This window comes from Sphaeramia orbicularis, chromosome 22, assembly GCF_902148855.1.
Source record: "Sphaeramia orbicularis chromosome 22, fSphaOr1.1, whole genome shotgun sequence".
Lineage (NCBI taxonomy): Eukaryota > Metazoa > Chordata > Actinopteri > Kurtiformes > Apogonidae > Sphaeramia > Sphaeramia orbicularis.
The window spans coordinates 1,610,129-1,682,217 of record NC_043978.1 but is presented as its reverse complement, the minus strand read 5'-3'; the positions used below and the strand labels follow the sequence as shown (position 1 = coordinate 1,682,217).

Below are 72,089 nucleotides of genomic sequence, written 5' to 3'. Positions count from 1 at the left end.
AATAAGTACTAATACTAATAAGCCCAATAATATGTGATGTTCAGCTGTTCAAAGCAAAGGGGCCCTCTAGTGGTCGGAATAAGTGTCACTAACGTATGTTTTGTCCTTGCGGTGTTCCTGTAGTTAGTTCGGACATAAGAAGGAGCTAACAGACACGTTTCTTTCACTCTGTTTGTATGGCCCCAAAAACGTTTGCCTGTGAGTATTTTCTGTTCAGTTGTTGTCAGAATGAATAGTATCAAATATCTCTGATGTGAACCTTTGCTGCTGGATAAAAAGACATTGTAAATCTTAAATTAATCTGTAAATGCTAATCGTTAACATGTCTATGGATTTTCCCATTCAAGTTAGCATTGAGCTAGCGGTCTTCTTCCCATTCATTTAAATGTATAATGCCATGTAAATGTACTAAGGCAGTGAACAGAATTGAGACATATTTTGTTTGTACGTTGCAGTTTTACAGTGAGTCTACAGTAAGGTGTTCTTCTGGCGGATTAATGTGGCCAAATCATGGGAAAACCAGGGGCTGAGGCGATCCTTGATCCGTGAATTTTTGAGTGGAGCATGTTTATTGATGATCTGGATAAAGATCAGCTTAAAGTAGGACCAGGCAGCATCCGCAGTGGAGTAAGTATTAATTCTGTCCCAGTTCTCTGCAGCAATGTCATGGAGAAAGGCTTCTTGGTTAAACTTCTTCGTAGAGCGTTTCGTTACAGTCACAAGTGGACGTTTAACTGAGGAGCCAGAGCGTATGCAGGCAATAGCCCAATGATCACTCAGATCTTGACAAAAGATGCCAGATTTATAATTAGAAGGGGTGTTCGTGAGGATAATATCTATCAGTGATGCAGATAAAGGAGATTTCAAATTGTGCCGGGTGGGCTCTGAATTAATTTGGGAGAGATTTAGTGCGTCAAATTGTTGAATGACCTTATCTGGGGGGTTAGTCATGTCCCAATTTAGGTCACCAAGGAGAATAAACTCAGAGGAGATGTGTGGGGCCAGAAGTTCGCTGAGTACAGTTAGAGAGGATAGTGGGGCAGAGGGTGGTCTATAACAGACAGCAACAGAAAGAGAGAAATTATTTGACAGTTTGATCTTTAACACAAGCAGTTCAAGAAGCTTGGGAACAGACTTTGAGTGTGAAACAGAGCTTTGCAGATGATCTTTTACAAAGAGAATCACTCCCCCTCCCTTGGTGTCTCTATCTTGGCGAAAGACATTATAACCTAGAATTAAAATGTCAGCATCTGCAATGCTTTTCTTAAGCCATGATTCAGAGACTGCTAAAACCATAGGATCTGCGTGTGTACCCAGGATTTTAACAAATCGAGTTTAGGTAAAAGACTACGGATATTGATATGTAAAAAGCCCAGAGATTTACGCTGACAAAATCGTCAAACACCAGACTAGGAGCAGTAGGACTATATTAACTAGAGCAGGCCCAGGATTTGGATGAACATTGCCAGAGATGGCCACATGAGAGTGATTAACATGTGATGAAAAGCAGTGCTAAAACGTTGACAGCTTTTATCTTTCATCGGGACTTGATTGAAATGAAAGAGTTGGAGACATATAGCTGTTGCAATAACAAGTCTGAGACAGTGGAACAAGAAATGTAACACACTGAGAAAGGGGGGCAACAAACATAGTAGTCCAAAGGGATGAGACAATCCTGGATGGAAAATTTAAGACCAGTGTACCACAGCCATAGGATGACAAAAGAGGTAACTGTCTCTTGAACAGGAGGTTGCAAGGGAGTAGTAAGAGTTCCAGGATCCAGGGCAGTTAGAAGGGAGAGTAAGATGATGAGAAGAGACATCTTTAATCACCAAAAAAAAAAAAAAATTACAGGAAGAGGCAGCAATAGGTCAGCCACCTGGCCGGTATATTCTGGTAGCAGACAGTCAACAGTATTAATACAAAGTATAAAGTATAAATAAAATATTTATTCTCCAACTCCTTAGTGAGTCTGGTTTAAGTACTATAGACACACAGACGCTCTTTAATCGGACAGTCCCTGAACGCACCTCAATCCAGGAAGTCACAAAGTTTGTTGTTGATCCATCCGGACTTGTCTGTACCCGGTCCGCGGTCCACAACCGGCCCTCAGATTAACACGGTCCGTCCTTCCACCAGTTCGGTCTGTAGTCCGTGGCGGGAGGTGCACTGTCGTCACAGCGGATCCGCGTGGAGCCCAACCCGGGCCGAAGTATGGGACTAGGACAAGTTCACCGAATACTGGAGGTCAGAGTTCATGTTCGACGGGAAGGTTCCGCTCATGGAGCTGTGGATGGTGGAGGACATCAAAGCGGCGCTGCTCCTGGTTGTCGCGGTGACAGGGCGGTATTGTAAAACTTAAGGTGCTGTTAAGATTCTGTTTCTAATAAATTACAGCCTTTAGTCCATGTCTTGGTAAGATATCTGTTAAAAGTGAACGCCATCAGAGGGTGAAATCTATTATTTCTCTGTAGCGGTGTATTGTGTTGTCTTTTCGAGCGTCTGGCGTCTTCCATCATTCCATGGCGTCTGACTGTCTGAAGATATGTCCTCTATGAAGTTTGCAGCTTTAATGTACATACTTGATATCATGCAGATTGACAGAGTGAAACTAAAATAAAGACAAAATAAATCAATTAGTTATGTCTATTAATAATATGCATATTCACAGAGAATGCATAGATATAATTATTATAAACTTAAATTAACTGCTAATACAACAATCACATTGTAAATAAGTAAAGGTCAGTTCAAAGGCTGGCATATTATACCTAAACACAACCAATGAATTTACATAAACTTAACATGAGCCTGCATAAAAAATTAGCAACCCATCTGTGACTGCTAGCATAAACGAATTAGCTTAGACATGTTAATAACTCATTGTAATAAACACATCCAAAATAATGTTATAAACATGTTTCTAACATGTATGTGAAATGTGTGTTTGCATGTGAAATTATTTCGCAAACAACAGAATGATAAATTCATACAGGCGTTGAACTGCAGGAGTTAAACAAAGTTTGATTCAGCATTACTCGGAAAGTTTGCACACTTTTCTCCTCTCAGCTACACCAGCACCGGCGCTTGGTGTGTGTGGAGCGCCAAAATAAAAGCATGAGTTTCAAAATAAGAGTTTGTATGTATAAATGAACTAAGACTTGCTTGAAAGGCAGAACGGCATTAACGGCAGATTTAAAAAATTGTCGGTGTTATTTAATGAATGCATTAACACGGTAATAACACGTTAACTTGCCCAGCCCTAGTTAAAATGTGAGAAAACATCAGATTAGCACCATTAAAAATGTTTTTATCACATAGTTTTCACACAATATATCAGTAAATACATGTTTCTTTGTGTCCAGCTGAGTGGACATTTTGCAACTTGCAAATAGGTTCATAAGAAAATATTCGATCGCGTTGTTTTTTTTTTCCATGTCTAAAGACGAATAAAAACAGCCAAAATGTTGATTAAGGTTCACATAATTCATGTATGAAAGGGTTAAATACAGAAATTGTTCTCAGAGAGAGATGGGGGGGTACAATTTAAGAGCGAACTTGAATTTAAAAGTGCATTGTCAGAAAAACTGTCAAAAGGATATGTGAGTAATGATGGTGACAATGATGTGAGGTAAAAATACAGTTCTTCATCTTTTCATGGTCATCAGATATGACCCATTTGGACATTCAGAGGCTTCGTAGTTACCGTGGAAACAGTTATCTTCAACAACATTGATTCACCAGTAACACCCATGGAGTTGGATCATGACAGTGGATGGGACACACTTGTTTTTACCTTCAGTTGTATTATTCTATATATAATATATCAGATATATTATTATATCTTGATGAAAAAGTCATTTTTTTCCTTCAGTTTTCTCTGTTTCTGATATAATAACCCTCAACTTTAACCTGAGCTTTTATGAACATCTACATCACAGGTGTCAAACATGCGGCCTGGGGGCCAAAACCGGCCCGCCAAAGGGTCCAGTCCGGCCCTTGGGATGAATTTGTGAAATGCAAAAATTACACTGAAGATATTAACAATCCTTTTAGTTCAGGTTCCACATTCAGACCAATTCAATCTCATGTGGGCAGGACCAGTAAAATACTTTCATAATAACATATAAATAATGACAACTCCACATTTTTCTCTTTGTAAATGTAAATATTTTCATGTATTTACACTAAAACAAAGTATAGTTTCTCAAAAAATGTGAATAACCTGAACAAATATGAACAACCTGAAATGTCTTAAGAGAAGTAAATACAATTTTAACAATATTCTGCCTGTTATTAAATGTTTTGTGTGTTTGTAGATCCACTGTGATCTGTAAGTTATAATGTACATGTGTAAATGATAAACTGAGGCGGAATATTGTTAAAATTACACTTATTTTTTCAGTTTGTTCATGTTATTCACATTGTTTGAAAGGATAGTTTGTAGATGGAAACCTTTTCATAATGTAAATTTACTCTTTTTGCTCTTAAACGTAGAGAAAAGTTTGGAGTTGACATTATTTATGTATTATTCTGTTATTATTTTACTGGTTCAGCCCACTGCAGATCAAATTTAGCTGAATGTGGAATTGAACTAAAATGAGTTTGACAGCCCTGATCTACATGAACAGTAACTTAAATACAGGAACATATCTGAGTTTCACTGAAAAAATGCAAAGTACAGAAGATGATATTATAGTAAATGATGATAAATTACGTCTGTCATGAGAACACTTCTGTCACCACTTAAACAGAGTTTTATCTTTCTACTCTACAGATGATGATAGCAGGAGGAATCCGCTCCAATGTGCGCATCCGCACTCGTCCCTGGACCACCACTCAAAGCACTGATTGGTGGGAGCGGGTGGTGATGACAGAGTTCCAGCCTTCTGATTGGCTGGATAAATTCCGTATGAGCAGGGACACGTTCTTCTACCTCTGTGACAAACTGCGGCCTCGTCTGGCTCGTCAGGACACCAGCTTCCGCCTGGCCCTGCCCGTGGAGAAACGAGTCGCTGTGGCGTTGTGGCGTCTGGCGTCAAACATCGAATACCGCACCATCAGCTCGCTGTTCGGAGTGGGGAAGTCCACAGTGTGCAGGTGTGTCAGAGACATGTGTCACGCCATCGTGGCACTACTCAGCTCGGTGTACCTGCGCTCCCCTTCTGAGCAGGAGCTGGAGGACTCGGCTCATCTGTTCCTGTCCCACTGGGGTTTCCCCCACTGTGTTGCTGCCATAGCAACACTCCACACAGCCATCATCACACCATCCAACAATGCGTCTGACTATGCCAACCCTGCAGGATGGCTGTCAGTGGTCTCTCAGGTAAATATTTAGCACATCCACACTCACCTGCTTCCAATAGTTCCAAGGAAGTTTCCATGGATGATCCCCTCAGTGACCACTGGAATAACAGACATATGAAACAGGTGGTTCACATGTACAAATACCTGGATGTTTGATTGACGACTCCCTCAGAACTCCTGGAAACTAACTGACGTAATTTTATTGAGCACTTTTAGATCCAAACTGAGAGGTCTTGAGGCCGACTCCAACAACGTGCACTTGTTTTTCTTAATCTGCTTGTAAAGGATATTATTATTTTTAAATATTTCTGTTATTTGTGTTTTTGCTGCTGCCTGTCTGGGCCAGGACTCCCTTGTAAAAGAGGTTTTTAATCATCTTAGTGAGATTTTCCTTGTTAAATAAAGGGGAATGAATGAATGAATGAATGAATGTATGTGTGGTTCCCTGACCCCGGTGTGTCTTGTGTGTCCTTAGGTGGCTGTGAGTGGGCGTGGACAGTTCTGGGACGTATGTGCCAGTTTTCCAGGTGGGACCGAGCCTGCTGACATCTTACAGAACTCTTCGCTCTGGGCTTCAGCGGCAGAGGGTGGGCTGTCACCCAACCCCACCCCGACATTTATGGGAAAACCCCTCAGGTGCATTTGAAATCAGCTGCTTCTACATGATAATATTTGAACAATAAACACTATGTTAAAAGTTCATCAATCAATAATAACTGTTTCAGTGTTCTGATACAGATGTTCTTCTATTTGAGTCACTGTTAAAGTGTGACGTCCAGCTGACGGTAGCTGCTGTGTGTGCAGGTACGTCCTGGTGGGGGAGGCGTGCTACCCAGTGCAGAGCTGGCTCATGAAGGCCTTTCCTGAAGAGAAGGGCCGCAGAGCGACTCACACGGCGCTGACGGAGCGACAGAGACTGTTCAACCGGAGCCTGAGCCGAGCGCTGCGAGTGTGTGACGAGGCTCTGCTGAGGCTCAGGGCGCGATGGCAGTGTCTGAGCAAGAGGAACGACTGCGGCCTGGACGTGGTGCCCACCATGATCCTGGCCTGCTGCATCCTGCACAACATGTGCGAGTCCCACGGAGACGCCTTCAAGGCGGAGTGGCAGGCGGAGGTGTCCGAGACAGAGAGCCCTCAGCCCAACCACAAACATCTGCTCTCCACCAGCCTGGACCAGAGCCAAGCTGAGGAGGTCCGACACCTCTTCTGTGACTACTTTGAACAAAACGAGTAAAAAAAATGGTATTCTGTGGGTCATGGAAACATGTCATGGGGACCTAAGTGATGACCACTTACTGTATTTTTTAAGGAGCACATTCTGTGTGTTGTTAAACAGCTGAAGCTGTTATTTGGATTTTATTACAGAAACAAGACATGTTTCTGTTTTAATGTAAAACGGAAATTGGTGGACTCATCATCTGTACCTGTACATGACTGGGGAGACACTAGTGTGTTGACCCGTGGGGAACCACGGGGTCTAGGTCCTGCACTTCATCATTGTGAATTAAGGGTGGGTGATACTGGGAATTTTGGTATTGATCCGATACTAAGTAAATAGAGGACTAGTATCACCAATACCGATACTGATACTTTTTTACTTATCATGAATATCATGATCATTGAATAATTTTGTGATTTTGCCTTTAGTTAGTTGATTATGAACATGATAAAACACAGGGCAATGATTTTAGGCAAATAAACATGTTTTTTAAATTAACTTACTACAATATAAAACAATTTAACTGTATAAAAATAATAAAATAATTCCCCTTTTAAACTTGTGGTGTTTCCACAGTGGTGAATGACTTTATTGCACACATCACATGTGGCAGTTTTCCTGTCAGCTGCAGTGAATAAGTTCCACACAGCGCTTCTCTTTCTCGCCGTCATCACGGGCTTCTCTCAGTCAGTGCTCTGAGTCTCTGCTCTCCAGCAGAATGCTTGGGGGGGGGTGTCAGAGAGAGACAGGTGCACTGTTTGCACAGACAGACCTGAAGAGAAGCTGCATTCACATGAACTCTGTGAGGAAATTCGAGTAATTTGCTGAATGTATAGAAGAGAAGCTATAACAAAAGTATTGATCTCATCATGTTAGTATCGATCCCGTACTGATACTCACCTTGGTATTGATGCTATTGATATTTAGATCGATAAGCCCAGCCCTATTACCAATACTGAGGATGGGATGCGAAAAGGGGGAGTGTCTTTAAAATCCACATCCTGACCCTGAGGGGTAGTATCCTGGTCCCCCAGCGCCGATATTTGTTGTATATTCACACATGCTGTACCACATTTGTCCAGCAGTCACCGCCAAAGCGTTCATGTGATTCTAGGCATAGCAACGTGATTGTAAGGCTGTTGTATTCCAAAATTACTAATATCTCCCAGAATACTGGTTCTATCAACTTGCCGTTTTCACTAGTCTGTTCCAGGACCAAAAACACATAAGTCTGACAAACTGCAGCAGTCAGCTCTGTACAGAGTTTATGTGATGCCCGAGACACCGAGGACAACACTGGCCACGCCCATTGTCCCCTGACGTGCAAGGCTGCTTCCTGTCCCACCCCGGCTGCCAACTTTGTAGCAACGTGAATTAAATCACTCCCTCCTGACTTAAAAAAAAGTGAATTTGAAAGAAAAAAGATATTTAATGTGGAATAGGGACTATTCCTCAACTGTAGGAACCAAATTGGTCTGTTAAAAACATGTCCATTTCAGAACCGTGCAGACACACACAGACAGACAGATGCTCTGAGACCTTCCAGTATTCTGGCACCTGCCCATTGTCTCAGACAGACAGTAAACTGAACTGGTCAGTGTTCTTTGTTCGTTGGCTCAGTCACTGGTATATTTGAATTTACAAAACAGTTCTGGGGAGACTTCCTTCTTATTAATGTTCACTGTTAACCTGGAATCAGGGCAGTTCCAATCTCCTCCCAAAGGAAACTATCAAACTGTTAGTTCCAAAGGGAAGGACCGAAGCAGGACAGAAACCTTGTAGGTTTTCCTCTCCTGATGCCTGGAACCAGCTTCAGTCTGACCTCCATCTACAAATACTGATTTATTTGACTGATTTTAAATAGAGTGAAATTTGTGGACTTGGGGCTGTTGGTCTGTAAATGTTTTGACTGATTGTATATGTCTTTATTTGTTTGCTAATGCTTTTGTTGTAAATTGGAATGATGCGACTGTATGGGTGCTGTCTTGTCCAGGTCTCCCTTGGAAAACAGATCCCCCATGTCAGTGAGACCAGCCTGGTTAAATAAAGGTTAAATGAAATAAAATAAAACAAACCACCGTAAACATTAGGACAAAAAATGAAATATTGTTTGTAGCAACACAAGTAGCTACAAAAGTGCACTACACTGATCAAAGAAAAAAAAAGAGTTTGTCTCATAACAAAGGGAAGCTCACATGTGGAGAAGATGGAATAATCCTAAACAGGATTAATTGATGGATTTTGTTCATTTTCTATAATTGCTTAATCCCCTGGAGGGTCATGGGGGGCTGCAGCCCATTCCAGCTTCCAACAGGTGATGGTGGGGTACCCCCTGGATGTATGATCAGTTCACCTACAGCAGTGTTTTTCAACCTTGGGGTCAGGACCCCACGTGGGGTTGCCTGCAATTCAAATAGGGTCACCTGGAATTTCTAGTAATTGATAAAAAACAAAACAAAACAAAAAAAAACGTACTAATACAAAATATATGGTGAGTTGACAGAGACAATCCCAATCCAGAACAGACATGACAAACTGTGGTTGTGAAACTGCAGCACTGTGGTTCTGTTTATGTGTCAAATGTTCATTGTGGTCAGTTTCAGGTGCTGCAGCTCTTTCATAATTCATAGTTTGAGTTCTTGTTTGTTCAGTGTTAATTTTTTTGATGTAAGCCGACAATGAGCTTCCCCTGTCTGAAAGACGAGCAGCCGCCACTGCACCATGGGTAAAATGCTGCTAGTTACAATAACACAAAGTCTGGTGCATTTATGAAATTATACAGCTACATGGAAGAAAACATTTGAGATGTGTACAGTTTTATTTTTTTTTAATGATGGACACTATTTCCAAAAACATTATGTAATGGAGAAAAAGCTCACCTGTCATGTATAGTGGCATCTTTATAAACTACGAACAAATGCAAATTGTGCAGTAATCTACACCCGGCTTTTCTGCCTCCATCCACAATAATATACATTATATAGACTAAATGTCCTCTAAAATTAACCTGTTTTTGAAACATAGGATAGAAAACTATTAGAGGATGAAAAATAAATTAATTTCAGCTAAAAAAAAAAAGGCTTTGTTTTGAAATGATTAAATTTTGGTGGTGATTGGGGATGGGGGGAGTGGGGGTGGGGTGGGGTGGGGGGCATGGGGCCCACTGATCTGCCTTGGCGGAGGTCTGCACTCTCCGAGTGCTTTACTTGTTATACAAAGCACTTTATATTGCAAAAGATTTTAATTTACATCAACTTGGAATAGAGTCCAATGAAGTCTAATGATTATACAAAGCAATTAACATTGGAACAAATTTTAAGTTAAATTAACTTGGCATTTAGTGTGTTGTACTTAAAATAGCAATTCCATTCAAATCAAGCATTTCAGTTTAATACACTCAGGTTTTCATTACTCACTACTGAAATTTTTTAAGGCAACAGGTTACCTGAGATTTTTTAAAGTAAACTCAACTATCCGGTCTTACAGTGAAGATTATAATGTTGTAATTGATTGATTGATTGATTGACATCTACAGCCGGTTCAGATTATTGACCAGTTAACCCATGAAAGTGTATGTCTTTGGTTGGTGGGATGGAGCTGGAGAACACAGAGAACCTCCACAGATACAGGGAGAACATAGAAACTCCACGCAGTAAAACCCCACAACCCAGGACCTTCTGGCTGTTGTTGAGTTTTATTTGTTTTTTTATTGTTACAAATTGACATTTAGAAGTAGAAAATATCTGGTTTCATACATTCCAGACACTTGTGCAAAGACACATTTGGAAATGTTCTAGAACGTCAGGGTTTTGTCAGAATGGTTAAAAAATGTAGAAACTAAGATAGACGAAATGTAATCCTGAAGAAAATGAACACTGATGAACAAACAAAATGGACGTACTGTTTATCTGAAGGCCATTAAGTGCTTATTCATTTCATGAAAATAATGACTCTGAACTGCAATGACAAAGTAAAAAGTAGTAATTTGAAATACTTGTACTTTGAGCATTTCACATTTTACCTCTACTCCAGTTTATTTCAGGTAGTCCCTTCCTGTCATTTCCTTCTAGGAATAAATCTTTCATCATGGGCTAATTAATTTTGCTGAGTTTTAGGACATTTGAACAACTTCATAATCTGTTGGTACATTTGCAGTAATGTATCATCATCCAAATAAAGTTATGAAATGTTTGTAATGTTGCTTGTTTTCATGAGCCCAGTTTTAAGCTTAAATTCAGTAATTTTGCAAACTTAATGAATCCAATATCGAATCCAATTTATCCAATAAGGATGTGTTCTGGTCTCCTATCTGTTTGACCCACTTTGGATTATTTTATAAATAAGCGTTTCTGGTTCAGCCAGATGCAGAATTCTGTCTAGAAAATCCTTTTGGACCAGGGGTCTCAAACATGCATCCTGGGGGCCAAATCCGGCACGCCAAAGGTTCAAATCCGGCCCGTGGGATGAATTTACAAAGTGCAAAAATTCCACAGTCAAGGCATTTTAGTTCAGGTTCCACATACAGACCAATATGATCTACAGTAAAATAATAACATAATAACCTACAAAAAATAATGACTCCATATTTTCTTCTTGGTTTGATGTGAAAAAAATATTACATTACGCCTATAAATAATGACAACTTCAAATTTTTGTCTTGGTTTTAGTGCAAAAAAAACCCATTAAATTATGAAAATATTTACATTTACAAACTATCCTTTAACAATAAAATGTGAATAACCTGGACAAATATGAACAACCTGAAATGTCTAAAGAAAATTAAGCATGATTTTGACAATTTTCGGCCTGTTACTCAGTGTTTAGTGTCTTTGTAGATCTGATCCATAATGCACATGTAGAAATGACAAGTTGAGGGATAATATTGTTAAAATTGCACTTATTTTTTCCTAACAAATTTCATTTTTTTCAGGTTGTTCAAATCTCTTTTGTCTGGATAATTTCTAAAAGTAAGTATTTTCATAATTAAAGGGATGTTTTTTGCACTAAAACAAAGACAAAAATTTAGAGTTGTCATTATTTATAGGTTATTTTGCTATAATTTTACTGGTCCGGCCCACTGGAGATCAAATTGAGCTGAATGTGAAACCTGAAAGGAAATGAGTTTGAGAGCCCTGTTTTGGACCATGTTCAGTGGTGTATGACTCAGTTACTTACAGCAAAACTCTGAAAATCTTACCAAGTGTATTTTTCTCATTTCTAGTCAAAATATCTCATCACACTTAATATAAGACATTATCACCTAAAGAGAAACTTTTCAGTGAGATATGAGAACTGATTTTTAGACTTTAGATCTGGAAAATCTTATTTCAAGAAATCTTACCAAGATCATTTTCATTTGTTCCATTGGCAGATTTTCTTGCTTGAATTAAGCAAAAAAAAAAAAAAAGCTCTAAAAAGCTCTAAAATGTAAAACAGCACGACTAATATATAAAGCAAGACACAACTTAGTTCCAAATAAAATACAGAGTGAGAGAGAGAGAGAGAGAGAGAGAGAGAGAGGAGAGAGAGAGAGGAGAGAGAGAGAGAGAGAGAGAGAAAGGAGACAGAATTTAACCCTTTAGAGGTTAAAGGGAGTATAGAAATACTCAAAAATTCTACATTTCAACCTTGGTATGTTATTGGAGGACAAAACAATACTTTAGTACTCATACTTTTCTTCTTTTCCTTTGTTCAGACAAGATATATTTTTTAGATGTTACCTGCTTGACAGGACGACAAGTGTCAGATGACGCTTCTGAGGAAGACTGGAGTTATAGTCAAAACTGTCAAGCAGGCTACATCTAAAAAATATACCTTGTCTGAACAAAAGAAAAAAGAAAAGTATGATTAAAATCTATCTATAAATCTAAATCCATCTATCTATCTATCTATCTATCTATCTATCTATCTATCTATCTATCTATCTATCTATCTATCTATCTATCTATCTATCTATCTATCTATCTATCTATCTATCTATCTATCTATCTATCTATCTATCTATGTTGGACTCATTTTCATGTAACTGTACTATGTAACTATGGCCGCTAGATGTCGCTGCTGCTACAGAACAGATCACCACACTAAAAATAGTCACAGGTACAGACCAAATGTTGGATTTAACCCATAAAGACCCAGTGCTACTTTCGTGGCAGTTCCCATATGGCTTTTCCCCCCAAGTTTAACGTTTCTTAAGTGATTTACCACCATTTATTGTAATATTATCCTCTGTGTTTTGCATTGTTTCAGTAAAATTCTGGTATTTTCCCATGTTCAATCCACTGATCATGTAGATGTTCATAAAAGTTCAGATAAAAGATGAGGGATATTAGATCAAAATCAGAGAAAACTCAAGAAAAAGTGACTGTTTCCATTAAATCTGTCATTAACTGAACATAAACCCAGTGTGTCCATCCACTGTCATTGATCCAACTCCATGGGTTTTACTGGTGAATTGATGTTTCAGAAGATGACGGTGTTTCCACGGTAACTATGGAGCCTCTGAACGTCCAAATTGGTCATATCTGGTGACCATTAAAAGATGAATAACTGTATTTATTTGCATGTATTGATGGGATTAGTGGATCAGCAGGTATTAAACCGTTTAGATCAGTAGATACTTGTGGTCCTTCTTCTCTCCTGCCTTCATCATCATCACTCATTTATCCATATCGTTGTGATTGTGTTTATTACACAGTTACATAGATGGTGGAGGTTTCTATTATTTATACTAACAGTTACAGTAGTAGTATATCCAATGTTAATACTAGTATTTGTAGTATTAGTATACCCAGTGTTAATACTAGTATTTGTAGTAGTAGTATATCCACTGTTAATACTAGTATATGTAGTAGTAGTATATCCACTGTTAGTAATTGTATTTGTAGTAGTAGTATATCCAATGTTAATACTAGTATTTGTAGTATTAGTATACCCAATGTTAATACTAGTATTTGTAGTAGTAGTATATCCACTGTTAATACTAGTATATGTAGTAGTAGTATATCCACTGTTAGTAATTGTATTTGTAGTAGTAGTATATCCAATGTTAATACTAGTATTTGTAGTATTAGTATACCCAATGTTAATACTAGTATTTGTAGTATTAGTATACCCACTGTTAGTACTTGTATTTGTAGTAGTAGTATATCCACTGTTAATACTAGTATTTGTAGTAGTAGTATATCCACTCTAATCTAATCTAATCTAATCTAATCTAATCTAATATTCGTTCAGTTTAGTCACATTTTCATGTAATGACCACTTTTTTTGTTTGTTTTTTACACTAAAACAGAGTTGGAGTTGTCATTTATAGGTTATGATATTTTTTTTACTGGTCTGACCTGAATTGAACTGAATTGAATCTAAGATGACTTTGACATCCTTGATTGTTAAATATCTGAAATAATTAATTGATTAATTGACTTGAATCGATAATAAAAAATATTCCACTGGTGTGTTGACTGGTGGGGAACCATATGAAGGTAGATTTGTTTTATTATTATTCAATCAAAAGAAAAGTTGCCTTAACCCAAAAATAATATTTTCAATCAACAAAAAACTTCACTTCAATCGAAAAACAAAAAACACTTTTCAATAAAATATAGGGTTTCAATTCAAAAAAATATTTGAGACCCCAAAAAACTGCATTTGAACACTTTTTTTCTTTGAAAAGTTTTTTTTTTTTTTTTTTTTTAATTGAAGTGACTTATTTATTGATTGAAAACATTTTTTTTGGATTGAAGTCATCTTTTTTGTATTTGGACCATTATATGGGCAGGATATTTGTGTCTTTATTATTCTTTCCCCAAAAAATATCACTTTGATTAAAAAAAAATATTCAATAAAAAAAACCCAAAAACTTCACGTCAGTCAAAAAAAAACAAAACAAAAAAAAACAGTTTTAATCAAAGAAAAAACTATTTGAATGCAAAAAATAAATAAATAAATAAATAAAATTGAGACCCCCCCCCACAAAAAACAAACTTTTCTAATGACAGCATTTCTTTTCCACAGACAACATCAGATGCATTTTCAAATTTACACCAAAAGGAAAAAAAATGTGGTTTTGTTGGATGTAAATAACATAAACAGTGTAAGATCCATCCATTTCCATTATAAGCTGCTGTGGCGATGCAGGAGAGACAGTGGACGCATACTGAGACCCTGGCATGGATTCTGACAATCCTATCAATTACTCCTTAACCTCCTGAGACCCAGGAAATGTCAGCAAAGTACCAGCTTTTTTTGTTTTTTATTAAACAGTGCCTATATTGGAAACATCATGATGCAACAGTTTTTTCAGATGCAGTTTTTTTTTTTGTATAAAGTTGTGAAACTCTTGTCCACAAATGTGGACAGAAAACTCATCACTGGGTCTGAGGAGGTTTATTAATCCTATCAGTTACATTGGACTGTTCGCTAGGGAAGCGCCTTGTTTGGCTCGGTGCTTTGGACCATACATGCGGCACCGGTGGGTGGTACAGAGCCGTGGCAGCACCACCGGTGGTACAGAGCCGTGGCAGCACCACCGGTGGTACGGAGCCGTGGCAGCACCACCGGTGCTTTGTTCTTCAGGTTCTAACATGTACCAGGTGGAACTAATGTTTAATGGGTGGAGCGCCCTGGACTTATTTTATGGACGGACACCTAACCAATCTACTGCCATGGTGATCTGTCACTAGACTAGACAAAGAGTTTAGGTTTGGACAGTGGACAAGGACTGGACAGGAAAGACACATGGACACACAGGTTTGTGTTTTGGACCAGTTTGGACAGTTTAGACTTGAATGTTCTCAGATGTCCAATGGAAATGGGCTCATGGACCCGCTGATATTGGTCACATGTTCATCTGTGGAACCAACATGTGTTTGGTGGTCTAATAAAAGGAACTGTATTGTCATAGTTGTAGGTAATTGCATATTTCCTATTTTTATTTGCATAAATTTTATCTCGGGGAGCAGTCTGGAAGAGTTTTTTTGTATTATTCAAGCAAAAATCTAAGTTATTTTTAATTTGAACAAAAAATTATTCAAGGAAAAGCAAAAAGTATTGATACGACATTGATGTTTCTTTCAATAAAACTTATGATTACACCACTGATACAATGTTGTTGGGGCTGAGGGGGGCCTGGAGATTTATTGTCCTTCAAAGGGGGGGGTGGAGGGGGGCACAGAAAAAGATTGAAAACCACTGGATTAACCCAAAATCAGCACTTTTTGCACAGAACCATAACCGGTACCGTTATACCTTCAGTTCTGGAACTGAAGACGTCTCAACGTTTTCAAAAGAGCTAAACCAGTCCAGTTGAATCAAGAAGAACTACCAAGAAGAATTGGATATGGTATAGTTTTCAAAATTTGATAGTCCATTATAACTCTGTCTTACTTGTTTACTTATCTCTTCAGATATGTTTACTGAATTTCAAAAATACAGAATACACACAGGTATTCACACACATAAAAAAAGAAAAAAAAATGAAAATCAAACAAAACTCCCTTAACCCTCCCAAACCCTTGCTGTCATCAGATCTGTATGCATGTACAATATGGCACTGGAGATATAAATAAAAGTACATGTCAAAGTATTACACAGACACATACATCTTAACTTAAGGGCCGTGTACATGTGTCATAGGATTGTCAAAAAAGGTTAAGAAAGATTTCCACACTTTATGAAACTTCTGTTCAGATCCACGTAATATATATTGGATTTTTTGGAGTTTAAAATTGAAGATCACTTTATTTATTTTATAGTATTTTTACTGCATGCTTCTGACCTACTCCATGTTGTATGTTTACACCAAACCACTGAAGCTAATTCCAAATAATGTGAACCCTGTTTATTAACATGGCAATAAATATGATTCTGATTCTGATCATGATACTAAAGATGTATTTTCTGTCTTTTCTACCTGTGGCATGTGTTCCAACATCATATCACATCATCTGGTGATGTCATTGACTCCATAAAACATTTCTGAATTAAGTTATCACAGACGCTGCCTTCGACAGCAGCAAGGTTATAAGAGTTTTGGATTTTTCATTATAGTTTAGTTTTATTTAGTTTTGACTTTTTATTTCTCTAATTCAGTTAGTTTTAATTAGTTTTTAGAGCAGGTTTGATAGTTTTTATTAGTTTTTGTTTTTTTCTAAATGCTTAGTTTTAGTTTAGTTTTATTTTTTTCATATCTTTGCCGTCGTATTCAAATAAATCCCAGACAGGACTCTACTGTTTTCTCTCAACTTTAGTCTCCATGTTTCCAGGTAGAGTGGGCACCAGAAGACGACTGGAAACCACAAGTGATGATAAGTACAAACTGTGAGGTGCCGTATGGTGCCGCTAGCTAAAATTGCTCAAACAAGATGAATCAATTTCATATGAATCCGACATTTACAAAGACAAAAACTAAGGGAATTTTATCCATAATTTTTATACGTTTTAGTTAGTTTTGTAAGCACACAGTACAGTTTCAGATAGTTATTGTCTTTTTCTTTTAATTAAAGTTTCTATTTATTTCAGTTAACGAAAATGTTTTTTCAATTCCAGTTTTCGTCATTTCGTTAGTTTTCGTGAACGATAATAACCTTGGACAGTAGCACAAAATGCACCTCTGGATATTTTCCAGCCACGTCTACATGAGTCACCAACCTGTGCATCCTTGGTTTAAGCTAGCAGACGAGGACCACATCTGGATATTCCATCTGATCTTGGTTTGTGAGAACTTTTAAATGGAACAGTACTTGGGCCTTGACTGATGACGTTTCATGAGATCGCAAGAACAGAAGAACAGACGAGAACGCATTTTGAGAAACGCTTAAAGTTGTTTACATTAATTCAGAAAAACAGAGCCGAATTAATTTTTTTGTGTGAATGCAATACACTTCCGTAGTTGTTAGTTCCATGATCAGTTGTTAGTAAGTTTGATCCAAATGTGTTTGTTGATATAATTTAACTCGTTTGTTGTTAATATATAAAAATATATTATATAAATAAATAAATATATAAATAAATATGTATACTTTTACACGGTTGTTAGTGTAGTTATGTCAATATAGATTTTTTCTATTATATGTACCATTTTTTGCCTTATACTTTTGTGGTTGTTTCAGTTTGGTCTAGGATAAAGGAGAAGTTGTTTGTCTTTTTCACGTTTTTACAATAATTTTCACCCATTCAAATAATTTAATCAAATCGAAGAAAGTAATTAACAAATTAATTGATAGCTGCAGCTCTAATCTTAAGTGTAATTTTTGCACAAATTAACCCTACAGGCCAGATTGGACCCTTCGATGGGCCGGTTTTGGCCCCCAGGCCATATGTTTGACACCCCTGTCTTAGATGGACAGCTCAGTAATAGCGTACTTTTAAATTCAGATATTTTTCACTTTTTTTTTCCAGCTTTATTAATCAAAATCTGGTCATACATTACAAATGAATTCCATAGAAAAATACTTTTTTTTTTCAGACTGAGCAGCAACATCAAAACTTATCTGAAGAGTATTTGTAAAGAACATTATAATAATAATAATAATAATAATAATAATAATAATAATAATAATAATAATAATAATAATAATAATAATAATGGATTGGATTTATTTAGCGCCTTTCTAGACACCCAAAGCGCTTTACATTATTGACCCATTATTCATTCACTCTCACATTCTCCCTCTGGTGGTGGATTATAAAAATAAAATAAAATAAATTAAGATAAAATAAATAAAATAAATATCAAAATAAAGTCAGAGGTCTAATCAGGAATCAGTACATTCACATTTTCACAAACAATCAAGGCTCGTTTGGTTTTTACATGTTTCAGTGTTTTTTTGAAGTTTGTTATTTCATTTATGTAAATTAAGAACAGTGTGTGTGTGGGGGGGTTCATAAGTCTACATCTGTGTATAAATTGTTTAGCCATAATAATTAAAGTGTTATACATAATTTCTCATTTTTTGTTTTTCATTATAACTCTGAATTTAATGTCTTTATTCTCCAGTTTGGGCAGTTTGAGTGTCCTTCTCAGATGTCCAGTCTTGAAATGCTGTCCAAAATGTCCTGGTGTATGAGCAGGCAAAAAACAAATGTTCTAAAGATTCAATTTCAAATTCAGTTATTTTTCTCAATATTACATCTGTCTCATAAAGTCATTGCAAGGATAAATATCATTTAGTGTTTTAAATGAGTTTCTTTCACTTCTGGGGGTAGTCAGGTGTTTGGTTCTAATCCTGATTATAATTTCTTTAGGATAATATTTTAATACATTTTTCCGTTTTAATGGTAAGGGGAAAAGACTACATGTGAGGGCACCACGCATGAATTTGTTTGTACATTTTTCTCTCATAAAATTAGTATCATCTATAAAGAGTGACGAGGTCCTGGGTGTAGATGTTCCTCACTTCTTCTCTTGGCTGCATGGCTTCTTTTCCACTGAACCTGAGGGCAGGCTCTGATCCCGCCCCCAACCCTCGCCTTGATCATTCTATTGGTCGAACACAAATCTGTTTCCTGCAGTCACCCGCCTGTCACTCAAACACCACACCGTCTCCTCCTTCTCCTCCTCCTCCTGGCATCAGTCTAGTGTTTATGCTGTGCCCACCTTGTTCCAACGGCGAGCTCTACGAAAGCCAGATATTTGCTGTAAATGCATTTCTGGCCAGAGTCGGCGGTCCGGGACACGCATTCGATCTGCTGTTCGAGGCTGCGCCGTTAGCCTTGTGTGTGACAGGCGGAAGGACTCAGGATGTGATGAGGATGCGGAGCTGTCCTGCTATCGCTAGCTAGGCGGACAAATTATTTGAGCCACCCTGCTGTTTCAATCACTGCGGGTTGACACAACATAAGCTGAGGCGTTGTTCAGGGAGTTAGCGAGAGAGCTTTCGGAAGCATTCCGTCTAATTTAGCCGCCTAAGCTAATGTAGTTATTAACCGGACTGCACAGTGCAATAACGGCTGTCGTACTGATATTGTCTTAACGCCAAGGACTACTCTTCTTCTGGCGTTGACTAGCTAGCTAACGTTTTGGAGACACTGTACACATATTGACTGTTACCGGTGTGGATGTCGCGACACTGCCGTTTTGAGCCACTGGACGGATTGTGAAGGTAGAATTGGATCGAAGAAGTGTCAGACGAAACCTTTGGACCGAACAGTGGCAGACAGACCAGGGGGCTCTTATAAAGCAGTTATTAAGGGGCTAATCTCTGGCAGCTGCAGTAATTCCAACATTAGTTGTATTAAAAACGTGCAGGCAGGAAATCTCCTGGAGGCCCCACCGTCTCCTGACTCCCTCCCCTTGCCCGAATCTCCCGTGATTTGCCGAGAACACCCGGGTGAAGTCGCAGTTGTTCTTGGCTGGGGGGGCAACTTGACAGCGAGGCCCCTAGCTAGTCTCCCCTCCCCCCCAGTCCCGTCGTCCGTCCTGCCCGACAGACCACCAACACCTCGCCTTGAGTGCACGGAGCGAGGACCGTGATTCGGTATAAAGTGAAACCGTGGGCAAAGTGTTTTCGGGTCCCGTCTAAACCGGGCTGCCAAAAGCAGAGGGATGACTCTGGAGTCCATGATGGCTTGCTGCCTGAGCGAAGAGGCAAAGGAATCGAAGCGAATCAATGCAGAAATTGACAAACAACTCCGCCGAGACAAACGAGACTCCCGGAGAGAGCTGAAATTACTTCTTCTGGGTATGTGCTTTGCATTTTCTCTTCCTACTTTCTTTATCGTCATGCCTTGTGTCCGTGTGTGGGAAAACTAACCCCCCTCGGCCTTCTTGGCAATGCTAGCAAATATGCTACTAGTTCAGGTTGCTAGCTATACGCCTGCTTTCATTATGGAGAACGTTATGGCAACATTTCCTAAGAAGTGCGTGTACTGCCTTTGCACTTGCTGTGTTAAAATGAGTTAGCCTCCGTGTTGAGGTGCAACAACTGGACAGTCAGTCGGTATTCAAGTGTAGGCACTGGAGCTGGTGTGTAGACCACAGCTTTTTGGCATCGAAGTTCCTAGGATGTCATCTACAGGCTATCACATGCTAGTCAGTGGGCACTTGAATATTATTGACAAGTCGTCAGCTAATGCATATGGAGCTTTGAAATTGCCATTATGATTTTCTTGTTGATGACGGTTAAAATGGGACGATGGTCACATCATCCCAGCAGCAGCAGCAGCTGCAGCTGTAGGTTCTGCTGTATACAGTTCCTTTCAGCAGGTTGCATAACATATGTAGAAGTGGATGAGGCTTCAGTTGTCACTTAAATATAATTTGGTGCGCATTCATTCATTTATTTGCTCTCTCGCTGATTAGTCCGCACTCGGCGTCACAAATATCCCTTTCTAGAGGACACTGATACTGTAGGAATTGCCCCCTCATGTTTGAGTCTAGCTGAGCAGGTTAGCTATTTATATAGCTGGTGTGTGGGCAGGTGGGAGCTGCTGTTGATTCATAGTTCTGTGGACACAAAGAGGAACAATAGATCACACATGTATCCATTAGAGAAAAAGTGATATTGGATGTACAGGGCTGGGCAATGTAGCAGTAAATGTCACCACAATGAACAATCATATCAGTCAGACCACAAGAAATGTCAATCCAGCGTTACTTGAAACTTTTTGGTCCTGAGTGAAAGGAGCAGAGGCCAATTATTTGCAATAGACAGAATGTGACAACAAAAAATGTGTGAAAGACAAAGATTAGCTTCATTATCTGATAATGATGATTATTATTATGTTACAAAATTCCCCATGCACTGCTTGTCCAATGACCAGTGCACTCTCAGTTTTAATCAACAGGATGGGTTATTATTTGTGGATTTTTTATTTATTGTTTATGGTCAGAACATGACAAATACTTACCAGGCACTGGAACATTTCAGAAATCTAGAGCAGCAGAATAAAAATAATTACTATGATTAACTCTTCTTTCGACATCAAATATACATGTGTAAAGGAACGAAACATTTAACCTATAAAGACCCAAACATTCATCACCAGTCAAAAGTTATATAACTATCGATCCACTAATCCCATCAATATATGTAAATAATTCAGGTAAAATGCAGTTATTCATGTTTTCATGGTCATCAGGTATGATCCATTTGGATGATCAGAGGCTGCGTAGTTACTGTGGAAATCATCTTCTACAACACTGATTCACCAGTAAAACTAATGGAGTTGGATCAGTGACAGTGGATGGACACACTGGGTTTATGTTCAGTTAATGACATTTTTTGCTGAAAAAGTCACTTTTTCCTCATTTTTGTCCTGATTTGATCTAATAACCTTTTAATTTCCTCTGAGCTTTAATGAACATCTGCATGATCAATGATTTATACATAGGAAAATACCTGATTTCACTGAAAAATACAAAAATGCAGAGGATAGTATTGTAATAAATGGTGATGTATCACTTGGGAAAGATAAATAATTTGAGAATCATGAAAAAAATAGTTTAGTCCGTAAGGGTTAAACACAAATTCCCCAAAACAAAACAAGCCAGGTTTTTCACATTTAGAAAATGATATTGTGATAACTCCCATGTTTGCCTTATCACCAAGCCTTGTGCATGCATGTCCTTTTTTTTTTTGACCAAACTTAAATTTGGCATGCTTGATGCAGCTAACCAGCTATAATTCCAGTTAAGTGTGAAATCACCTCAGAAAGAAAGGCAGGTGTCCATTTTTAGGACAATTAGAATGATCTAGGTTGCATCCTCAGTTTAAAAAAAAAAAGTGCTCTCATTTCTTGCACTACCAAAAGCAGCCCAGGTTATTTGACATGTGTGTCTCCTTTTCATTTCCCCGGTGAATACCTCAGCTCACACAAGTAGGCCACACCAGAGCTATACTGCATTGTGGACGGGACATATTTTATTTGTTCTGTGTCATACGTTTTAATCATTGTTACTTTGCATCTGCCCAGGCGAGCAGGTGTGCAGTTCTTTGAAATGCTGGTGTTCTGCAGTTATTTCTCTTGCTGGGAGATGTTTAAAGTGTTTAGTTGACTTAGTGGTCATAAAACATTTAGGCATTTAGTTGAGATTGTAACACATAGTGTGAATTTTACAGGCGAGTGACCATGGTTTTTAAGTTCATGTTTGTCATTTTCAGTTGAATGATGTCAATAAGTATCCTTCCGTTTACTGTATGTACACAAGTTACAGACAGATGAAAGGTAGAGCTGGGCCATGGGGTCGAAACATTATTATGGTAAACATTTTTAAGCACTTCTTTTTGATAATAATCAAAATGAACATTTAATGATCATTTCTGTCCAAAGGAAACGTTCCAATGATTTTTTTTTTTTTTCTGCATTTTGATTTACAGAGTTCAGAAGCAGAGTTTAAAGTTAAACCTGAAGATGCTTAACACATAAAACAAAGAATCCTGTCTCTAATGCATAGTGATGTGCAGAGCTTTTTGATTAAACAGAGATATCAAATTAATACTGTACCAATCAAGTCCATTGTCTGGGGGAGGTTTCACATCTGAAAAGTTGGTTCAGATCAAATGTAACATCTGGACCAAATAATATAGGTGTGAAGGATACTGGAAATGAACTGTTTATGGAGCAAATTTCATCCAATATGTCTGATCTCAGCTTCTTAAAATACAAACCGAATATCTCTGGATTGTGGATCAAACAAGACCTTTGAGGATGTCATCTTGGGCTTTTGGAAACACTTATGGTCATTTTCAGACATTTTAAACACCAAACGATTTACATGAAGATTCATTGAAAATGGGAATTAGCATTACATATACGGCTATATGACCAGCACCTTTGTAATATCCAGCACAGGGTGTGAGATCACTCAGTCCCTGTCCATTTCGTCATCAACTCTTGAAAAAGCTGTGTGTTTAGTGTTCTTTTTTTGCCTGTTCTCATCTGATTTCTGGATTTACCATTCTGATGTTGTGTTTAACCCTTAATGTTGACCCATTCACTGATAGTTTTTAAAAAGGCGCTTTGTCAAATAGTCCCATTTAGATTAAAACTATATCTTTATTCAGCTGTATGGCAGTCACTACTAAAACTCTTAACCCTGTGGTCAGAGCAGAGTGACTGTGCCGGTCTGCAGCAGCAGTGCCCATAGTCTGGCTGCCTGTCACTGAGGGCCATATCAGGCCATAGCGGCAGCTTCCTGCTCCACAGACCAGTGGTTTGCCTCTACTTGGTCAAAACACAGTGGGGCAGGAGCTGTGGCCTTTGCTACATTGGGTAAATGAACTGCTCGAGCGAGCAAACAGTCAGTAAAGTGAGCTCCAAGGGCAAACTCTTTAGGCTTTGTCAATGTGCTGACGAAGGTAAACTGTGAACTCTCAGTCCAGCTGCCACTGGACCAGCAGGTATTCACTACTCATAAAAATGCAGCTTTCACATGTATCATGAAGAAACGCAATGTCCTGGATCAGTACAATATCCAAAGAATGATGTCAACACAGTGAGTTTGGTGATCAGAATGGAGCAGGGCTGTTAAACTCATTTTAGTCCAGGGGCCACATTCAACCCAATATGATCTGAAGTGGGCTGGACCAGTACAATGTTACCATCATGTTTTAGAGTGAAAAAAGTAAAATTACAGTATGGAAATATTTACAAAACAAACTGAAATGTCTTAAGAAAAATAAGTGCAGTTTTAACAATATTCTGCCTTAGTTTGTCATTTACATTATATGGTAAATGGACTGAACTTATATAGTGCATTTTCTACACCTTCATGGTGCCCAAAGTGCTTTACAATTCCTCACACTCACATTCACACACTTCGACAGTCGGAGCCAGGATTCCAACTGCTGACCCTTTGGTCATCGGACAACCAGCTCTACCACCTGAGCCACAGCCGCCCTACATTTCACATCTTACAGAGCACAGTGGCTCTATAAATACACAAAACATTTAATAACAGGCAGAATATTGGTACAATTAGGTTGTTCATATTTGTTCAGGTTATTCACATTTTTTGTGAAATTATAGTTTGTTTTAGTGTAAATTTGGAGTTATGAGTATTTGTAGTTTTTAGCTTACCGGCCAACAGGCCGTGAGCTATTGTCGTCAATGCGGCATCCGGGGTCGTCGTCTGTCGTCACCATCGTCTGTCGTCGCCATCGTCTGTCGTCGTCATCGTCTGTCGTCGTCGTCTGTCGTCGTCGTCTGTCGTCGTCGTCTGTCGTCGTCTATCATCCTTTACAAAACTTTCAATCGTCTTCTTCTCTGAAACTACAATTCCGATTGACTTCAAACTTGGTATACAGCTTCTTTATGATAATGTCAACAAAAGTTAGTGAAATTATTTCGATCCCATTCTGATTCTGGATTTGGTGCGACTGTGAATAAATTCCCCATTATAAGAGATAGGAAGTGGATCGATGCAATAACTCAGTAAATATAAATGATATCAAGTTGAAATTTCTACAGTCCAGCCCTGATGGGGAGATGACCAAAACATAATGTCCACATGCTGATCAGGATCTTCTTCTGGATCCGGGAACTTACGGAAAATTTAACGTGGGCTCTTATGGGGAAAACATTTCAATCGTCTTCTTCTCCGAAACTCCAGTTCTGATTGACTTCAAACTTGGTATACAGCTTCTGTATGATGATGTCAACACAAGGTATTGAAATTATTTCGATCTGGATCTGATTCTGGATTTGGTGTGACTTTGAAAAATTTTTCCATTATAACAGATAGGAAGGGGATTGATCCAATAAATCAGTATCAATGATATCAAGTTGGAATTTGAATTTTTTACAGATCTGATTGGAATATGACCAAAACATGGGCTAGTTCTGTAATATTATAAATACACAGAACTGGGTGATAATAAAAGGCATCTGGATACATTTCCCAAAGCTTTTAATTTGGCCAGTAAGCTACAGGGCCATTGGTCCTATTTTTTTTATTTTTTATTAACTTAATTTTTATCGTTCATTTTATGTACATTACAAAACAAGACAAACATAGGGGACATTTGGCATACATTGACTACAATAAACCAAAAGACTTCTGTTTCACATCTAAAGTGTTCCAACCTCTCTTCCCCATTAAATGTTTGTAAAGAGATGATATAATTTTGTATTTTTTAGAATGATATATTCCAATTATCATTTTTACAAGCCCATTGTTATTAGAATCAGTATTGTGCTTTTTTTTGTTATAAAAGTCCCTTAGTTGTAGGTACTGGAAGTGATCTCGATTTGTCAAGTCAAATTCCTGTTTTAATTCTTGAAAATTTTTAAAGCGGCCGTCCTTAATTAGTACACACCAAGCCGTTATACCTTTATTAATCCACTGCTTATATCTCAGGTCCTGGGTACCTGGGATAAAGTTTTTATTATAAGCAGGCCACTAAAGTAAAGGGAGTTCCCTTTCTAATTTGTATTTTCGTATTACACTTAGCCACATTCCTAAGGTGAAACTAGTCACTGTAACTACTTGGTTGAGTTCATTTTTGACTGTATCAGTCTCTGCAATAATACTTGAGATTTCTCTTCCCTGTATCACATGTTCAGTATTTTTCCATTTTGAAAAATAATTTACATCTCACCAGTTTATTATGTGAGTTATTTGAGTGGCATAGTCAGTATTTATAGGTTTTTATGATAGTATTTTACTGGTCTGACCCACATGAGATTGAACTGGTCTGTATGTGGCCCCTGAATTAGAATATTGTTAATATCCAAGTATAATTTTTGCATTTAACAAATTCATCCCATGGGCTGGACTGGAGTCTTTGGTGGGCCAAATTTGGCCCCTGGACCACATGTTTGACACCCCTGGAAATACAGTCTACTCTCGTTAAACCGCCCGCCGTTTTACCACCATTTCCGCCTATCGCCATCCGCCAGCCCAGTTCCATGCACAAACAACACTTATACCATTGATTTCCCGACCGTTATACCGCCAGCGTGATTGCCATCGAGTACACATAAATTTTAACAATGCACTGAAACAAACGCGCCAGACGCTGATCGCGACAAGCTACGAGTAGGTCTACGGAACGGCCACCGTTCATTTATCGCAGAACACTCAGTAGGTCAGGATGTCGGGAAGAGGACGTGGGATTAAGCCAAAGCCTCAAGATGATGGGGTGTCATTTCCCGACACGGTATAATAATGCTTAAAATGTTTCCCCACTTTAAATGATCCCTTACAACATAACAGAATCAAGATTTATTTAGAAACGCAATTAGAACGGGTTAACGGAGGCAGCATAGACATCATATAGTAAAGACATGCACATTATGGACGCAACCCGTTGTAACGCCATTTTTGCTATACCGCCAATTTGGCCGTGAATGGAAGTTGGCGGTATAACGAGAGTAGACTGTAGAGTGTTTGAGAATTGGTCATGAGTTGGACAAGTGTGGATGATGGCTTGGTAGCACGTAGTTGTAGGCATGAGGAATGGCAGCAGGGCTGGTGAAGTTTAGTCAGTATCAGTGATTTTCATAGAACAGCCAAGTCTGTATAGTGTGAAGACTGACTTTTGGTCCTGAGTGAAACTTGAAAAAAGAGGCTGGTTATTTGTGGTTTTAAAAAATCTGTAATAGAACAAGATGAAAAGGATTCAAGGGACATAACAAATTGACAAAAGCAATGTAAAAGACATAAGACCAAGATATACTCGTCATATCTGTTTTTAGCACTTTGTGTAGTTCATGTTGCCTAAGCCATTGTATGCAAGTCAGTCTATCTATTGCTAATTGTCATAATGAATGCAAAATCAATATTTCTTTCAGATTTAAAGCCTGATTTGTGGTCCTGAGTGAAAGTTGAAGAAATAACAGCTATTTGTGTTTTCAACTTATTTGTGAAGGATACAGTGAGATGAAAACAGTAAAATGCAACAACATATAAATAGTTTTTTGACATATACCAGGTACGATGGCTTAACTCCTCGCTGTTTGCCAAAATGTTAGGTGTGGGAATAGTTAAACTTGTGCATAGCTGCGGTATATCTTGCCAGCAGGTTGAGACATCATTCAGAGGATGATTATGTATGATTGAACCAGGAAAAAGGTCAGGGGTTAGACATGGATGTTTATTACTGACCTTCCTTCTCCTGCCAAGCCGTCTTATTTTGATCATATATGGTGAACTTCTAGCTCAACTCCTCAGTGGTATTGTGTGTGTGTGTGTGTGTGTGTGTGTGTGTGTACGTGTACTTTTAGTGCTAGTGAATATCACTACTGACTTCCTTTTTATCATGATCAGATTTTGTAGTAAATGTTCACAGTTCAAATTCAGATTATTTGCTTTATTTTCTAATTAATAGCGTAGGCCTATATAATTAATATATAAATAATACCCTTTAGTAGTGAAGTGCAGCAGCATTTTGAACTGATCACTATCATTGATTCTGAACCACACACACACATACACGCAAATAATAATTTGTACAGCTGTGCCTTCAATTGTTGCAAATAAAGAACATCCAGCTGACAACATCTGTGTGGTTCTGACCAATCACCTGCTGTGGGTTCTACCTTGGCGATCCAGTACATTCATTATATATAAAAGCACATCTCTTCTTTATACTCTTTAGTAGTGAAGTGCAGCAGCATATTAAACTGATCACTATGATAGATTCTGATTTTGTTATGACAGTAATGGGATACATCAAATGATTCACTACAAAAGAAAATCCATCTTTCACTGATGGTTTGAAGTATGCAGGACTGTCTGTTTTTTTTTGTTTTTTTTTAAAGTGTGATAGTTTTCCTGCAGTCTCCAGATCTCTAAATCCTTTGATGATGCTCTGACCATTTCACTTCAAATTTATGAACTGACCCACAGCAAAATAATCTGGAGGTTACCAGTCACTTTGAATCATTAACTTGTGTTGGTTTTTGTGCATAGACAGATAAAGTATCAGTTAACATCACACTATACATTGCTCTGCATGTACTTGACAGACTTTCACCCAGTTTGCGACAGATCACTCCTGATTCCATCCAAATATGTAAAAGACTTGTTGCATTTGTGTCATCCAGTGAAGTATTCACTTCCCTGTTTAGCGGTCCTTCTCAGTGAACGCCGACCGCTGTGTCTAGGATGTCCCTGAGTGTTCAGAGCTGACCCTCCCCTCAGAGACCCAAACCCAGGTCTCTCATCTGGACTTAACATCACGAAAATGCATCACAATGTCAGACACAGAGTTGGTGAGAAGAATTTTCCGAACAAGTTTTATGTTGCCGCAACACGTAGAAAAGACCTATTTTTCTGTCTTCAGTGCTGTTGGGAAAACCAAAAACATCAGGGTTTATCAATACCATAATGTTAATATTGAGAAGGGTTAGTTGGCATAAATATATCAGTAGTTTTTCACCAACTCACTCTTTGAAAAGTTTAGCCATTTCTGGAAATTATTCTCTTCAAATCTCAACACTGCCCCCACAGTTCCAGGTGGTACTGCAACGTATTCTCCATTTGGGTTCCCATTCCACAAGCTCCCAGAGGATGGACAGAAATACAGACATAATGAAGACAGAGGACGGACAGAAATACAGACGTAATGAAGACAGAGGACGGACAGAAATACAGACGTAATGAAGATGGGACGGACAGAAATACAGACGTAATGAAGACAGAGGACGGACAGAAATACAGACGTAATGAAGACAGAGGACGGACAGAAATACAGACGTAATGAAGATGGGACGGACAGAAATACAGACGTAATGAAGACAGAGGACGGACAGAAATACAGACGTAATGAAGACAGAGGACGGACAGAAATACAGACGTAATGAAGACAGAGGACGGACAGAAATACAGATGTAATGAAGACGGGACGGACAGAAATACAGACGTAATGAAGACAGAGGACGGACAGAAATACAGACGTAATGAAGACGGAGAACGCACAGAAATACAGACGTAATGAAGACAGAGGACGGAGAGAAAAACAGATGCAATGAACACAGAGAACGGACAGAAATACAGATGTAATGAAGACAGAAGATAGACAGAAATACAGACGTAATGAAGAAAGAGAACGGACAGAAATACAGACGTAATGAAGACAGAGGACGGACAGAAATACAGATGTAATGAAGACGGGACGGACAGAAATACAGACGTAATGAAGACAGAGGACGGAGAGAAAAACAGATGCAATGAACACAGAGAACGGACAGAAATACAGATGTAATGAAGACAGAAGATAGACAGAAATACAGACGTAATGAAGAAAGAGAACGGACAGAAATACAGACGTAATGAAGAAAGAGGACGGACAGAAATACAGATGCAATGAACACAGAGAACGGACAGAAATACAGATGTAATGAAGACAGAGGACGGAGAGAAAAACAGAGGTAATGAAGACAGACTTTTTGGTGTCATCACTTCTTAATGTTTTGTGTTTTTGTGATGTGTTGCAGTCTAGTTGACTGGTTAAAATGCAGACATACAGTTTGATTCCCTGACACTGTTTTCAGAAGACTCAGTTGTATCATTGTTTCAAGTGTGACAGTAAATTGCATACAATCTACACTTGAATGAAGTTGATGCCAAAGCCCTTAATGCAGCTGCTGCAAAGGGTCGACTTACTTTTGGGAGCTCCTGTAAAGGCTAAGTTATGCTCTACATTAAAGACGCAGACAGGTATGGACAGAGTGTTCTGTCCGTCTTCTGCATACATTAAGTCTGTACTACTGTCCGTTCTCCGGGAGCTTGTGGATGCGAACTCAGACAGAGAATACGGAACAATACCACCGGGAACTGTGGAGCCAGTGTTGAGATTTGAGGACAATAATGTCCAGAAATAGCGGAACTTTTCAAAGAGGGACTGTGTGAGTTCGTGAAAAACTATCAACATATTTATGCCAGCTACCCTTTTTAATATCAAGATTAGTGTTCACATTAGCAAAACCTCCTCTGCCATCACCATGTTTGTTATTATTTACTTGTTCTTCTTCTACTTCTTCCTCTCAAAAAACCTTACTCTTTGTGGTATTTGACTATACCATGCACTGAGGGTTAGGGTTAAGTGAACTGGAGATCTTGGTGTAAATTGACACACATTCAAATGGCATAAAGGTCAAAAATGTGTTCATATAGCATGCCAAATGCCATAAGAACTGGCGTAACGTACAACGCAGTTTCATGAGATTAGTCTCTTGGATGAGAAACATTTATTCCAATGCATTGGACACATGGAAGTATGAAGACAGTGACGCTTGACAATGTTAGAAATGGACGAACCTATTAACATATGTAAGGTGAGCATAAATGAGCCTTAAGCCAAACCTATACCCAGGGATACACTGCAAAAATCTAAATCTTACCAAGTGTATTTTTGTCATTTCTAGTCAAAATATCTCATCACACTTAAAATAAGACATAATCACCTGAAAAGTAACTTTTCAGTGAGATATAATAACTGATTTACAGACAATAGATCTGGAAAATTGTATTTCAAGAAATATTACTAAATTAATTTTCACTTGTTCCATTGACAGATTTTTTGCTTAACTCAAGACTTTTTTTGCTTAATTCAAGCAAAAAAATCTGCCAATGGAACAAGGGAAAATTATCTTGGTAAGATTTAGATTTTTGCAGTGTGGAAGTTCAGCCCAAAACACCTCATAGATCATTGATACTACCACGTCCGTATCTTCTGGTGTTCAGTCCACCACAGGGACTGTTTCAGTATCTACTGCAAAGATGCAAATAAATTGCTGCTGTTCATGCCCCTTTCTTGTCAGGGCCATAGACACCACACTAGATACCTGTTAGTACTTGCGTAGTTGTAACAATAGTAGTTGTGACATCATAAATGCACATAACTCACAAGAGCTTGTTTCAGACCACACTTGTCTGGAGTATTTCAACGTACTTTTACATCTCCCAGACCAACTTTTCACAACACATCCTCTTTAAACAAGTTTGAATTGGTCACGCCAGGGTCAAAGGCTCTGCCGTCACTTCATTACTCTCATAGAGGTAATGAATTAAGCAGCTCTCGTTTCACAGAGCTTTTATTTGGCGTGGTGTCTTTTCCGTAGCTGCTCATACTGCTCACCAACACACACAGGCATTTTTAAATGGGGTCATGGCTGCTTCTCTGGAGATGTTGGGGTGAAACAGGCTGAATGGTGACTGTCCCACATACCACTGCCTCCCCGGTCCCCAGACAGGACGGGGACGCAGCCTCTCTCTCATTTCCTTGCCACTATATGCTGCTCCATCTGTGTGGACGAGGAGCCACATTCCATCATATTTCCCCCCACCAGCAGCTGTGTACAGTCATGCTCATCCTTATTGCACCATTTCAGCTTTTCACCATTCATCTGTCACTTTGATTCTGGTTTGTACTCAAGGGTAACAACTGTGGGCTTAACAGTGAATCCACTGCACATGTATATTGACCTATAATAACAGTAATAATAGTATGTATATTGAAGTATAATTACACTAACAACCACTAGATGCTTTAAAAACACTCTGGGTCCCAATGATTTGTCCCAAAGGTAGTAAGTATGAAGATCATATTTTTCTCAAGAATAATTCTGGTCTCAACTATCTTATTTGGACCCTCTAAAGTGTTCTCATGGTCCATATTTACAGTATTGATTTTATCAGGATTCCCACGGGGTCTTAAAAAGTCTTAACAGTCTTGAATTTACAAATCTGTATTAATACCTTAAAAAAAGTCTTTAACAGGTATAGGGCTGCACGATTAATCGATTTTAAATCGAAATCGGATTTTTTAATTTGGACGATTTTTAAAAAAGGGAAATCGTAAAATCGATTTCATCTCTCTCGTGCCTGCGGGCCGTGCGCTTGCGGGCTCCCATAGGCTCCTCCTCCTATCAGTGACAGCGGTCTGTCACAGAACTCCGTGCAATGGCCGGACTTTAAATGTGTTCATGAGCCCGCAGTACTTATAGCACTGTAAGCCGTGGCTTCACGCACGGATCCCGCAACTGAAATAGAACTGCATGTGGATCACTCATCTTACGTTGTCCCGGATCCGTACCGTACTGTCTTCTTCCGATCCGGGTCCAGGTCTCGGGGTCATCAGCCTCAGCAGAGGAGCCCACACAGCCCTGTGCCCACACACATCCACCCGCTCCAGGATAGAATCCCTCCAGTGTGTCCTGGGTCAGTCTATTCCACGCACGGATCCCTCAGTTTAAACAGAACCGCATGTGGATCACTTATATTAACCTGGTCCACGCACACACGCATGCACGCGCGCACGCACGCACGACTGATGCCTGTCACTGACTTACATTGGTATCACTTCTGTGGGCCCAGATACCCAGGAAAAATAATAATAATAATAAAATTAAAAAAAAAAACAACAACAACACACACACACATATATATATATATATAAAAAAATTTAAATAATTAATTTAGTCCTCTTACTTGCTAAATTTTTCATTCACAAATGTAAGTTCTGTAACACAAAAACAAATATTATTTATTTTTTGAAAGATGTTGAACTTTATTTAAAGCTGTTAGATAAATCTGGAAACAAAAAGGCTATAAAAAACATAAGTATTTGCTCTGATTTGGACATTGTATTATAGTGTATTCCCCCTGGCAAACTTATGTTATTTTCTTGTTGCATATATTGTTTGTATACTCTATTTCATTCAATAAAGATTTAATTAAGAAAAAATAAACTTCTGGGGGTTCATCACGTGATACCATCACAGATTTGAGGTCAGAGCAGTGCCTTGCATTGTGGGCTGCTCACGAAAACGACATGCTGACTTCTGTTGTCTTTTGTAGTTTTACCCAAAAATCGAAATCAAAATCGAAAATCGAGTTTTTAGAGGAAAAAATCGGGATTTTTTTTTTTTCCAAAATCGTGCAGCCCTAAACAGGTATTACATTTTATATGGTAGGTCTTAAGTTATGTTGCCATAAACTGTCTTAAATGTGTCTGTTAAATGTCCAAACTCCAAAGAAAGTAACTTTAGTCTATTCAGTTCCACCTGTTCCAACCCGACAATTTATTTTGGGAACCAATTATCGCTACCTTTGCAGCCCCCAGTGAGAAATGACTCAACGGTGGGAATCAAGGCATTTGAGTAAATAAATGTATTTTCCTAAATTCTAGGAGTCACAAATTTTTTTGCCAGTATGGCTGTGAAATAGGCTTTAAATTCAGTTCTAAGTAGTTTTAAAAAGGTCTTAAAAAGCCTTAAATTTAACTCGTAGAAACCTGTAGGAACCCTGTTTATGGTGAATAGAAGGTTTTGAGCTGTGCTGGGCCTTGATGGACACTGACTCATGGCTTCTGAGATGGACTCCTGTTTATTGAATGAAATGTGTTTCTTGACAGACATCTCATGTGTAGCTACAGCTCAAAGGAGTGTTGTATAATGGATTGTTTCTAACATTAATTTTTCTGTTGTAGGGAATTTAAGTTGTATTGATATCTATGGTCTGTTAGCACTAAAGGTAGAACATGGATTTTGCAGGCCGTTTAAGGATTGTTGCATCCTAAACTGCTGAAAGGTTTTCCAACATTTTTGATGTATCTTACAATATATGCAGCACAGTTCAATAAAGGCAGAAAGCTACTTGATGAAAAATTATTTTCCCATACTTACAGGTAGTACATGGAATGATATCAGGTGAAAGGGCGAAGAGAATTAATTGAGAATTGGATTTGTGAATGCAACATCCTGGAGGGGACAGCATTTATCAAAACTATTTGTGAAAACATAAATTGGGGACATTAAAGACACTTTGCTAATCATGTGTAATGTCTTTTGTTAAAATTGCATCAAATTAAATTGCTAAGATTTCCTAAATTATCTGCCATGGCTTAAAAACATGTCAGTATGCAGGATTTAGCATATTAGGATTTAGCTTTAGTCACTAGCAGCCTGATGCAGTGTGTGTAATAGACTGCTGGCTCCAAATCTTTTTTTTTTTTTTTTAACCCTCACCCACACACTGTATAGAACAGCACTCCGCGCATACTCAATGGTGAACAGACAAAGCCACCCTAAGCTGGTCAAATGAAGGTGTGTGTATTATGTGCAGGGAATTCTGTAGCATGTATATTCAATTTACAGCTCGGACACCCACGCACAGCGGCACCGAGCAGATGCACATCAGCACAATGCTGCAGTGTTTATCCCAGACCCTGACAGCAAGCAGCACATGTTGGAAAGCTGCAGCACTGAGAGAAGGAAGTCGTCCTGCTTCCTGCTCGTGCCTCTGCTTCAGACTTGTGCATGGCACAGGTCACTGCAGGAGAGCGGGAAGAAATGGGCCTTCACAGCAGAGCTAACATCTTTGCCGTGGTGTTGACCACAGGATCAGTGTATGTCCACAGTTGGTTAGGCAGCTTTTGTGTATGTTGTGTAGCTCCAGGCTTTTCTGGCCTCATCTTTTTTCCTTCGTAATGAACTGAAAGGGGCTAGTTTCCAGGATGGATTTAGTGGAAGACTGAGACCCACACTACGCTGGTTTGACATGTGACTGCCTGAGTAGACACATAGTGACACTTAATGTCTGGGCTAATAACAGGCTAACACCTGACTATCAGTTTTGAGGTTTTTAGAGTACTTACTTACTTAGTTACTTACTTACTTACTTATTTATTCATTTATTTATTTATTTAAATTCAATTTCAGCTACTCTTTGGTCTAATTCAGAAATAGTAATAGTACTATAGTATCATTGAGGAACATTGTCTTGAAAAATACATTTCAAAGGGGATTCAAACCCTACATGTGGACAAAAGACCCACCTGTAATCATTATGCAAGTTCCCATGTGAATGTATCATACATTTTAACTGTATTGCATTTCTGATGGTTTTTCGACCCCAAAGTTTGTCCATCAGATGTAGTACGTAAAACAATAACACATTACCTGAACTGGTGGTTGATAAGTTAAGGGGTATTTTGACCTTAAACAATTGTACATTATTGTGCAAACTCACTCAATTGTTGCAGCCAGTCATTGCCTCTTAGAGTCATTTTCTCCAACAATTTAGTTTTAAGACAGTTCATAATTTGTGACCTGTGTTAATTTCTGCAGTAAAGATGTTGCTATAGAGATGCTCACACTTGTTTTCAGTCTACATGACTTTTCCATAGTGTCAGCAAAGTTTCTTACACACACACGCCTGCAGGTTGAAGTGGATTAAGTGAACACTTTTTGTGCTGACAGACCTTAAAGCAGAATCGCCAAAAGCCAAAATTAGTTGCATTCCAATGTTTAAAAGAATGACCTGACGATTTGTACTTTAGTTATCTGTAATTCTAGATGTAGTCATATACTCCATCTCCTGTGGAACTAGTTTCATTACATTGCGTATAGAACTTGGAAACTGGGGCAAAATTTGATCACGCTAAACATATCAGTAGAGGTTGATAATTATTATGATAAAGGGCAAGCTCTTCTTTCCAGTCAAAGGCAAATTTTTGGTCTAGAATAGGAGAGATCATGGGTTTAAATTATATGTTAAAAGATGTACCAAGTTAAAGACACATGAAGACAAAGATATGAATATAGTCCCTCATTTTTGTAATTTCCCGCTAAATTAAATTTAAATTTTTAAGTTAAGGTTACGAAAATGAGTGTTATCAGTTTTTATTCAGTGAAAATAGTTTAAAAACTGGTGAGAACATGACAAAGCCAATACAGCACAATATTTTTCAAATCTTATTCTAATTTATTAATACAATTATTATTCAGTTACTAAGAATATTAAATTTATATTCCACTCCATGGTGCTCTTTTCTGTTTTCCTCACTGCTGATTGGATGGTCATGGATTACCTGAAAGGACAGTTGATAAACCCTGATAATACCTTTTATAACCTGTGACCATTTTGTGTATTTCCGCGATGCTGACCATGTCCATCTTTTGTTCACTGAAAATGTGTCGCAGATATGGGGAATCTGGTGTAAAGACATGGTGCTGCTGGTGCACAAGGCCTCCCAGGCCAGTGGACAGTCAGACAAGAATTCTAAGGCCTGAGCACACAGTGTAAATAAAGCAGGCCCTCCAAGCACACCAGCACAACCAGTATAGCTACCTGCACTGCAAGACAGCAGTGCTAAGTCCATCAGGTGTTGTCACAAGCTGACATCAGTTGCATTATGTAATGGCTAACCTGGCAACGGAAGAGCCAGGTGAAGTGTTTGGAGCCTTTACTGGATAGAGACCTGTTACTGTTGACCACACTTTATATGCAAGACTTTCATTTGACACGCTTCTGTAGTCTGGCTGGCCTCAGCTGTAGAACTTGCACCCTTTTGTATGAGTCTGCATCACAATCCCTTCAGGTTATGTTTTCTGAACATTTTTAGCTTTGTTGAAACAATCTAGGCAGAGGTGAGATGTAACAAAATACAAATTCTTCCTTACTGTACTTAAGTAGAGTTTTCAGGTATATATACTTGCATGTTTATTTTACCATAAACTTTGCTTCCTTTAGCACAAACATCTATACTCTACGTTTGATCTAATTTATTTACAGGGAATGTTTTTTTTTTTTTTTTTTTTTGTCTCCCTGCACACCATTTTAACATCAAGGCCAATTTCAGCTTCCATACATGGGATAATACGTAGCTCACAGAAAAGACTACCCCTTGTCAAATAAAGCAGTGCATAAGACATATTACAGACGTAGCTATGTAAAAGACATAATGGGGCAAAACATACAGAAGATGAAGATTTGGTGATGATGAAAGGGTGTCATCTTTTTGGCCTGAGAGCCTGAGACTAGAACTAGTTCCAATGTACAGTTGCAGAAAAATTATGAGACCATCAAAAGTCATCAAAAACAATGGTTATGCAAGCAAGTACTAACTCCTTTGTGTATCATGTGACTAAAACAGACAGAAAAGAAAACATGGAATGCCTAAAAGCACTGTTTTGTCAGTACAGTGCCATAGATATTGATGTAAGAACTGAAGTGATTTTACTTATTATCAAGAAAACATGAAAAAGGGATAGATATCAGCTCTGAAATTAAACTAATATGAGCTATTTTTGTTGTTATCATTATATTTGTCCAAACAAATGTACCTTTAGTTGTACCACACATTAAAATGAACAAGAAATTGAAGAAAACAAGGGTGGTCTAATAATTTTTTCCGCAAGTGTAGATTAGGTGAGGTTTGGTGAACTTGGCACACAAACAGCCACTAGAAATGTAGAAATAATTTTGACTTCTATTTTTTACGTACATTTTAGAACTTGTGTTTTCATACTTTTGCTTGAGTAAAGAAGTTGACTCAGTACGTCGTCTTACACCAGATATTTTTAAATGACAATCTATGCTTCTGCTCAATGAAGCGTGTGTACCAGGAATTCCGTCGTCCATCCAAGATTTTTTTTTCCAACAAATTTCTATAAGTCAGCACAGTTTGATGGCTGAATTTTAATGTTTGGATTTTTTTAAAATGAATTTTTGAAAATTTGAACTTCGTAAAATTTTCAAGCTGATCCCCCGCCCCCCCCCCAAGTCTGTTCACCCGATTTGTCAGACAAAGTGCCAACAGATTGAAAGTTAAGACTTGGTTTGTCTTGGTTTGACTGAACTACCCAAAAAGACAGTCATTTAATTGAATTACAATTATCTTCAATTTAAAAGTCAAAATGAATCCTTGACTAGGCAGGGTATCAATGAGTAGGAGGAGCTAAGTGTTTTGTGGTGGGGTGGAGCTATTAGAAAGCTCTGCTTAATATTTCACTATGTCATAATATTGTCAACATTTTTGTGTCAGGTAATGTTATTGACTGGTATTGTCAGAGAGATTTTCAATTCCAGTTCAGGCCAACGGTGTGCGTAAAACAGAGCCTGTAGGAGAGTCAGGGAGCAACAGGAGTACAGGTTCAGGGCAGAGGGGTCCAGGGGGTCCAGGGGGGTTCAGGGGCCATAACAACATGTTAAACATTTCACTAATTTTCTTCCATATTGGTGATCAGACTGAGGGATTAGATCTGTCCTGGATCAACATGATATAATGACTCGCGTAAATATACACACCACTTTTAATTGGTGTGTTATTTTTATATATTAAAACTGTTTTTCAACCTTGGGGTCAGGACCCCACATGGGGTTGCCTGGAATTCAAATGGGGTCGCCTGAAATTTCTAGTAATTGCTAAAAAAAAAAAAAAAAAAAAAAAATTACTAATAAAAAATATATGGTGAGTTGAGAGAGACAATCCCAATACATAAAAGACATGACAAACTGTGAAGCTGAAACTACAGCATTGTGGTTCTGTTTATCTGTCAAATGTTCATTGTGGTTGGTTTCAGATGCTGCAGCTCTTTCATAATTCATAGTTTGAGTTCTTGTTTGTTCAGTATTAATTGTCAGCCTTGTAAATCCAAGCTGGACTGACTGTACATATCCTGACCAAGGAAAATAAAGTTCTCACTTTGTGCAGTAATCCACACCTGGCTTTACTTCCTCCGTCAATAATTTTATATGTGTGTATATATATATATATATATATATATATATATATATATATATATATATTATATAGACTAAATGTCATCTAAAATTTATTTCTATTTGCAACATAGTATAGCAAACTATTACATGATCAAAAAAAAACATAATTTTAGCAAAAATAAAAGTCTACGTTTTTAATGTCTGGGGTCGCCAGAAATTTGTGATGTTTAAAATGGGGTCACGAGCCAAAAAAGGTTGGGAACCACTGCATTATAAGCTTTCCGCGTGTATGTTCACGCCATTAGTAGCCCCCTGTCCAACCTGAATCAATGCGTCAAATACCATGCTGTTAGGGTTATGTGAAATGGAGATCTTGCTGTAAATTGACATGTGATCAAATGGCGTTGAATAACACGCGAAAGGTTGAATATGCGTGGGTATAGCATGCCAAATGCCATAAGAAGTGGCATGCCATACAATGCCATTTCGTGAGATCAGTCTCCCTGGATGGTGTTTTTGTACCAAATTTATGACATAGTCACCTGTTTACATCACTTGTTTCAAATCACATCATGATGATTTTAACTCATTATCCCTAAACTGACTTCCAACTCTTTCTTGACTGTCTTACAGCCCGAATGTGAGGAATGACCAGACAAAAGAAATATGATATAAGATTATCATTTTATATATGATATAATAATGTCTAAAGGAACACTTGTCTACACTTTCAATACTGCTTAAACTTTTGGGGCTTAAAGGTTCTTACACACTAGGAGCATGATGAATAAACAGTATTCATGTGTGATACACTTGCCCACAAATATTTTGCATCTCGTACAAAACAGTGTAGCAGAAATCAACAGATTCGCTATCGTTGCTGTCACATGATGTCTGATCCAAGCAAACGAGTTGGTTGATAGTCAGAGAAACTGACTTTGTTCTGAAAAAAAAACAATCAAAAAAACCTAACACTGCTTTTTCAATATTCTCATTCTGTATGAAAGTACTCATCATATAAACAAGTTTTAAACAAATGTAAATTAACTATATGGAGGGAAGAAAATGCCCCTGGTTTGTGAATATGTTGGTAATCAACATGTTGGTGGATACAAACTCCAGCCTCCTGCATCACAGTCCTACACAGAACACACACAGCCACTGCATTTTTCCTGTAAATTACTATATTTTTGTCATAAATTGAGTTTTTTCTCCAAAATTTATCCCCCGTCCTTCCACTCTTTTTTTTTTCCCTTCTAATAAATATAATATTATATATATAAATATCTTTAATGTCCTTTGTTTTCACTTTTTTAACTAACTCGGTGCACCTTGAAACAGTTTCAACTCAGTTTGGAGTTTTAATATTTGGTGTCCCCTTTTCCTTTTCTGTTCAAAGAAACACTAAAGCTCCACAAAAGCCCAGTGCTCATATGTGGGCTGTGTGGTGTACCTCGCACTGTTGCACTGGGGCTGAATCTAAGCGTGTTGCCTTTTTTTCTTTCTTACTGTACCTAGAACAGAAAGCGCTATCAAACCCAAGTAGTGTGTGAGCTATTAAAAGGTGACCTCCTTTTTCTAGGTCATTACCAAAAAAGAGAGGATGGATTCTAGTTATGAATATCCAAAATTCTTGACAGAGAGGGATGAGAATGGAGAGGCATATTTGTAGCCTTCGGGAGGTTAGGCAGGGTTGTGTCGGGGGTAGGGGGAGTGGGGGTACTCGATGAAGGATTTGAAATGGTTGTGGCTTTAACTGGTACAATCCAGACAGGAAAAGGGGATACAGTAGCTTGTAGTGTATTTGTCTGTGGAAAGAGGGACAGTTAAAAGAAGACGGCAGAAGCAGATCTTGTGACGGGGTCACGAGAAATAAATCAGACATTAAGCTGGAGAGTGATCCTCTCTCTTTTTCTGAACCACATTCACTCCAAGGACCATTGCAGCTGATAAACTCTTTTTAAGATTCTTGTTAGGATCTGAGCACTGACCAATGTGAAGCATATTGTATCTGTAAAGATTATTATTGTTGTAGAAATAATTAGATTTTTGAGGTGCCACAGTTACACTGATATAGGGTTGGATGATTTTGGCCAAAAAAAAAAAATCCCGATTTTTTTTTTTTTTTTTCCTCTAAAAACTCGATTTTCAATTTCAATTTTTGGGTAAAACTACAAAAGACAACAGAAGTCAGCGTGTCGTTTTCGTGAGCAGCCCACAATGCAAGGCACTGCTCTGACCTCAAATCTGTGATGGTATCATGTGATGAACCCACAGAAGTTTATTTTTTCTTAATTAAATCTGTTTTGAATGAAGCAGAGTATACAAACAATGTATACAACAAGAAAATAACATAAGTTTGCCAGGGAGAATACACTATAATACAATGTCCAAATCAGACCAAATGCCTATGTTTTTTATAGCCTTTTTGTTTCCAGATTTATCTAACAGCTTTAAATAAAGTTCAACATCTTTCAAAAAATAAATAATATTTGGTTTTGTGTTACAGAACTTACCTTTGTGAATGAAAAATTTAGCAAGTAAGAGGACTAAATTAATTATTTTAAAAAAAAAGTTTTTTTTTTTCTTTTTTGTTCTATTTGGGGTATCTGGGCCTACAGAAGCGATACCAATGTAAGTCAGTGACAGGCATCTGTTGTGCGTGCGTGGACCACATGATATGAGTGATCCCCATATGGTTCTATTTAAACTGGGGGAACCGTGCGTGGAACAGACCGACCCAGGACACGCTGGAGTGATTCTATGTGTGGAGCTGGTGGATGTGTGTGGGCAGGGGGCTGTGTGAGCTCCTCTGCTGAGGCTGCTGACCCCGAGACCCGGACCCGGTTTGGAAGAAGACAGTACGGTACGGATCCGGAACAACGCAAGATGAATGATCCGCATGCAGTTCTATTTCAGTTGCGGGATCCGTGCGTGAAGCCACGGCTTACATTGCTATAAGTACTGCGGGCTCATTAACACATTTAAAGTCCGGTCATTACATGAACTTCTGTGACAGACCGCTGTCACTGATAGGAGGAAGAGCCTACGGTAGCCCGCAAGCACGCGGCCTGGAGGCACGAGAGAGATGAAATCAATTTTACGATTTCCCTTTTTTAAAAATTGTCCGAATTAAAAAATCCGATTTCGATTTAAAATCGATTAATCGTGCAGCCCCACACTGATATGTTGCCTTTTCAAAAGAGAGGACAATTGTGTTTCAGTTAGTGTAAGGGTAACATTACAGAAGTATACTCAGAACATTAGAACACACCTGAAGTGATGTGATGAGCTGATAATGCAGTGGATGTGGGATCACGTGTTATTCAACAAACTGCTGTAATCACTAGTATCTTGATAAAGCACAGGCTTTTCTTGCAGAGACGAGGACAGAATCACATTTATTTGTATCCATGTTAAATTAACAGCATAATCTAGTTCTCGCTGGGAGTTGAGCATTTTCATGTTTTCTTCTGGAAAGAGTCACATGGAAGGGGCTCGATTGGTCAGGGAAGAGATGCATGTCAATCAGCAAATGTAGGGGTCTCTTAAAGGTGCAGGAGACTTTCGTCACCAATTTTTCATCAAATCTGTAAAACCCCAGTCATATCCTCAGTATCACGAATCAGTAAGTCTTTCTGTGATTACTCACTTGAATCTCTTGCATCACGGTGAACAATTTTGAAGTGTACTCCACCATAAACAAACCATTTCTTTACAAACAGAGCCAGTAGTTAACTTGGACATCTTCAGAATTTTGTCGCGATGTGCATTGTGGGAAGCAGAGGTTCGTACAGCCGCTTGGCAGTGGCAGCACAACCGTATGATATCAAATGGCTGCAACAAACACGAAGCAGAAACTGTTGAAACATGTAAACGGCTGAAGGGAAGTGGAGCTCCAGCCGTTTCCACGTCATATTTGTTGCTGCTGCCAGGAGGCTGCGCAAACCTCCGCTTCCCACAATTCCTGTCGCGACAAAATTCTGAAGATCTGTCTGATCTGTCTGTTTGTAAACAAATAGTTTGTTTATGGTAGAGTACACTTCGAAATTGTTCACCGTGATGCAAGAGATTCAGGTGAGTAATGACAGAAAGATGGATTCGTGATACTTAGACTATGACTGGGGTTTTACAGATTTGATGAAAAATTCGTGATGAAAGTTTCCCGCACCTTTAAGTATGTTGAAAAACCTTTTCAGGAGGTTTTGTAAGTTTAAGGTGTAGTCAAGAATAAACAAAATAAAATCAGCACAACAAAAGAAAAACACATAATCCAGTGACTCTTAAGACCCTTTTTTTGTTCTGAAGGCAGGTGTATGGGGACATAATCTACCAAAAGGCACTGTGTACCTAAACAGTTGAATAGGAACAGGAGACCTGGACTGAAGATGTCTACAGGTCTACTTTAAAACCCCTCTGCTGCACCCCACCCCACCCCGACATGCTGAAGGCTTCCATCCTTTCTTGCAGCTTCAATGCTATCTATAAAAGCACTTTTTATTTGGCATCCTGCATTGTCGGCATGTTATCATTCACTGCAACACATTGATTCATCTCCTCTGTGTTTTTAGAGATGAGAAGAAGACCTTTTTAGTCTTTCTGGTCTCTCTGTTTCCAAAATTGGACATTTTGTTGGAGTAGAAGATGATTAAGGGTGGTTCATTTCCCCTTATGGGTAGGGGCTTGAAACCCAAAGTGTATTTTAGCTTAAGGAATTTCTTCCTGAATCAGTGAAGAAGCTGCTGTCGCTCATAACATTTTTTTCTTCTATGATCCCTCGTGTTAGGAAGCCCCGCCACCTGATATTGACCTCAAACCAGTTAAGCCTATGTGAAGGGCTCTGTGGAGTAGAGGCTCGTCTTCTTCTGTGTGGTACACCAAAGAAGAAGAGCACAAAGGCAGCCTGAGGGGCCTGCAGTTATATTTACTGTCTGCTACGAAAGAGGAGAGAGAAAGGGTGGATGGGAGTTTTTTTTTTTTAAAGAAGAAAAAAATGCACACAAATGGAAAGAGAGAGGGAGACAGAGAAGGGGTTGCTATGGTAACAGAAATATGGCTGCTCTTCAAAAACCTTGAATGTAGGTGGTGGTGAGATAAGTGTATGTGTGTGTGTCTCTCCCTTTCAGTTTGGAGATATTATGGATGTTCTCGGTTCCCTTTTGATTGCACTGATGACTGAAATGCTATCAGCATTTTTAGGGCCTCAGGGTGGTGTCTCTGGGCATCAAGAACAGATAGCACTAGTATGAGAATGTGGGCTAGTCTCTCCAAACCCCCACCTGCCAGTCCCCCTCTGTCAACTGGGGCTTTATTTGGCCATCATTTAAATCTGGTGTTTTACTGAACACAGAATTTTTTTTCCATAAACATCAAAGTTGTTCATGGCATGAAAGGGAGAAAATTATAGTTTTTAAGTATATGTGTCATTTCAAGTGTTGTCCATGGCTTCATTTTTATATATATATATATATATATATATATAGCAACTAGACACATGTTGAAATATTGCCGTTACCATAATGCCAGATATGGTCTCAGCAGGGCCGAGGAGGATCACTGATGGTATGCAGCCTTTTGATAGTGACCCCTGCTGTTACCTTTTGGCAGTTTAGTGCAGGATTCCAAATGGAGCTTGAGCTCTTGCAGGGCTTTTTCTATGTTTCTGTGGGGAGGGTTAAGTGCTACAGTTCCATGTTTCCTCTAGGATTCTTTTTTAGCAGTGGGTGAAAGGGTATTGTTGTAGACCGCCTGTTTGGGGTAGTTTCAGTACTATTGCTTACTGCCAAAAAGATTCAAGGTGTTATGTGAGGAAATGAAAAAAGATGAAACATTAAGCAACTAGTGAAAATAAGCAGATTTAATTAAGTGAAGCTTTTACTGCATATTATCTGTTGTATGTTGCATGTCCTCTTACTGTGAAGGACAAACGTTTTATGCAGGAGGTACTGACAGCATTTGTGTCAACTTGGTCGACGTGGAAACAAGATGGACTTTCTGTGTGGAGTTTGCATGTTCTCCCTGGGTACTCCGGCTTCCTCCCACCCTCCAAAGACGTGCACCATAATTGGTTTAATGGTCACTCTAAATCAACCATAGGTGTGAATGTAAGAGTGATTGGTTGATGGCAGCTGAGATAGGCTCCAGCACCCCCCAACCCTTTCTAGGATTAAGGGGTTTAGAAAATGAATGAATTTCATCTGCTTCTGTGAAGTAGATTGTTGTTTCATGTTCTGTTACTCTCATGTCATTCTTTTTAAATGATTGTAGTATTCATGTTGTATTGCATCTGTATCATAACATTGGAAGGGCTCAAAGCGTCTGTGTGTGTGTGTAGGCATGATTCTGAGAAATTGAGACATTTTTACCTGGCCTATTTGGTACCTACAGTTGAGGAATAGTACCGTCTTCACATTAAATATCTCGGCAAGTTGATAGGACCAATGTTTTTGGAGATTTTAGTTGTTTTGGAATACATTAAACACATACCACACTGCATGACGGGAAATGAAGTTAAAAGCAAGAAAGCTGCATTTACTAGCTACAGTCCCGACATATCAGTATCGGAGCCAGTTCTGGAAAGGGCAAGGGGGGGCGGGGGCAGTGCCCCCTTAAACAAAGTTTGTGAAGTTTCAGGAGGTAGTGAAAAGGTAAATGAGCTTCACAACAGTGGGAGACGTAGAGGAATTAGTAACGCCTGTTAAGTTTCACTTTCACTTCTTTATGTATTCATGGTGACATGCACGCAGCACAGACCCCCCCACCCTGGAGTGGCTTACGAATCCCCCCCCATCTTACGAACTATTCACCCCGCTCGTGCGCTTCATGGCTCATTATTTCACTCTGCAGGCATGCCTGCATATTAATATATGTATTGCCGTTCACATTTTTAAGAATTACCTGCCAAACAATTTTATGTCACTACTTATGAATACAGACTAACACATTTTCCCCAAACTCTGCTCTCCCCAGCACAAAAACTCCCACGTCTACAGCCCTTGGTTCCCCACGGGTCACATACTAGTATAGTTCATATTGGCCTAATAAGGACCTGTGTCAACATGCAATATTTTTTTGCGCCAGAAGCACCCACAACCTGATTTTCAGAGGCTTCTAACACATGCTTAATGTTTCTATGGTTACAAACAAGGTCTTCCGCATTATTTCATTTTTTTTTTTTATCACTGGCTGCTGTAAGTTATAAGTTTTAGCCTACTTTTTAAAGCTTTTGCTACTGTTGTTGGGTCATAGAAAGTAGTTTTAAAATTTTTTCAGGCATGAATATGGTTGTTTAAACTTCAAATATCAGGTGGATTTATCAGCTTGGTTTTATTGGTTAGTGAGAGAGAAGTGACATTGACTAGTTTGATGCTATTCCAAAAGTTCCACTTTTTTCAACTTAAACCACCAGGAGCACAGTGGAACAAAATGCTGTGCTCAGGGTGTTTTTGTGCCAAGGTTGTTGAGTGCTTCAAATGCAAAACTTCTCAGGATTTAAAAGTAGAATGTATGCTTGCCTGTGGACTAGGGGTGTAAAGGTACAGAAAAATTTCGGTTCAGTATGTTTTCAGTAAAGGTGTCTTTGGTTTGATACACTTTCGTTACGTTTTCAGTACAGTGAAGGAGACCGATTTCATTAAAAAAAAACTTAACCAATATCCGATCTTCATGAAACAATGCCGGCACACCACTCTCGTTTTGTCGACTTGTCACTGTCCATTTACATAAGTGACAGGGAATCTGAAATGCTCCCAAATATGAGACCTTAGGGAAGACGGAGGGTCTTCCAACTCTGTCTTTGTACCTGTGACGCTCCTCTGAGCTGCCATGCTGGTTCACCTTCAGCATGTGGATGGTGCATGTACCGCTTTGACATCCATCTGGGATATCAAATATTGCACATGGGTTCTGCTTGCAGTCACCCTGCTTATACTGTGTGCATTCCACCTCAAGGTTTGTGTGGAAACTTAAGGCGAGTGTTTGCGGCATTCTTCACATTGGTATTTGTTCGGTACACCTCTGTATTGTATTAAAGGCGCCAAACAGAAATGGTTCAGTATAAACGAGTGCACTGTTACACCCCTATTGTGGACACAGCATAACACTTCAAACCATTAACATTAGTGATGCACTAATATATTGGCTGAACACTGGTATCAGCCTTGTTGATTGACAAATGCAAATATTGGTAGTGGTTGATATTCATCTGTTGTGTTGTGTTCATGGTTGTTACATTGATACATAAATTTGTATAATTTAATTTGCTGTCATTCAAAGATGTGGTGATGAAAACTAGAAGCAGTTCATTTTTTTAATAATTGTTGTTTCTTATGTGCCATGGGGTAAAAAATAACAGCACAAACATAATACAAATAGACGGAAAACTGCAAATACCAATATTGTTATTGATGTGAGCTTAGGACCAAATGATTCAGTCACTGTATCCCTGTCGAACACCAAAGTTCCACATGCAGCACAGTGGTTTGTGATGCAGACGTCATCTATTGCAGCTGTAAGAGGCTCAGCCTGTGCTATGCTTCTTCCTGTTTGTCTGCGGTGTCACTTTGTTCTGTGTCTCACTGTGTCCTTCTGTGTGTTGTGTCCTGTTCAGGTACAGGAGAAAGTGGCAAAAGCACCTTCATCAAGCAGATGAGAATCATTCATGGAGCAGGCTACTCCGACGAAGATAAGAGGGGCTTCATCAGGCTCGTGTACCAAAACATCTTCACCTCCATGCAGGCCATGATCCGCGCAACTGAGACTCTTAAGATCCCCTACAAATATGAACAGAACCGGGTAAGAACAGACCAAAGAAAGAAAAAAGCCTATGGCTTGTTTTTAATAAGTTAAATGTATGTTGATATCAGCTGTCTCTTCACTGACTGCATCTTGTGTTGTATGGTCAGGTTAATACATTTGTAAAACAGTGACTCTGTCCTCTACCAGAGGCCTGGGAGCCTGAGGGTTCTCTGCAGGATCTTAGCTGTTCCTAGGACTGCGCTCTTTTGGACAGATATCTGTGATGTTGTTCCTGGTATCTGCTGGAGCCATCCTCTCAACTTGGGGGTCACTACCCACTGTTGTGGTCCCAGTAGGGATCGGGTGCATCGTGATATATATATATATATATATATATATATATATACGTGTGTGTGTGTGTGTGTGTGTATGTATGTATGTATGTATGTATATATACAGGGTGGGGAAGCAAAATTTACAATATTTTGAGGCAGGGATTGAGTGTATGACCAATTAGTTTATTGAAAGTCATGAGAATTTATTTGCCACATGAAAATTTACATAATAGAAAATGTTTTTATTCTATGTGTCCTCCTTCTTTCTCAATAACTGCCTTCACACGCTTCCTGAAACTTGCGCAAGTGTTCCTCAAATATTCGGGTGACAACTTCTCCCATTCTTCTTTAATAGTATCTTCCAGACTTTCTCGTAACAGTTTTGCTCATAGTCATTCTCTTCTTTCCATTATAAACAGTCTTTATGGACACTCCAACTATTTTTGAAATCTCCTTTGGTGTGACGAGTGCATTCAGCAAATCACACACTCTTTGACGTTTGCTTTCCTGATTACTCATATGGGCAAAAGTTTCTGAAAAGGTATGGATAATAGTGTTAGGTATGATTATGACATCAGTATATGTTTGGTTTCAAAACAATTGACGTAGTGCCTGCTGAGAAAAAACAACTAAATGTTCATTTTAAATTTTGCTTCCCCACCCTGTGTGTGTGTATATGTGTGTGTGTGTATATATATATATATATATATATATATATATATACATGAAATGATAATTTCCATGCAGTCTCAAAACTATTCCAACACAGTTTTCTTGACTCTTTAAAAATCCTTTTAGGGAATTTCAAGGCTCCTGTCTTTTACAATTGATTTTTTTTTTTAATTCTTTCAATTCTAAAATTACTTCCCAAATCATTTTCTTCAAGCAGTTAAGAGCTTTCTGTAGACCTCAGCAAATCACAATCCCGGTGACCACAACTAAGTAACCTGGTACTTCATGCATCAACAACACTTATTGTCAGTCTGTTCCGTCTGTCTGTTGTGTTGTTTAGTCCCCAGCTCCTCTGTGATCACATATAGGGCCTGATTTTAAATAAAGTGGATTTACTAAAGGTTTGCATGTGTAAAAACATGCAGAAACTTGACTGTGCACACAAAAACATGTTGAAGCTTCTAACAGGATGCACCGAGGGTTGTGTCTCTCAAATGGTCAAAATAGCTCATTCAAACCATTTAGCGTGTTTGCCCTGATGAATATGCAATATGGGCGTTTCTGCCAGAACACACAAAATTATTGGGAGGAGTAGATGGAAATATTTATTTAGCACACAAAATGTGATTTACCAAACCTGAAACTGATTGCAGTGGCTGATTTTGCGTCTATATTTATCACATCTGAAAGGCACGTTTGAACTGACACAGTTTTGCACAAAACTGGCTGCAGTTGTTGTGGTGAGGAGGCGGGGCACAGGCCCAACCAAAGGCAACACAGGGAACTAATCTGTTCTGCTCTCGTCAATGGTTTTGGAATGATGGAAGAAAAAATAATATAGACGTATGTCCTACCCACAGTGCAATTGTAGAACTTCTAGATGAACTAGGGGATGACTTGGGTCCAGTGACAGGAGGAGTCATCAATACCTTCTATGACTAAACTCACAACAGTACATTTCTGTGCGTCTGGATCATTCCAGTCACTGTTCCCATTAGTGCTGTTGTATCCCAGAGCAGTTTTCCAGCATACTGTCTCCATGACAACAACCAGTAGCGAACACAAAATCCTCATTTAGATTGGGCGGTCTCCAACACTTTGCACCTGTTGTCATTTTTGCAGACACAGTTGATCACCTGTGACATGCAAATCAATAGCACGTGCATTTTTTTGCAGGAGCAAGCAAATTTGCACCTGTTATTTGCGAACTTGGTAAATCAGGCCCATAGTGTTTAAATGTGCTGTACTCATGGGATTACTACTGTGTGCCATAGTGGCTGAGTCAGAAAAAAGAAATGGCTGTGAGTTAAACGTTTGTAACTTCGCAGCGACACCACTCTGGCCCTGTTCTGGAGTGAATGAACAAAAATGGAGACATGTAGAAATGATGACACAGGCATCCACATTCCTAAGGTGAGCTCAGGGAGGATAACTTCCACTGTTGAACACCTTCAAGTTAGAATCTCTCCAGGACAGAATGATACCAGAGCACTGTGGGTGTTACTGACGTTGGGGGTGGGCTGGTAGAGAATCATAGGCTGTTTGATACTGATCTGCAAATGTTCAAAATAAGTTCCATTGACTCAATGGCATTTAATGTGGTTTAACCTGTCACTAAAATTTATGAAAATGGATATGAAAAAGAAATAAAGGTAGGAATAGTGAAAGTTGTCATTGAACAGTCAAATCTGACATGAATTGGATGGAGCCATAGTTATGAAGTTTGTTAATGACATTGTTCAATGTGCCTTTGTCATCTTTACTTTCAGTTTGTCTTGTAATGTTTGTCTATTATGTTGAACTAGCGGCATTGTACCCGTGGTGCCATTGTGTGTGAAAAGTGCCTATACATTATTGGAAATGATAGATTTTAAGTGAGAGTCCACCAGCAAATATCAGTTGGCTCTTGATCTGTCTATATCTGTTGATAAATAAACATACATTGCTTACTCAAGTGTCAGCACCGCATGGCAAACAGAATAGGGGCAAAATATCAGCAGAGATTGGTTTGTTTACAATGGTAAAGGTGTTGGCAACCAGGTTATGAAAATCTCATGTATGATAGCATGATAAGTAGAATTTGTCTGCCACCACTATCCATTTTTAAACTACCATTTAATTATGCATTGTGCAGGTAATAATTTGAGCCAACATGTGAGGCATGAAGGGAAGAGCATGTATGTGTTTGGCCTGTCAAGCATGATTAAATTCATGCAGCGGTAGTGAACTGCCGCCTTCACATTGTAGCATCGTCTGCTAGCAGTAGAAATTTCATGAACGGCAGCATAACCACTTCCGAAAATGGAGTATGGTGGCAGGGATGAAGAATTCAAAGTAGAGAGAGGCTAAAATCGCCCAGCGTACCTCACAACATTTGAATACGGACATTAAATTGTGCCTAGTAGATGGTCAGGTGATGTTTCTATTCATTTGGCGAGTTTGGCGGTGATCGGGCCTGTGAAGGCTGAGGAAAATCCTTACAAATGCCCTCCTGTGCTGTAACATCGATGGGACACAGAACGTATATTATATAGTAGGATTTGTGAAGCTCTCATACCATGAGCGCTGGGCTGAAGAGCTGCTCCTGTTGGGGCTGAGTTTGGATCTCGGAGGTTTAGTCACTGTTGAGAACTTCAACTCCAGGGGAAAGCTCTACATTGTTTCTGTGAAGGGGTTGTCCTCTTGCCACAGTACTTTTGGTTTGTTATGTTTCTTATCTCCCCTCCTCTCCCTCTCCTTTGTCCTCAGTCTAACGCTATGCTTGTGAAAGAGGTGGACATTGAGAAGATCTCCGGCTTTGACCAGCCCTACATCGTAGCTATCAAAAGTTTGTGGGCTGACCCAGGAATCCAGGAGGCTTATGACCGCCGCCGAGAGTACCAGCTGTCTGACTCAACTAAATAGTATGTGTGTTTGTCTTTCTTCTGTCTGAGTGTGTATGTCTGGGCACCAGGTACAATGATTGTGAATGAATTAAGCATGCAATTAAGCAAATGTGTGTCACAAAATCTGTAAGATGAGACTTGTATAGCTGGGTTATAGAATTGGCTCATATAATGATATAATTGGGTGCATTTGTGGTGGTTTTGGAGATGTTGGATATAGTTGTATCAGTGCTGTTTATTGTAGTCATTTTTTTTCCAAAATATTAACTTTTCCTGTACTTGATCTTTTCTGTGAAAGCAAATCTGATGACTTGATTGAAGTTCATTTGCTAACTAAAAATAGCAATGATTAACTACAAGTAATTAAGCCCCAATGTGAAGATTAATTACTTGTTTCCCACACGTTATTAAAGATGTGAATCATTGTGGTTTACTTTTTCCATAAGAGGGTTAAGTTGAAGTGTGTGTGTTGTTTTACAAAAACAATGTTGTTTCTGCAAAGTAAACAATGTTACTGCTTTTTTTTGTTGTTGTTTGTTTGTCTCTTCTTTTCTTGGTAGTTCTTCTCGATTCAACTGGACTGGTTTAGCTCTTTTGAAAACATTTTGACTCTTATCCAAGAGACTTCTTCAGTTCTGATATCTAGTAGGGGAAACTGGACATACAAACCTGTGGGGGGCTGTGTAGGCGTTAATCCAAATACTAATGATCTTCATTGTTAGGGTTGTAGAGAGTAAGGGTGTTAGAAAATATTGGTTCTGCAATATATCGTAATACTTTATTTCACAATACTGTATCAATATTGAAAAGTACTGTATTGATATTTTTAGGTATTTATTCAAATGCAAATATGGCAGAGGTTCATTTTTTTTGTCACTGTTCTTTATTGTTTATACCTTATTTATTATTATTTAACACTGTTTTATTAAATAATGGTTATTTGAAGCATCCCAAAAGCACTTTTTACTGTCTGAGAGGCAGATGGTAGTTCCTTTGGAAACTAGGAGAATTAGAAAAATGTTGGGCTATAGCATTAGATCCTGTTGTGATCAAATAGAAATTTGTTCAGTATTTGTACATGTTTCTGGTGTAATTCAGTTCTTCCAGGAAATAATCATTTTTTAAAAAAGAAACAAACAAAAAATTTCCTTTTAAACAGTATCATGATATATCATGATTTATCGTATCGTGATCCTAGTATTGTGATTTGTATCGTATCGCCAGACTCTTGCCAATACACACACCTAGTAAGAGAGTGTGTGTCCCTGGGGGTAGGGTCGTGGGTACTGTGTGCCAGTTTCAAGGTCGTTGACGAGTCACTGTGGGTCACTGTCCAAATCCTTTGGGGGGGGGGGGTTGTTTGGTTTCAGGTGTGGAAGGTTGTTAGTTGAAAACTGCTTGGGAATGTTATTTAAACTGGTGTTCTAGGCTTTTGATCAGTAGCGTCTCAGACCACCACCTCTGTTCAGGGAAGGATTTTCCACTTTCACAAAAATGGCTTCTTTGACTCCTCTCTCAAACCATTTGTCTTCTCTGGCCAATATCCTGACATTGCTGTCCTCAAAGGAGTGTCCTTTTTCTTCTAAGTGAAGATGGACTGCAGGTTTAGAAGTCCAGTTTCCACCACCAGCTGTCAGAACTGAAGAAGTCTCTTGGATCAGAGGCTAAAGGTTTTCAAAAGAGCTAAACCAGTCCAGTTGAACCGAGAAGAACTACCAAGAAGAATGATGACCTGGGCAAATGAGAACCTATACAGACACATGTTACCGTTTAACCATTTAATATCCTTTTCACCCTATAGTTTTACATCCACTGCAACTATTGATGTAGGTGGATATAGTGAGAGATAAGTTGGAAAGTGTGTTTTACTGATTTTTTTTTTTGTATTTTTTGTGATGCTTGCTGAGGAAATGGGCTCGTATAAGAGACTAAGTTAGTTTATTGTAATTGGGGTGTGATTGGTAAAGTTCTTGGGCTTGTCATATTCAATAATATTACACTACTGTGTTTTGTAATATTACAGGGAAGCTCAGCAGCTTTTCATCCACTGACCCTATCTGCAGATGAATTCTCATTTTCAACAGTTTGTCATGTAGGGTTAGGTACAGAGCCACCTGTTGATTTTTGAAGTCCTGCAGTAGTTTGGAGCAAGAAACAGCTGAAGCCTGTCTAAGTGGCCAATATCAGACAAAAAACATGTAGGCCTACTGTTGGAAGCTTTTTGGAAGTGTGTATAGTTGGTCAAGTCTGAATAAATGTTGAATTGAACATTAAACCACAGTAGTAAATATGATTTAAGGCGATACACTACAGGTGAATAGGGTAAAAAAAAAAAAAAAACTAAAATAGATATCACCATGAAACTTCCTCACTTGATTACTTACACAAGTATTAAAAAAATGTATTACACATTTGTAAATTTTGTATGTTTAATTTTGCAAATTAGGCATTATCTCATTAAATATGCACTATGTTGCATATATTTTCGGTAGATAGATCTGAACATATGATAAAGCCAGGTGCAAAATTGTTTTTTCATTTTGTATACACACAAGATGAAAAAACGACAGAGAGATTTCAGGATATGTGCTTTCATTACCTAGGAAATCAAAATATACTCCCGCCTGCTCTTACGATCCCCCCCGGAACTCTGCGTACCTCTGAATTCAGGTCTGTATATCAGAATATTAGATTAGATGTTGGAGTTTTCACTTGTTATTTTGGTATGTGGTTTAAGTAATCTCAGGCTAGTAAGAGCAACTGATTCCAGTTAGACTGATGTCAGACTAGCAGCCCACTACAGTTTGCTTTGAATGCTGTAATCTGTGCATTTCACTATTACGTTTGTCATCAGAACAGCCCCAGTTCATACCTATGTGGCTAATGTTCCATTCCCTCCGATTTATGTTGGTGACAAAACAGTTTACCAGTAAACTTTCCATCCTAACCTAACTAATATAGCCAATCTGTGGCTCTAGCTTCGTTTCCTGTACAAGTGCTCCAAACCTCAGAGAACTCATGATTCATGCACAACGAGGGGTATGCGCAGAGGGGGGAGGGACAAATGGCAGTTGAGTTTGATAGACATACCACCATTCAATCATTTCAACAGGACGGTTAAATGATTGGATGGTGTTTTTTCAGTCCTGTCTGTTCCACAGGTGACTAAAAAAATTTATTTTTGTATTAGAGCATTTAATTAATTGGTTGCAATTGGAATGTGAAGGGGATTTTAAGCAATATAGTAAAAAATGCTCCAGTTAAACATCTCCGATCGTACTTTTAATGTATATTTTCAATGTTTTCTTTATAGCATCTTGAAAGAACACATATTGAAGGATTAAAGTAGCCCAAAACTCAAATTGACCACAGCATGAAAAAGTCGAACTTTTTGCCTGCTGTGTCTCGCCTTAAAAAAATCTGGATCGCTGACCGTCAGTGATGTTGGTACTCATCAACACACTGTTTGAATAAAAAAAGACAATAGTGTCAAAGACATTTGGCTCGCTTTACAATGTCCCCAGGCTGTTGATTTGTGACACTACAAATAATCCCTTCAAGTTGTGAATTTCTCTGTGGTTTGCATTTTGTGTGTGTGTGTGTGTGTGTGTGTGTAAGAAATAAGTAAATCATCAGTATTTATTGAACTGAGCATTACCCACACTGTTAATGTGTATCTCCAGTTACCTTAGTGATATAGATCGTGTGACTGCGGAGGGATATGTTCCCACCCAGCAGGATGTGCTGAGGGTCCGTGTCCCCACCACGGGTATAATAGAGTACCCATTTGACCTGGAGAACGTCATCTTCAGGTACCCCCCCATGGCATCGCCATGGCAACAGGACAAAAACCACTGATGACTGTCAGGGCGTTAACACAGAGCTTCAGCAAGGCTTAGAGTATATCTGCACTGATGCGTAGTATTTTGTAACAGATAAAGGATTTAATAAATAAACAAATGAATAAATAACAAATGCAAAATAAAAGGAATTGGATCATACTGTGACAGGAGCACAATTCCAAACATACTAATCTCTTCCTCCAGGATTTTGATGGTTTATTGCACCCTAAAATGCCAGATTTAACTACAGCTTTTCTAAGAAAAATTGTGACATGTTGGAGTGTAGATTTTTTTTAAATGAAATGTCTGAATATTAAATAATGAAAGATTTTTCAAACCTTTTTCAATCCAACGCAAGCTGATCCATTGAGTCAGTACCCATGAAAAAATAAAATGTGAGAAAACAATACAATACACATAATTGTTCTTTATCTATACATATAAAAATTTATATATTATAAATTGGAAGATAACAAAATATTAATGGACAAGTGTAGCCCTCTACAGAACCGGGTAATTGTGACTTAATAATCCTGCGGTGATACCTGCCTCTATAAAATGTATAGAACAAAAACCCAGTTGTTGGTTAGAGTCAGTGACATGCGGTTCAATCATGAAAAGGGAAAATTAAATAAAATAAATGTTGATATTTGTCGCTGATCTATACTATAAACTTATTTTCCGTGTGATTCCAATAATTTTGATTATTTTTCAGTTGAAAATTGCGGAATTTCTGCATTTCCCATTCATATACAGGGAAGAGATGCGGTGCGGCAGCAGCAAGTCGAGCCTCACCTTGAACTGGGTTAATCCAAAACAAACTGTGCTTCATCCCATGTAATCAGAGTGTGTTTCTGTCTCTGTATATCACCAATTAGATGGTTTCAAACACTTTGATTCTACGCCCTGACTGTCAATAGTCTGGATCATATATAAAGTGTATGTGTGTAATTTGTGCAGTCTAACAGGTCAGTCATAAAACTGCATAAAAAAGGCCCTGGGTGGTTCAGCCAGTACTCATGGCAGAGGGCGCTACTGAGCACACAGGTTCTTACTACTGTGCAAGCTACAAGTCAGGTGCAGCGATTTGTTTATTTTTCCTTCTTGCCTTAATCTCAAAATGGAAGATTACATATCCAACATAATTTAAAAATTAAATTTTGACCTTCAATGAAATACATTTGTGTAAAGAAGATGGAAGCTGAAGAGCAACCAATAATCAGAGCTGTCATAATCCAATAATGTATTTAACCAATGGTACTCAGTGACACCAAAAACTATGAGGCACTGAAGCTTTGTTGTTATCGTAACCTCCTTGAGGGACTGACAAATGCCATTCCAACGTTAGTGAAAGGACAGGTTAGTTGGTGTGGACAGACCCTGTTGTCCCACACTGGTAAATAGAGGTTATGTTGTAAAATGATTGAATGAGCCTGAGGGTCAGGGTGCTCGACCTGATTAGAGATCAGTGGTTTGTGTTCTGAATAATGCTCAGGGCCTGGCCCTAGGTGAAAAAACCAAGGCCAAACACTGACGCGTGTTGGGAAGAGTTGTCAAACACTAAATGAAGGAGGAATAGACAATGGTGTCAAAGATTCTGCAGGAAGTTCTTAGAACATCACTGAGACAATTGGACATCCATGAAATCCTACAAAAATTAACATGTCAAACTTGGACTTCAGTTAAAATGGACACATTATTCCTGCCATCCTTGATACAATTCTCTAAACCTTCTTTATCAACAGTTCTTCTAGGTGTGTTGCTGTTTGTGCTCCTCAGATCACGGCTGCTATGGTCCCTGTTACCACTTCACTGTCTGCAACATAGTCCAGTTCATGGCCTTAAAGCCAGGTCTGCAAATTTTTGTCAGACCTCCAAAAACTGAGGTAAACTTGAGTCCCCAAATGAAAAGCTAATCTTGGAATGGGGTTTGTGGACAGATGGTGATGTTGGAGCAGTGGCAATGACTAACACCCTTTTGTTTGTTAAATGTGGCCTTTTTCTTTGAACCTTCTTCTACAGGACTGATCCACTTCATGGAATGGCAAAAAATGGGGGTTGTAGTTAATGCCTGTCACGCTTTATATAACTGTTTTCCTGTCTCTTGTGTCTTTGTCTCTGTTTTTTCCCTGACTGGCTTATCTGTAGTTACCTTTCGGATCTGGATCGAATTGCAGATCCCAACTATCTTCCTACTCAGCAGGATGTGCTGAGGGTGCGCATCCCCACGACAGGAATCATAGAATACCCCTTCGACTTGCAGAGCATCATTTTCAGGTAGAAAGGTGCCTCTTTTGGCTCAGTCCCTCCACATTATGTAGTCATCACCCCCAACACATAAACCATTTGATGTATTTTTGTCTTGACCTCCAAATACTTTATTTGTCTTCCCCATTTATAGTAATCTAGTAATGCCCAGTGTTGTAGTCAGGACTGTCTAAACCAAGACACGGCCAAGATCAGAGAATAGACTGAAAGAGAAGACACACATTTCGAGACATTGAGACCCAGGCCAAGGACTGACATTATTGTTCTTGGTATTTTATATACAATATCCAAAAAATGAGTGAGGAGAATCACTGAGAAATGCCACTGAAAACACAAGCAATAGGGTTTGAGTGTTTAAAACTTTATATCCGGCTGATTTGTTCCTGTATTTGTCTTCAAGTTGGCACACTTATACCCCGGCTGGACTGAAGACCTGTGTCAAGACAAGTTTAAAACTTCCAAATGTTTGCAGACTTCTGGTCTGCAACATTCTGAAATCCTGTTTCTTTCTGTCAAAATATGCCAACTATTTTAGGAAGCTTTTGTTAACCTAACATAGGTCACAAACAATTGAAACTGGCTCCTTGAAATATATGACAGTATATAAAATGTAAGGCTGTCCACTGAACCTTCAATTTCCTTTATCAATCTAGCATTGTGTATAAAAAATTTAAAAAAGCAAATATTTAAAGTCTTTCACCAAACCCAAGATGATGTCCTCAGATGTCTGGTTTGGACCACAACCCAAAACCTTTTCAATGTACTTTTTTAACCAAACCATTTTTTGATGATCAAAAAAGCTATTGATTAATAATATTGACAACTAATTGTTGCAGTTGAACTGATTTTTTTTTTTATAGCTTATATTCACGAAACATTTATGTGGATGCAGAGTCACAGCTCGTCTGAATATTTTAGCTTAATAATACAAATTAAAGGATGCACAAACCAGTTGTCTTTAAATAAAACTGAGTCCTCTTTGTCTGAGATGAGACTGCGACATTTCTTAAGACCAAAACTCAACTTCAGTACCGTAAGAGTAAGCAGTGATATTTGACTTGTCCATGTCCCGCTCTGGTCCTCCTCACCTTTCCTTTCTTCATTTGAAGAAACTCTGACATTGCCCGCTTCTGTGCTGCCCATAGCTCTATACATTCTTTTACCTTCTGCCACAAACAGCGCCTGCCCCACACATAACAGAACCCCCTAATGAACACAGTCCTACATTCTGGTGCCCGGTCTGTAAATGGGTCACCTCCTCTCCTCCTCTCCTCTCCGGCTGGCATAAGAAATGAGGTCGTCCTCTCAGTTGGTGGAGGAATGTTATTTTGGGCAGCAGGTCCTGCAGGCCCTATATTGGCCTGGGTCTCTGTGGACTCAAAGTAGACTGGGCCACCACTAGGGGGCACCAACACATACATTGTGATTTATTCTAGATTTGGGTTTCTGCTTTCTCAGAAATCATATTGCACCTGGACATCCAGAGGTGCACATAAATACATGAGGGTAGGTTTTAGATGGCACCACTGTCAGTCAGATGGTCATTTGACAGCAAAGGGTTGTGATGTGAAGGATTTAAACATCACGAATGAAAGCTTAATGAAACTGGGACCTAAACTCCCTGATGAATGAATGGTGACCTTGTCAAGGAGAAACTCAGGAAAATTGAAACCTAATGAGAATTTCCACATTTATCAGTGAGTAATTCAACCAGGACTAATCATGGTGAATGGCTTCAGTGAATACAGCCTGCTTTAAAGCACACATGTGAAAATCTAACTGCTATTGCCACATATGGCAAGTTTTTCTTTAGAGCTGGGCATCTCAAGCAAAAATACTGTTCAGTAGTGGAAACCAATGCAGCTACTCCTCTGTCCTCAAGAACAGCAGTCTTGCAGTCTTTGTCTGTGTTAAATGATTGTTCTGTACTTTCATACAGTACACAACTATGTCAGTAACAACATCTTTAAAATAAGCTCAAAACTTTATGTGAGCATGAAGAACAGGAAAAGACTAAATGGAAACCAGGTCACAAAAAAATCCTGTAATCTCATGGTATTTTAAAACCTAATTTTCAGGCCGGGAAAGAGTTGTGAAATTAAGTAAAATGAATAACATTTTGGAAAACCCCTTAGGCTTTCATTGTTTTCACCTTGGTCATCCCTCATGAGTTTAAATCACTGAATTTATCAGTCACGAAATTTTCTTCTCCATTTTAGAAAAAGACACTATAAAAATCCAGCAAAGAAATAGGGTAGACCAACAATAATGTAGCAGTCGGGGGCCACAGCTGTAACCTAAGGACACCAATTATAAAGTTTAGATTAATCTTTTTTTGTGTATTTTTAGCTGTAAATTTTATACAGAATATAGATACAATTCACAGCCTCTTAACTCACACCGTTTGGGAACCGGTGGATTGATCCCTGAAGCCTTAGAGGTACAAGTGTGGGTCACTTAAAAATAACTGGACAAGCTGGATTCATTATGGTATGTTTGATAAGCCCTGATATAAAGAGGCAGTAAAAAACAATGGAAAACCTATGATCAAACCCAGGGGTGCCACACTCAGTGTAGTTCAGGGGCCACAACAGCACAATATGACTCAAGTTGGTCAGACCAGTAAAAGAACAAAAAAAGTGAAAACATTTAATTTACATCATGAAAATGTTTGCATCTACAAAGTATCCCTTAAAAATATGAATCACGTGAACAACTAAAATAAGTACAATTTTAACAATATTCTACCTCAGTTTATCATTTTCACATGTACACAGGGTGCTTGTGCAGGTCTTGAAAGTCTTTCTACTACACACAAGAAGTACGGGGAGGGTAGCATTAGAAAAAGTCTGGAATTTTTATTTGGATTAAGAGCAAACACCCTGTGTACATTATAACTCACAGATCAGAGTGGATCTACAAATACACAAAACATTTAGTAACGGGCAGAATATCATTAAAACTGCACTTACTTTTCTTAAGACGTTTCATGTTGTTCAAGTTCGTTCAGATTACTAACATTTTTGTGAAAGGATAGGTTGTAAATGTAAATATTTTCATGTAATTTTTTTACACTAAAACAAAGAAAAAAAATTTAGAGTAGTCATTATTTCCAGGTAATTATAGTATTTTACTGGTTCGACCCGGTTGAAATCACCCTCGATTATTAATATTTTCACGGTAATTTTTGCATTCAACAAATTCATTCCATGGACTGGACTGGACTCTAGCGGGCCGGTTTTGGCCTGTGGGGGTGTATGTTTGACACCCCTGATCTAACATGGCTGTACAATAGTCTATTTTTTTCTGTATGTAATTAGGGGCTCGGGGCCCTAGTTCAGTAGTTATTCTCTCTACGCACTGAACCGGATGAGGTGTATGTAGTGCTGCGGCTGTCCATTAGGTGGCAGATGTGTGTCATTGAAAGCCAGCCTCCATTAGAGGAGACTCCTTCAGCTGTACTTCCTGTATCTCAGAAACAGCTCTCCCTTCTCCAGACTGTGCCCTCCCTCCAATCTTTTGTGTTCCTCTTTTTCCTCCTCCTGTTTTTCTCATTTGTCTTTGAGTTCTAGAACTTCACATTCATCAGTGTATGGTGCTTCACTCACACCAGGGAAGGTAGAGAAAGCTGTTGAAATATGTCAAAGCTGTAGAAATGAATGTGTTGTGACTTTTATCTGACCGTCACATGACTGATCTAGAATCAGACAGTAACTGACCCCTTAATACTGATTGCCTCTCTTTTTTGTTTTATTAATCTGGAGTATGATCTTATCAGGCACCAACAGAGAACATTTTATTGGAGACTTCAGTGGCTTTAAATGTGTTGTGATAAATTTCAGCATAGTTTAGCTGCTTCTGTTCAGAAGTTTTTACAGCCAAAACAACATGCATTTCTAAATTTTATTGGCAATCATTTTCAAGCTGATCCTGGATCTGTCTTTAACCAAAGGTTTTCATGTTTTGGTGTCGTGCATGACTCACTCACAAGGACAGAACTTTTTTCACACTTCTCACTTCTGGTTTTCTTTGAGTCAATAATAGACATGCACATTTCCTTTTACACTCTGTACTGTGGCCAAATTCTGAATCAGATCCTCTTTAGGTTTTGAATCCATCAGGTTGTGTCTTTAGTCCAAATGTTCATATTTGAGACCAAATTAATAAAACTCAATGGTAATTATTTTAACATTTCGTCACAACATAGAGCTATGCAGGCAAGGCTTAGGTTCATATAATTTAAGTAAGACTAACACAAGCTCAACAAAAGTAACACTGATCACAGCCAAATAGAATTGCAGAAAAATTCAGATATTTTTTCATCACTTTTCTCCCTTGTTATTCTGTGATGGAAATTTAAACCTGAATCAAAATATTTGAAAACAGCAGGTCTATGTTCTGGTTTATTGTTAACTTTTGTAATTACATTATACTTTTTAAACTTTTCCACTGATCCAATCCAACTTTATTTGTAAAGCACTTTAAAACAACTGCAGTGGACCAAAGTGCTGTAGAGAAGAATAATTAGAACCAAAATAGAAGAATAAAATACAGAATAGATTTAAAGACATAGAAACTGTACAAAAAAGAAAAAAAGTGCTATACAGAAGAATAAATAAAACCCAAATAAAAAGAATAAAATACAGGGATAGATTAAAAGGCCATACAACTAAAAACAACATAATAAGTAAATAAATAGAATAGATAAATAAGAACAATAAACCACTACCAAATAAAAAATTATAGAATAAAGATAATACCTTCAAACATCTCACATGGTTTCAAAAGCCAAGGAGAAAAGATGGGTTTTAAGAAGGGATTTAAAAACAGACAGATGTTCAAATTCAGACAAACTGTTATTAATTTATTGTAACAGTCCAGTCATTTGGTTACCATTTAGTGCTGTCATATCCTTGTTACTCAGCTCATCAAATTTAAACCAGACATGTAATTATTTCACTAGAATGGAAGGACAAGTTACAAAATCCAATGTGAGTGAAGCTGTAAACTAAAAATCATATAACCTCAAAGTGAGATGCTCTGATTAATACATACAGAGTATATGTTTAGGGTTTTTATTGCAAAAAGTAATACTGTAAATGATAAATCTCTAATATGTGGCACTTAATATCGACTTTTATGTTGATATTTTTTTGAGAGATACCTTTTAAATATCCTAATTTCCTCATAATTCCTGAAAAGGACCTGTAAATTCAATCAGACACATCCACTGTGCATCATAACCTGTTCAACAGCCTTGGCCTTTGGCCTTCAAAATATTTTCAGTCTATAATTGTTTCAAAATGAAAGTTTGTGCAAACCCTTTCTGAGATTCCATTTTAGTGCGCCGTCACACCCACTTCCTTTAGTCTGGACATTCTGACTTTCCAGTTTGATGTCAACACAATTTCCAGGTGTGAAACCTCCCAGACCACCATGATGAAGTGATGTGTTTTTTGTCAACAGATCAACAGATCTTTGCTCCAACCAAAAGAGGTGGTGTCAGTCAGAATCAAACTGAACTAGGAGCAGGAAGACACTTTTTGAATGGTTTGAAGTTTTGGCCCAGTCGTAGGGTGTTATTAAAGGCCGCTGTCGCCAAAACACACTCCAAGAAGAGAAAAACTAACCCCAATAGAAGAAGTTAGCAATTGAATTAATAACATCCCACTGTCAAGGCTGTCTGTAAAGCAGTGCTTTCCAATCTTTTTTGGCTCATGACCCCATTTTAACATCACAAATTTCTGGTGACCCCAGCCATTCAAAACATAGACTTTTTTTTTTTGCTAAAATTAATTTGTTTTTGATCATGTAATAGTTTACGATACTATGTTACAAATAAAGGTCAATTTTAGACAACATTTAGTCTATATAATGTATGTTATTATGGACGGAGGCAGTAAATCCAGGTGTAGATCACTGCCCAAAGTGAAAATTTTCTTTTCCTTAGTCAGGATATGTCCAGTCAGTCCAGTTTGGATTTACAAGGCTGACAATTAATACTGAATAAACAAGAACTCAAACTATGAATTATGAAAGAGCTGCAGCATCTGAAACTGACCACAGTGAACATTTGACAGATAAACAGAACCACAGTGCTGCAGTTTCACAACCACAGTTTGTCTGCTATGGATTGGGATTGTCTCTGTCAACTCACCATACATTTTTTATTACCAAGTTTTTATTTTTATCAATTACTAGAAATTTCAGGCTACCCCATTTGAATTCCAGGCGACCCCATGTGGGATCCCGACCCCAAGGTTGAAAAACACTGCTGTAAAGTGAGATGGATCACATGAACCAAATGTAGATAATGTCACAAAAACACACCATGGTTTGGTCTTCAGTGTGTAAAGATGGTCTTACACTTATTGCAGACCGATCAAAAGTCAGATGCACCGTGGATACGTCTAAAACTGAAAAATACCTGAAAAACTCACTTTACACTGGTCATTAACTATAACTGACACTGGATAAACCGATACTAAACAGAAATTCAAAACCAAATGTAAGGACTAAATCAAAAAATAATATAAAGCCTTTGTGGTTAAGTCCTGCTGATGGGTGCAAGCCATCGCATTACTTCCTTAACAGAGGTAATAAATAATGGACTAACCTCTGAAGTGTCCTAACACAATAGTAAGTCTGCGTTCATGGGTCCCTGTGTAACAGACTATTTATATTTCTTATTTGGGTCATGTGCTAACAGAACACATTGTTAGGACAACTAGACTTCTACACATAGAATATATTCCACTGCGCATTGTCTACAAAGTATCTATATTTGTGGCTAATATGTTCCTAAATGGGGTGCTGCCAGGACATCCTGATAGATTCAAACCTCCTCTAAAACAGGCGTGTGTCATCCATGAACAGTTTTTCTGGAAATGGTGAAAATGTAAATCTTAAGTCTTCAATTATCTCTAATGCAAATGATCATCTTCCTAATACAAACGGTTTGCTGACTTGACTCTTCACCTTCACCCTATCATCAGAATGGTGGATGTTGGGGGTCAGAGGTCAGAGAGGAGGAAGTGGATTCACTGCTTTGAGAACGTCACTTCCATTATGTTTCTCGTGGCTCTGAGTGAGTACGACCAGGTCCTGGTGGAGTCAGACAACGAGGTAAGAGTCTGTTCCTCTGTGTTAATGCTTGATTTATTTTGACCTGAACACATTACAGGTACTTGAAACACCCCGAACAAAGACAACATGCTGTTTCATGAGGATTTTTGAAACATTAATATAAGCCATAAATCATCCCAGTTATTGTTGTTCCATGTCTAATTTACATCCTGCTTCTGTCTGTCACCAGAACCGCATGGAGGAGAGTAAAGCTTTATTCAGGACTATCATTACCTACCCCTGGTTCCAGAACTCCTCCGTCATCCTCTTCCTCAACAAGAAGGATCTGCTTGAGGAGAAGATCTCCTACTCGCACCTGGTTGATTATTTCCCGGAGTTTGATGGTAAGATCCTGTCCTTTATGTTCTCTCACTCTCAGACGTTTTGTGTTAAATCTGTAGAAGCAAAACTGTGGTTCAACAAAACAAGGACTGTTTTGTTTTCTGAAGACAGGGGTAACAAAAAGGAGTTCACCTAAGTCACTTAGAATGTCAGTATTTTGTGTGTGTGTGTGTGTGTGAGGGGGTGTATGTGTGAGTGTGTGTGTGTGTGTGTAAAATACCACGGTATACATCACCTGTGCTTCTTCTTCCTGTGCTGCTGGCAGAAGTGCTTCAGTTTCATCAGTGAGTCATCAGTCAACCTGTTCCAGAGCAGGTTATTTTTAACATAATACATCAAAACGATTAAAACCTCCACCCACTAGTCAGTCACATTTGTTGGGTCCAATCGCTGCTCTCTGTGGAGTTTTTAGACTAGATCCTATTGTTGTATTGTAGTAGTAGTAATAGTTGTAGGTTGTAGCTTAGTTGCACTTAGGGATGCAACGGTACAGGTTGTCCACTGTTTGGTACGTATTGGGGTTTTTGAGTCATGGTTCAAGGTACGGTATGGTTCACACGCAGAGGCCGGCTGGAGCCCGGCTGTGCGCCAAAATGTAACTGGGAGCTGATTGAGATCCTTAAAACTGTGGGAGACTTTCGTGACCAATTTTACATCAAATCTGTAAAACCTCAGTCATGTCCTCAGTATCATGAATCTGTAAGTCTGTCTGTCATTACTCACCTGAATCTCTTGCATTATGGTGAACAATTTCAGAGTGCCATCCACCATAAACAAAATTTGTGTTTACAAACAGAGCTGGGAGGTAACTCAGGCATCTTTGGAATTTTGTCGCGATGTGCATTGTGGGAAAGGGAGGTTCGTGCAGCCACCTGCAGCAGCAGCGCAACCATATGATATTATATGGATGAAACAAACACGCGGAAACGGCTGGAGGAATATGCATAGAGGGAAGGGAGCTCCTGCTGTTTCCGCGTCATGTCTGCTCCAGCTGCCACTGTCAGGTGGCTGCGCGAGCCTCCATTTCCCACAATGCAGGTCGCGACAAAATTCCAAAGATGCTCGAGGTACCTCCCGGCTCTGAATGTAAATACATGGTTTGTTTATGGTGGATGGCACTAAAAAATTGTTCACCATAATGCAAGAGATTCAGGTGAGTAATCACAGACAGACTAACAGATTCATGATACTGAGGATATGACTGAGGTTTGACAGATTTGATGAAAAATCTCAATCAATCCACTAGAGGGCGCCACTCTTAATTACCAAACTGGACAAATACCATGAAGTTAAGTAAAGTTTTTTGAGAAGAAGAAGAATGTCAGTAATAACAAACATGGCAACGACAGAGGAGGTTTTACTAATGTGGATACTAATGTTAATATTGAGAAGAGTAGTTGGAAGTAGAAGGGCTGGCCTCCGCATCCGGCTCAAGACGGGGACTCCGCGTCTGGCTCTAAGGGGTTCCACTGCATCCTGCTTTAGACAGGCTCCACGTCCGGCTCCAACCAATGACAGTAGAATTCCCTAAGTCAGTCATCTTGCAAAGCTCTAATATAAGCACGAATTGTCCAGAAATGTCATTTGAAAATGACAAATGAGCTGTACATGCTCGTACCGAACCGTGAACAGAATGGTACGACGTGTAATGTTGCACCCCTAGTAACACTGTCTACAAAACTGGTTGTACTATGTGACTAAATAGGTGGCATTGGGACTTGGTGGTTAGCACCGTTATCTCATAGGTAGGAGAGTTCTGGTCCAATCCCCCAGTCGGAACCAGGACCTGAGCTGTCCCTCTGATCACTAACCTTCACCAAGTGAGTCTGATCTGAAGTCAGTTACTAAGCGCTGGTCAGTAGTGAGGCACCCAAGGGCAGACCACCACATGACTGCACATGAACCCTTGTGCCCTCCTCAAATGGACTACCCTCTGGTGAACCCTTCATGGCAAAAATGTACATGCACATAAACCTGTCATAAAATCAACATACATCGAAACTGTTTCTCATAAATCTCTTAAACAACTTCAGCCCTGCTCAGAATGACCAAACATTCAATCATTTCAGGACTTTAAAAGGCAATTGAATTTTTTCAGTTATGACTTATTTATTACAAAAAACCCCACAAACAATTATTTTCCATTTAATAAATAGTTGTGGGCTGAGGCATTGGTGGTGATTAGAGTCTTGGATATGTCAAAGATTAGCAACAAAATTGACTTGATAGCCTTAGTTTTTACTCTGTAGTGTCTAGGGGTGTAAGAAAATATCGGTTCTGCAATATATCGTGATATTTCAATTCACAATACTGTATCAATATTAAAAAGTACTGTATCGATATTTGTAGGTATTTATTCAAATGCAGATATTGTGGAGGTTCATTTTTGTTTTTTGGTTTTCTTTGTTGTTTATATTTTATTTATTATTATTTAACACAGTTTTATTAAATAATGGTTATTTGAATCATCCTAAAAGCATGTTTTACTGCCTGAGAGGCAGATGGTAGTTCCTTTGTTGGGATTGCACAATAATAATGTTATATTAGTTCTGAACTAATAGAATCTGAACATTTGAACAGGATCTTAAACTGTAATGTCTGTAAAACATAATTTCAGTTTGAACACAGGAACATTTTGTGATATAGCATTAGATCCTGTTGTGATCAAATAAAAATGTGTTTAGTATTTGTGCAGATTTCTGGTGTAATTCAATTCTTCAAGGAAATAATCATTTTAAAAAAAGAAACAAATAAAACTAGAAGCACTCGGAGAGCGCAGACCTCCGCCAAGGCTGATCAGTGGCCCCCCCCGTGGGCCCCCCCACCCCCGATCACCCCCAAAAGTTAATCATTTCTTCCTTATCCCATTTCCAACAAACCCTGAAAATTTCATCAAAATCTGTCCATAACTTTTTGAGTTATGTTGCACACTAACGGACAGACAAACAGACAAACAAACCCTGGCGAAAACATAACCTCCTTGGCGGAGGTAAAAATTGCCTTTTTAACATTATCATGATATATTGTAATATATTGTATCATGATCCTAGATTGTGATTTGTATTGTATTGCCAGATTCTTGCTGATACACAGTAGAGTCAAATACTGCCTTTGGACACCATGGCCAAAAATGCCCCATTTACTTCCATTCTAACCAGATTTTTCAATCTCACTGCTGTTACACTTTAGAACTCTCTATTGTCAACATTTCATGTTGTAGAAAACTAGTGATATTTTTACTGTATTGTATTGTGTACTGCATTGTCACTAACAACCTATCGACTACTAAATTGTTAACTAATTTTGCCATCGACTATTTGTCGCTGCAACCCCAATATGTGTGTCTATGGTCAGTGAACATCTTTCACTGTTTCAGGTTCAGATTTGGAAGCATTCATAGTTTTGTGTCACAGCCCTCTGCCTCATTAATGTCAAATATAGAATAACAGCCTGAACAGAGTTATATACATTTTAAAAATATATTTAAAAATATGTTTTAAAGCACTTTCTGCTTTTGAGGTATCTGACGTCTTGTCCTGTATGAGGTCCACAGAAGGTGTTCATGGCTCAATGGCAGCTAATCCTAGTCCACAAGGATGAGTCCAGTTCAGTGTGTGAATGTCGCTTTGGGGACGGTGAATTCAATGATGGCGGTGTGGGGACCTGCTACAACGGTGCACATGTTTTAAATATTGACGCGCCTTTATGCATCTCCACATTTCAGGTCCGCAGAGAGATGCACAGGCAGCGCGGGAGTTCATCCTCAAGATGTTTGTGGACTTAAATCCCGATAGCGACAAGATCATCTACTCCCACTTCACGTGTGCCACGGACACTGAGAACATCCGCTTTGTATTCGCAGCTGTCAAAGACACCATCCTACAGCTGAACCTCAAAGAGTACAACCTGGTGTGAGGGCTCACATAACAATGCACATCTATCTTCATTGCACAAAACACGCCTCTTTTGGGCGTCACGCTCTTTCAATTCCACATGCATCACACAGCAACAGACCACCCCAACGCACATACACACAAACAGAACCCTTTCCCTGTTTTTGTTGTTTGTTTTTTTTCAGCACATTCACAGATCCCTGCAAAGCCCACCTCCCTCCCTCTTTCACCAAAGCTTGCCCTCTTTCTACTTCACTCGGCAGCTTGTTGTGTCAGAGTCCTCGCTCCTCCTGAAGCCGGTCCTTGTGTCAGGTTTTGCCACTCGGCCTTCCAGCTCTGGCAATTTTCACCTGACACACAAACTTTTCATGTAGGCTGTTTAGTGACTGAAGGGGACTGTAGTGAGTCTGTGTGTGTGTGTGTGTGTGTGCGTGTGTGCGTGTGTGTGTGTGTGCGTGCGTGTGTGTGTGTGTGTGCGTGTGTGCGTGTGCGTGTGTGTGTGCGTGTGTGCGTGTGTGTGTGTGTTGGTTCGTCTCAGTTTGTGTGTGTGTGTGTGGCAGCACTGACAAGTGGGGCGCTGTGTTTTTGGTGAACAGCGGCATCGACCCCCCCCAGCCCCTCAACCCCCACCCCTCCCTCCAGAGTCGAGCCTCAGCACTATGGAAGGACATCTCTGGAATCCACCAGGGACCACTACTGGGACCACACAGATGCTTCTCTGAGGACCTGTGACTGTCTGAGTGACGTCGCACACAGGATGCAAAGGGGGACGGTGCTGAGGATTTTGTCTCCACCTCGTAACTATGAATGTACCTACCAGTGTGAGCATCGCATTCGCAAAAAAATAGAAATATATATAATGAAGTAAATGCATATGTAAACACATAGACTGACAAAAGCACGAGAGGGCAAAAAATAGCTAATCAAAACCTGTTCATTGCTGAGATTTTTTAAATGTTTTTAATAATAGAAAATTTGTTGCTACGTCTACTTATTACTTGTATTTAACAAATAATGGCTAAATGGAATGGTGATAAGAAATTGTATAAAAAATCTTTTAAACTTTGCAAGACAGACATCTAAAAAAAAAGAAGCTACCAGAAATTTACTTGACATAAGTATTTTTTTTTTAAAGTTTAATCACTCGGCTTCCCCCTCCAGATGTTTTGTGTCGTTTGGATTGACAGGGACAGTCTTCCATGTGACCATCACAGCATCTGGCTCCAGTGACACAAACCCACTCCCTCATTCTACAGCATTCTGGCCAGAGGACACAAGTGCATTGCATTCACTAAAGAAAATAACATTTAGATGCCTTATCTCATAATTATAAGATTCTCCTCTTGAATTGGGAACATTAAGTCTAGTTGTCATTGTCTTATATCATGGAATGTTAAAATACTAGATTGAAAAAATACAGATTGTGACATCCGTAGAACACCATGTATCACAACACTAAACAAGTAAGACACAGCTCAGCTAGGATGATAATGCTTTAAATATGTGCCTGTTTTCCAACACATTTCATGATGATAGATAAGTAGCCTTATTTCTTTCTTATAATTTGTTTCAAGAAAAGTTGCAACAAGATGTTGCAATTATTGCACCAGGATCTGAAAATGATGAAAAAAAAGCCTTGTTATCAGTTAAGCCCCTATCATGGAATCTTTTGAAACCAATGCAGGTTTTCACATACAAATGTTTTTTCTGAAATAGCAGAGCTCAAATCTAATAAAACTGGGTGTTTCTTGTTTGTTTGACCAGTGTAATGCTGCAGTTCTACATAGATTTAGTCACTAGGTCACATGATCTCAAAACAATAGGACAAACTGCAGTCCTCCGTTTTCGTGCTGAGCTGCATCCTCATAAAATACAGTTATAAAATAAAGTACTACCTATTTGTCCAGTTTTAGTAATAGAGTAGTTATGATAATAATAATAATGGCACATTAATTAATTACACCTTAGCAAGTTTTTTGAAGACTAGGTTCAATTTGTTCTACAGTTCCTAATTACATGCATAATTAGGGGATAAAGGTTCTATTTTGTCTGTAGTGAATGCACTGTACCTCCGTAGCTTTTCACTCCTCCTCTCTCTGTGATTGGCTGAGAGGCAGATGCGGAGGGAGGGGAATGTGACATCATCAGTGTGTGTTCGCCCACAGAGCACAGCGTCTGCAGCTCAGCCTGCAAGTAGCTCAGTACACAAAAATACAAATGACACACACACACACACACACACACACATCCATGTGTGAGGTGTGAGTCCACATGGTAACATCTCAGATGATGTACATCACACACCTGCGTCACTCAGCTGTTCAATTCGACACTTCCTGATGATGCCATAGTCACACCTGTCGATACCCAATCTGCACGGGATACCGCATTTGTTCTGCACATGGACAAAAATGCTACTTCCTGTTTCTAATTTAGGTCAGGTGAAACAATAATGTTACCTTTTTGGATTCAGCGATTGTGAAATCTGATTTTTAAAAAATGGTCATGGCCTGCACATATTATCACACTAAAATACTCATATCAGGTTATTAATAACTGTGACAATTAATGACAGACATTATTTCTCAGGTTTAAAGGCTAAAATTTGAACCTGAGTGAAAGTTAAAGAAACTAGATGGTGAAATTATTCATAAAATGACAAAAACACCTGCATTCAAGCCTGCAGTTACTTTTGTTATTTTATTTTTTTCCAAAATAAAGAAATCAACAAATCCCTTTTCATGGTTTTGCGAACAAAATATATTCTAAAGACAAATAAAACTTATATACAGTAACTATTATCACATTATAAAATTACATTGCAGTCCATACACTCTGATGTCAAAGAGACGGATACCATTACAATAATTATTAGTTTATTGCCCAGTTTTATGTACATATAGTGCTGTACATATCAAACCATTTATCATAAGCTAATGGGAGGTGGTGGCGTAGATGTAGCTGTCAATAGCATCAGTGGCTGGATCCCCAGTTTCTACATATAAATAAGAAGAATGTGTGTTTTAATAAGAAATCATGTGAATCTTCTAATACCTAATGGAGCCAAAGA

At 38.7% G+C, this 72,089-nt stretch overlaps 2 protein-coding genes across 6 annotated transcripts in view; both read left to right on the top strand.

Annotated features, from left to right (window-relative positions):
* The window catches only part of LOC115414353 (putative nuclease HARBI1), a 9,655-nt gene extending 2,621 nt beyond the window's left edge, over positions 1–7,034 (top strand). The window contains exons 2-5 of one of the 3 annotated variants that reach the window (XM_030127669.1): positions 4,778–5,326; positions 5,783–5,943; positions 6,112–6,549; positions 6,620–7,034. In XM_030127669.1, coding sequence (XP_029983529.1) covers positions 4,778–5,326; positions 5,783–5,943; positions 6,112–6,541 — 1,140 coding nt within the window. In that variant the 3' untranslated portion in view covers positions 6,542–6,549; positions 6,620–7,034. Of the gene's footprint in view, positions 1–2,038; positions 2,364–4,777; positions 5,327–5,782; positions 5,944–6,111 lie in introns of those variants that run through there. The other 2 variants (XM_030127670.1, XM_030127668.1) reach the window with 2 other exon arrangements.
* A 13,038-nt stretch (positions 7,035–20,072) lies between these two features.
* On the top strand, positions 20,073–69,509 carry LOC115413636 (guanine nucleotide-binding protein G(q) subunit alpha-like). 3 transcript variants are annotated; one of them, XR_003934497.1, is made up of 8 exons: positions 20,073–20,208; positions 47,530–47,714; positions 51,413–51,567; positions 57,540–57,668; positions 64,655–64,784; positions 64,975–65,128; positions 65,392–65,489; positions 68,851–68,919. XR_003934497.1 is itself a non-coding variant. In XM_030126624.1 (8 exons), exons 1-8 carry the CDS (start codon positions 20,073–20,075, stop codon positions 68,918–68,920), a joined length of 978 nt encoding a protein of 325 aa, XP_029982484.1. In that variant the 3' UTR covers positions 68,921–69,043. The 3 variants fall into 3 exon arrangements, 2 of the variants coding, with proteins under 2 accessions (XP_029982484.1, XP_029982483.1); XM_030126624.1 differs by having other exon boundaries at positions 65,392–65,410; positions 68,851–69,043; XM_030126623.1 differs by lacking the exon at positions 65,392–65,489 and having other exon boundaries at positions 68,851–69,509.
* Positions 69,510–72,089: the final 2,580 nt, after the last annotated feature.

Coding starts and splice junctions, on each gene's coding strand:
- LOC115413636 (XM_030126623.1), top strand. CDS start 20,073: ATGACTCTGGAGTCCATGATGGCTTGCTGCCTGAGCGAAGAGGCAAAG. Junction 20,209..47,529: donor GCTGAAATTACTTCTTCTGG/GTATGTGCTTTG, acceptor TGTCCTGTTCAG/GTACAGGAGAAAGTGGCAAA. Junction 64,785..64,974: donor TGGTGGAGTCAGACAACGAG/GTAAGAGTCTGT, acceptor GTCTGTCACCAG/AACCGCATGGAGGAGAGTAA.